At 33.7% G+C, this 60,948-nt stretch overlaps 3 protein-coding genes across 4 annotated transcripts; all 3 read left to right on the top strand.

Moving 5' to 3' along the window:
- The first annotated feature begins 4,290 nt into the window (after positions 1–4,290).
- LOC123921714 (protein virilizer homolog) lies at positions 4,291–22,478 on the top strand. Of its 2 annotated transcripts, XM_045974369.1 has the most exons (28): positions 4,291–4,553; positions 4,647–4,735; positions 5,204–5,327; positions 6,210–6,866; positions 7,021–7,389; positions 7,478–7,582; positions 7,763–7,945; positions 8,158–8,299; positions 8,407–8,588; positions 8,677–8,762; positions 8,858–8,906; positions 9,537–9,603; positions 9,697–10,175; positions 10,249–10,348; positions 13,210–13,343; positions 13,806–13,873; positions 13,957–14,173; positions 14,355–14,570; positions 14,685–14,837; positions 14,910–14,963; positions 15,113–15,327; positions 15,416–15,485; positions 15,685–16,004; positions 18,541–18,724; positions 18,809–20,152; positions 20,288–21,067; positions 21,165–21,236; positions 22,035–22,478. In XM_045974369.1, exons 1-28 carry the CDS (start codon positions 4,479–4,481, stop codon positions 22,053–22,055), a joined length of 6,555 nt encoding a protein of 2,184 aa, XP_045830325.1. In that variant the 5' UTR covers positions 4,291–4,478; the 3' UTR covers positions 22,056–22,478. The 2 variants fall into 2 exon arrangements, with proteins under 2 accessions (XP_045830325.1, XP_045830332.1); XM_045974376.1 differs by lacking the exons at positions 4,291–4,553; positions 4,647–4,735; positions 5,204–5,327; positions 6,210–6,866 and having other exon boundaries at positions 7,250–7,389; positions 7,485–7,582.
- Positions 22,479–27,059: 4,581 nt separating this feature from the next.
- LOC123921774 (dof zinc finger protein DOF3.5-like) lies at positions 27,060–28,694 on the top strand. Its single transcript, XM_045974450.1, has one exon. It carries the CDS (start codon positions 27,135–27,137, stop codon positions 28,011–28,013), a length of 879 nt encoding a protein of 292 aa, XP_045830406.1. The 5' UTR covers positions 27,060–27,134; the 3' UTR covers positions 28,014–28,694.
- Positions 28,695–46,945: 18,251 nt separating this feature from the next.
- Positions 46,946–49,222, top strand: LOC123896113. Its single transcript, XM_045946548.1, has one exon. The coding sequence runs from the start codon at positions 46,946–46,948 to the stop codon at positions 49,220–49,222; it is 2,277 nt and encodes a 758-aa protein (XP_045802504.1).
- Positions 49,223–60,948: the final 11,726 nt, after the last annotated feature.

Below are 60,948 nucleotides of genomic sequence, written 5' to 3'. Positions count from 1 at the left end.
AAATAAAAAAGAAAGAAAAAAAACCAAGCATGTGTTTGTGTTTATGGGAGTACTCTTGAAAGTAACATCATTCTTACCAACCATAAATTTTTCAAAAACATAAGCACATCCTTCTTCAAGTTGATCCTTAAATTGGGAGATCAAATTTTTCCTAACAGTTGCATGAATTGAGTCACCCACCCTATATAAAAATAAAGAGATTCATAAAAACTTAGATTAATTGAAACTAAATTGGCAAAGAAAGCATAAGAATGAAATCGTAAATCTACCCTTTTCATCAAGATAAATCATATGCATAAAATATGTTCACCTGAGTTAGCCATCTTTGTGTCAAGAGAGATGATGGTTGATGATAGATGAGTAGATCGGTGGTATTTATAGAGAAACATGGATACAATATGTTGGACAGATGTAATGTTGCATGGAAGATACAGGGAGAAATCTTCCATAGAAGACACATGGAAGATTGCATGAAAGGAATTTGCAGGTCTTCTGATCTGATAAATAGAATTTTTAGATTTTTAATTTTAGATAAAAGGGGACACATGGAAGATTGCATGAAGGAATGTGAAGATCTCTGACACTGAAATTTGCAGGTCTTCTCATATGATCTGATAAATAAAATTTTTAGATTTTTAGAGTAGGGTTAGAATTAGGTTTTGTATTATAGGGTTAAAATTAGGTTTGGTATTAGGTTTGGAAAAAGGTTTGGAAAAATGGGTTATTAGGTTTGGTATTAGGTTTGGGAGAATTAGGGTTAGTGAATTAGGCTTGGATGAGTTCATAATTTATAAAGATGGAAGATGTATGAAAAGATATTTGATAAATGAGCATTATATTTAGAGGTATGTCTAAGTATCAGCAATGATACTCATTTTCAACACATGATAGTAAATGGAATTAATGAATGATTATTAGAAGCAATTGTATAGAAGTCATTAAAAGCAATTGTTTAGCAAGAAACAATTGTCTACAAGCGATTGTAGGTATATGTCTCCGTCTGCATGTAATGATAATAAGTGCAATTTTCGATGTTCACTATTTTTTTTTTTTTGGCAAATCATTGTATAATGCAATTTTTTTGATAAGCCATGTGGTGAGTTAGGTCAGGTATGTAAAAATATGTAACATCCTACTTTAATTACTAGTAGTAATATTGAACAGGTTAATACAATTTAGATTATTAACACAGTTGATCAGATTATTATGGTGGTTGATCCCGAACCACAATTTATCTAAACTTTGGCTATGAGTCTAGCGTTTGCTTTGAGATCGAGATTCTCTACTTTTAGTGAGGATCAATTTATTTAAGTTGTGAGTTGAGGTGATTCTCTGATCTACATTCAATACTAGGAACTACAGTCATGTCTTCGAGATCCGCTCACCTCAAAGTGTCTGTGAGTTATAAAATCAATTCAGACAATAATGTGTGATACACTATTTAATTTATGTTTAAGTTATTCTGTTAGAATATGAGTAATTAAGCTATCAACTACCATTTGAGTCTTGGTTGTAGGATACTAGTAACATGGGTAACGAAGAATTCACTGAGACGAAGTGACTGTTCTCACCCCACTTTTGATTACAAATAAACATGTTGAAGCATTTTGGAGCTATGGATCAGTTAAGTTAAAGAGCCAGATGGAATCCATTAAGATGTTTATTTGTCTTAGTTTCAGAAACTCTTGTATGAGTATTATTATCATTGTATACATGTTTTGACTAGTTTTGTTATTGCTCTGATATAAGTTTTGAATTACATTATGACAATATGTTACTTTCAGTTTTTGTTAAGGCTTGTATAAATGACAAAGTCATTGTGAATACTTTATATACAATGAGTTTAATTCCGTAATTTTAATGTATCCCGGTCCATTTATCTATGTCTCGGCTAATATTCTAGATAAATTAGCTAGGGTGTTATAAAATCATACGTACTTTCCATCTCAACATCTTTAATCATTAACTTATGAACAGTAAATTACAATTATCAACCTAAGAAACCAATCAATTTATTTTCTATCCTGAATTCCTCTCGATGTGTTTTAAGTACGCATTTTTCTCCTATGCTTAAATCATGTTATCAAAAGGTAGAGGTTCTAAATAGATTTCAAGCATCGTGAAGTGTGATAGGTCGTGTTGGCGTGTCACATCTTTGTGTCATTAGCCACTCGTTTTCTTTGATATGATTTGGTCCCATCTCGTAGTATTGAAGCATGGACTTAGTCCATCGGATGAGCCTTGTGTAGTAACCGGAAGGGAAATGAATTTGAGGACCCTCCTGTGTATACTTATGGAACTCATTCTTATCAACTTCTTGATTATATTCCTTGTTGATTAAGGCAAAGCCTATCTGATTAGTCAACTTATGTTGGTAATACACCATAGCATAGAGGCGTGGGAGTTGAAGCTTCTGTGACCAATACAATTTTTGGAACATTGGACTGTTAATCATGTAATTGGTTTGTTTGTTAAGGATACTGAGACGTGGGAGCACATCAGGAGGGATGCGCATAAAGATTTCGAAAAGAATGTCATTGCACAGCTCCACCGACGGAGAAGGTGGCGAAGAAGGACCAGAAGTTTGAAAGAGGGATTGCATGAAGTCCATAATCCATTTCCAGCATCTGTATAATGCCATTTCTTTGTACTTTCAAGAATTGCTATTTTATTGCAGTAGCCGATTTTGGAGGATTCTACAATGCATAGAGAAATTTGGACAAAAATCTAGGCATTATAATTTAGTGTGCTTGTTATTATATATGAGCAAGATACGATGTAAGGGTCAAACGGTAACTAAGGAGACAAACACGGTATACCAGTATCAGTGCCCATTTTACATGGTTTATAGCACACACAAAATACATAATTTATTTTGGGATAAATAGGCAATTTGATCATTCTTTTAAACTTTACAATTTCAAGACAAAAGAAACTCTAATAATAGTCACAAAAAATAATTATTATACTATCTTTTTTTAATTAATTAATTAATTTTTAATACATATTTATTTTAAAAAATATTTTTATTTATAATTTTTTTTAAAATGTAACATTTACAATTATTAGTCACAAAGCCAAATTATGCTAGCAAATGCAAAAAAAAAAAAAAATTTACAGGAACAAAATCGAACAATTATAAAATTTAAGGGTTATAATCAGACAATTGAAACTTAAGAGTTAAAATCAAATAATTATGAAACTTGAGAGTCAAAACTGAGTAACCTATGTACTATTTTTTTTTTTTAAAGTCCACGTACTACGGTATTTGGTTTGAATAACTTGTACATTTTGAATATGACATTTTTTATTTTCTAGCACCATAGATTGTGAATATTTTGAAGAGTTTAATATAATTTTTTTGGCAAAGTAGTTTAGTGATTAGAAATTGCACCCCAAAGGTGAATAAGGTACCGTTTGGCTAATTTTTTTTTCCTCTTATTTTTTTTTAAAAAAATAGCTTCTATATTTTAAAAAATTATAACATATTATAAAAACAACTTTTAATTTTTTTTATATATAAAAAAAAGTAAGATTTCCAAAATAACTTTAATTTTAGTCTTAAAGCTATTACTCGTAGCTTTATAGTTAAAATAACTTCCACATCTACCACGGTTCGATCCTCGTAACTGTGATCGGGAGAGCGCTGAAATCACTTGATGCCAAAACTGACCCCAAACCAGATTAAACTGGTGATGAAAAAAAAACTTCCATGTCTAAAAAAAGCTGGGCCAAACAATAACTAAGTCGGTGTCCGGCGTTCGAATCCCGACCCCTATATATATAATGCGATATCCCAACTAACTGACGCAGGCTCATGGGGATACAATTTTTATTTAAAAAAAAAATTATAAAAAAACTTAATATTTTTTTTATGGTAAAAAAAAAGACTTAGGGTGTGTTTGGTAAGTCTAATAAGCTAGGTTATAGCTTATTGGACTAGCTTATAAGCTTGTTTGAAAAAAATAAAAGTGTTTGGTAAAAAGCTTTTCTCACGAGCTTATAGATATTTTTGATATGTTATTTCAAGTAGCGTTTGAGCTTATAACTTATAGCTTTTTACAGTTTTTTCCATTTTTAACCTTTAATTTAATTTTATTATTTTTTATAAAATAAAAGATTACCCACTAAAAAAAAGCTACCCACTACATATAAATGTCCTTTTATGTATTTTTATATTTTTCAATCATTTAAAAACTAATTTTACTAAATACTTTAATTTCAATCGACTAACTTTTCAGCTATCAATTAGTTTATCAGTTATAAGATAACTTATAGCTTAATTTTACCGGAGTCTTAATAATTAAAAAAATCACGAAAGTGATAAAATTCCCTTTCCCTCCTCCTTCTCTCTCTCTCTCTCACACAGAGGTCGGCGACGATCCACTAAGGAGAAACAAATTCTCCATAAATCACAAAACCCTAGAATTTCAAAATTCGCACATTCCTCTTCTCTCAACCCCAATTTCCAATCTTCAATGGGTCGACCCGAACCATGTGTCCTCTTCTCTCATACCTTCGTTCATACCCATCTCGATGAGTACGTTGACGAGGTATTCATTCCCCCACATTCGATTTTCAATGTTCGCTGAAAAATTCAACAAATTTCAACTGTGTTTCACTAAGTAGTATATTGTTTTTTGCAGGTAGTTTTTTCGGAACCTGTTGTAGTTAGTGCGTGTGAGGTTTTGGAACAAAGTGCAACATCGGTTGCTCAAGCAGTTCCACTTGTTGGGTAATGGTTTTTTTTTGTGATTAGTTGCTTGCTTGGTGTTTAGAGTTTGATTGTTGTGATTAGTTTAGATTAGTACTAGAGCTTCTCCACTAAACTACATTCACATTTTCATGGTTTTAGGGACTGTTTGGATTTACTTATTTTAGCTTATAAGATAGAATTTAATAGAAACAAAGACAGGGAGAACCCATCACCTACTCACTCTTACTTAACAAGCAAACCCTTTCCTTCTGAATTCTGAGTAATTTATCTAAACTGGTTTGCAGTATAATTTGTGGTTAATAGCTTGTGCTAGTTTTAGATGGACCACATTATATTTTGTAATGTAGAAGACCACTTTATATACTGGCTTGGTGTTGCTCATGCTTTCGTCCATCTCTATCCAATAGATTGTTTGTGTTTATGATTTTGTTGGGTGCATGTTGAAGATTTTGAAATCAATTAGTTTATTGCTTGAAATCTTTTCAGGGCGACTTCACCTCCATCATTTGCCATAGAGGTGTTTGTTCATTGTGAGGGAGAGACGAGGTTTAGAAGACTTTGCCAGCCTTTTCTCTATTCACAATCTTCATCAAATGTATTAGAAGTGGAGGTATATATGAAAATTCAGTCGATGTTATAATAATTTGCACGTTATTATTTATTAACAATGTTAGGTTCCTTGTTCCTCTAACTGTCTGAGCATTTGGTCGTGTTTTTATTTCTGTTGGACTTGGTCTGCTATGTCATGCAGTTCTTCAGTTTTTGATTTTTTTCACAGATGTTAAAAATATGTCACAAAAAGTAAATTTCAATTTTTTTCATTTGATTAAAAAATCTTTGATGACTACCCAATTTTCTTCATTAGCGGCCTTGCTTATTATGTCTTCATCAGTTCTGCTTTGTAAATATTGGTGCTTTGGAAATTTTTTTGACCCGAGTTGCACAAATATATTAAGTTTGGTTATTAAAATTAATGGAAAAATTTATCACAGTTTTGTGTACTCAAGGATGTCTTCTTTTACTTATGACATATGTATGTATTTGTTAATATTATTGATTGGATAAAGATTCGCAGTGGATGACTTGTTAGTAATTTGCCCAAGCTTTCAAACTTATACTGTTATAATTTTTCTATTAAAAAATCTTTGATGACTACCCAATTTTCTTCATTAGTGTCCTTGCTTATTATGTCCTCATCAGTTCTGCTTTGTAAATATTGGTGCTTTGGAGATTTTTTTGACCTGAGTTGTACAAATATATTAAGTTTGGTTATTAAAATTAATGGAAAAATTTATCACAGTTTTGTGTACTCAAGGATGTCTTCTTTTGCTTATGACATATGTATGTATTTGTTAATATTATTGATTGGATAAAGATTCGCAGTGGATCACTTGTTAGTAATTTGCCCAAGCTTTCAAACTTATACTGTTATAATTTTTCTATTAAAATATCTACTGCAACAAAATTTCCAATACTTGTTTCTCTTTCTCAGGCTGTTGTCACTAGTCATCTAGTTGTGAGGGGCAGTTATCGTAGTTTGAGCTTGCTTATATATGGGAACACAGCTGAGGATTTGGGTCAGTTTAACATTGAATTTGATGACAATGCATTGACTGATCTTGTTGATTCTACCGAGGAGAAGCTTGAAGACCTGCCACTTGCATTGCATTCTACTAATTTTGATATCGAAGATTCACGTTCTTCTTTGAGTGTCTTGTCTATTCCAGTTCCTGTAGCAGATATTTCTCTTGAAGTCAAACTTTTTTTACAGTTGATGTTAAAGATTTTAGAATTGTCAGAGGTTGGGGATAATGAACATATTGAGGACGATGGCCATAAAGTTGTAAGTACTGTAGTATCGGCAATCTCTTCCTACATTTCTGGTGACATATGTGAATCAATCAGTGGGAGATATCAGATAGGAAAGAAAGCTGAGAAGTTTGAAGAGTTGCACAATGTTGTTAACAAGGCAAGAAAAGAGCTCACTGTTGTTTATAAAGTTTTTCGGCAAAAAATTGGGAGTGAATCCTCCGAATGTTCTGAATTGGAGACTGAAATATTGGACTCCAAAACACTGGTGGATATGTTTAACCAGATTAATCATTTCAGATTGCCCTCTTCATCTATAGGAGATCACTTTCTTTCTCGGGTAATCTATTGTTTTCCTTGTACTTGTGTACCAGAATCTGCCTATTTGTTGAGAAATTTAGAAACATATTAATTCACTCCCCCCTTACTTCTTATATGCTTGTCATTTTGTGTTCTTCTTTTTACCTGCTTATGTGTCCATTGCTTTACTGCAGAGTGAGCATGCTCTATTAGGATTGAGCATGGCTTATTTACTGTGTTCTGGTAGGGAGAGCTGTTTTCAGTTTGTTAATAGCGGGGGAATGCAGCAGATTGAAATGTTTTTTTCCAAGGACGGCCAGAATTCTACTACTATTACGCTTCTGCTTCTTGGTGTAGTAGAGCGGGCTACTAGGTATTCTGTTGGATGCGAAGGATTTTTAGGTTGGTGGCCTCGGGAAGATGAAAGCATCCCCTCTGGTGTCAGTGAAGGCTATAGCCATCTATTGAAGTTGATACTGTCAAAACCTCGGCACGATGTTGCCTCTCTTGCAACCTACTTGCTTCATCGTTTACGACTTTATGAAGTTGCTTCAAGATATGAGGTATTGCATTCAAGAAGGCTCTTGATTTGAATGTTTATTTTATTTTAAGGACTTCATCTTCATCTTGTGGTAATTAAATTTTTGCCAGTCTGCAGTTCTGTCTGTGTTGGGAAACACCAGTACTTTTGGAAGGGTAACAGACGTTACTTTGAATATGCTCAGTTCTGCTGAAGTTCTGCTTAGAAAGCTCCTGGTCAGTTTTATTTCAATAGATTGTAACTTTTGTAGTACTTAAAACGAGCTGTGAACAAAATTTAATTTAATTTTTCCCCATACAACTTAGGTTGATCTATTTTGATTTTGTAGTGATAATTTGTGAATGTAACTTCGAAATAAATTTTTTGTTATGGTTTGTTGACAAATACTAATGCAGAAATTGATAAACTCACGTGGTCCAATTGAAGATCCTTCTCCTGTGGCTAGTGCAAGTAGATCATTGATTACCGGTCAAACAGATGGATTGTTGTCATATAAAACAACTTCCAACTTGATCAGCTCTTCAAGTTGTTGCTTTTCAGATTGGGATATCGATTCACATTTGTTGGGACTGTTAAAGGTATACCATTAACCATTATACTGTTACATATTATTGCTAAAATTTTTATCCGCTTAAGGTTGGGATACAATACAACATTTTAAGCATCATGTGCATGTATATCTTCAGTGCAGTCTTTTGTGCCTTCTTGCTGGGGGACTAATTTCTATGATTATAAATGTTTATCGGGCCAATGGTTTTATTTACTCATGATCACATGATCTGGGATGCAGGAGAGAGGATTTCTTTCATTATCGACTGCGCTATTGTCATCATCTGTACTTCGTGTGGAAAGGGGTCATGCCATGGAGATGTTCATGGATGTTACATCATCTATTGAGGCCGTGATTCTTTCATTTCTTTATTGTCGTTCAGGTTGGCTACAATTAACATATGCATACACATACATTGGTTGATCTTTTTTCAGAAAAACTAGCAATAGAGATATAACTATTTGAATCACTTTTCTCCAACTATTGTAGGCTTGATATTCCTATTACAGGATCCCGAACTTTCTAGTACTTTAATTCGTGCTTTTAGGGGTGGTCATCACGGCAACAAGGAAGATAGTATTCCACTTCGATATGCTTCCGTTTTGATATCAAAGGGTTTCTTTTGTAGTCCAGTGGAGATAGGAACAATAATTGGGATGCATCTAAAAATGGTTAGTGATGCCCCCCAAAATATTGCCCCCAAAATATCTAAAAATGTTTGTTTATCCCTAATTGCCACAATTTTCATATTTGGTCTAGGTTAATGTGATTGATTGTTTGCTTTCAACAAATCCACAATCAGAAGAGTTCTTATGGGTTGTGTGGGAACTGTCTGCTCTCTCAAGGTGGTCATTGCCGTATTTTTATTTCTTTCCAGAATTGAAGCTTAACTATTCGAATATTGTTTGAGTTGTGAATTAAACCCGGTGGTGATTTATAGGTCTGATTGTGGGCGCCAAGCATTGTTTTCTTTTGGAAATTTTCCAGAGGTATGTACAAAAATATACTTTGACAAACCATAATAATGCGGTGGCATATACTTTTAGGCCACTTAATGGATACTATTTTGCAAAAGTAATACTCCCTCCGGCCTTAATTATAAGCAAATTTCCACTTTTCACTTTTCACTTTTCAGATTCATTGGATAACTAATGTATCTGGTCTATAATATAGATCAGATACATTAGTTATTCAATGAATCTAAAAAGTGAAAATTTGCTTATAATTATGGCCGGAGGGAGTATATTCACGGCATGGCGTTTGGTCTGTTTTTTAATAAAAAAATTCTGAATTTTGTATTTTACCTAGAATTTCGGTATCTTATAAATATTTATCTGAATAAAATAGGTGCAATTTCATTTCTCACTTAATGCGGTTGCATAGGCTTTTAGGTCACTTAATTGATAATATTTTGCAAAAGTAATATATCCATGACATGTTTGGTCTTTGTTTTAATAAAAAATTCTGAATTTTGTATTTTACATTGAATTACGTTTTCTTATTATTTTCCTGAATAAAATAAAATAAAATAGGAGTGTGTTTATATTTGCTTAGACGGTTTAATATATGACATATTGCTTTATATACTTACAGTACTACGACCCTTTCATTTTCTGTAGGCTGTTTCCATCTTGATTGAAGCATTAAGTTCTACGAAGGAATCTGAATCTGTTGGGAAAAACAGCGGTAGTCAAGTCACTCTGTTACCTTTATACATAGCAGTGGCATGATTTCTTGTTCAGTGATCTAACCTGCTGGTTTGTATTCTGCTGATTTCAGGATCTTCACCAGTAAATCTTACAATATTTCATTCAGTTGCTGAGATTATTGAAGCTATTGTTACTGATTCAACATCATCATCTTTGGGCGCTTGGATTGGACATGCTGTAGAACTTCATAGGGCTTTGCATTTCTCCTCTCCAGGTTCTAACAGAAAAGATGCCCCCTCACGACTGTTGGAATGGATAGATGCTGGTGTAGTATACCACAAACATGGGGGTATTGGTCTCCTACGTTATGCTGCCCTGTTGGCTTCGGGAGGAGATGCTCAGTTAACTTCAACTAGTGTCCTAGTTTCAGATTTGACTGATGTTGAAAATGTTGTTGGAGAGTCTTCTGGTGGCTCTGATATTAATGTCATGGAGAATCTTGGAAAGTTCATATCTGACAAGTCTTTTGATGGTGTTACTCTTCGTGATTCTTCTCTATCACAGTTGACAACAGCATTAAGGATTTTGTCTTTTATTTCTGAGAACCCGGTATGTTATAGTCAATTTTGAATTGGTTCATTGGTAATTATAAATCCTCTCTTATGACAGTTTGTCTATGTAGACTGTTGCTGCGTCTCTCTATGATGAAGGTGCTGTTACAGTTATTTATGCCATTTTGGTCAACTGCAGATTTATGCTTGAGAGGTCGTCAAACAATTATGGTAAGTTAACTACTATACTTGTTATAATACACCACATATATGGCTAGATTACGACATCAAATATTGCGAGACTTTCCCTTTCCCCACAAAATATTTGGTATGCATTACTTTTCCTTATATCAGGATAGCTGCATGATAGACTTGTATTTTTTGTGATTGTTTTCCAGTATTTATGAAACAGAATGTTAATTTTGTTTACTAGGGGTATTTTGTTTATTATAGGCTATTAATATAAGATACCGATATATATTTTCCATTTGAAAATTCTGAATCTTGTGAAACTTAATGGACAATGGTGAAACTTAATTCGGAACCTTGCCACAACTACATAATGGTGGAGCCACTGTCCTTCATCCTAGGTCTTGTTGATTGACCACGACATGAATGTGTGGTTCTCATTTAATTTCAATTAGTAATTTCTGAATCACAGAGTAGATGTGCAATAACTCACAGTATCAATATCTCATATTGGTCTTTGTGTCACGTGACGTGCCTTTCCACATCTCACTATCTAGTGATTGGAGACATAAACTCATGTTATGGATGATGAACAAGTCCTCTATACCACTCCTGTTGCTTACTTGCTTTATTATGGTCCCAAATAATGCCTTTATGATGATCTAGTTAGCTAAAGGCACCATTTGACACTAGTAAAAGAAACCAACTTGTCGCGTAGGAGTTGGAGGTGACTTCAATACAAATGACTTTATGTTCAGCACGAGGAGCACCTATGACACTGGCATATCTACGATGAGTGTCCTCATAGTTGGCCTATGTCAAGTATTATATATCCTATAATTTAATATTAATAACAGTCTCTGATGCATGGATACATTAATTTTGTTGCCGTGTCGTGTCGAATATGTTGACAATATGCCCAAAATACTTGTCAAAAAAGTAATGGGAAGCAACCATTTAAAAAATACAAAAAATCATCGATACATAACAAATATGCATCTATGTCTTGCTTCTTCCTCTGTTTTCCAGTGCAAGCCTCTTCTTTTCTCTGATTTTCCAGTCAAGCTTCTTCGTTCCTCTATTTTTCCAGCGCAAGCCTCATTCTCTGATTTTATACACAGACTTGCTTGTAGTTTGCAACAAACCACTGATTTGTTCTCTTTTTCGGTCCCTTTGTGATTAGATTTTATTTGTATTATTTTCCCCTAGCTTGTGATTTTTTGCCTCCTTATTATTTTTCCAATGCATTTAATTTTATCTTCACTTACAACAACTATCAGGATTAATTGTTCACTTTAATATTTTTCAGAAACAATAACACTATTATTATTATTGTTATTATTATTATTATTATTATTATTTTATGAATTTTTTATTTCGGTATATCTGTATCCTATACGTACCATATACTATATGTTCTAAGGAGCGAAGTATCCCCCTATCGGATACGTTTTGTATCTGATATACTCATTGTATCTGTGCGTCATAGATAATAAATAGTACTTGGCGTTCTGGCGATGTAAGAACAACATTCTATTCTGAGGACTTTATTATGTCATACAACTAACACATAATAAAAGCAAAATACATCAATATATATCAAGTATATGAAATAATATATGATATTATGAATGTCACTAGGGCTTACATTGACAACTAGGTCATTCTCAATCGTTACTTTCTTTTGAAATATAATCTTTTGGGGTTCCTGATGTGCAATGGGTGTGTCCTCCCCTTGAACAATTCCTATTGGATCATTACAAATGTTTTGGTAAAAAAGGGGCAAAGTTCTGTGGCAGTGTGTAGTGCAATTCTTATATAACCAAAATTAGTTTTTTCTCCCCACAATCTCTAAAATTTACATGACTAATAACGTGCAAATACTTGGTTAATTTAATTCATTATGTATTTGATGAGTTATAATTGTTTTTGGCATTTTCTTTTCTATTTTTTACGATTACTATAAAAAGTATGTTTGATGACTTGCAAATATTTGGTTAATTAAGTTCATTGCATGGTTATTGGGTTATTTTGATACTATATTTTTCACTACCTGCTAAAAAGTGCACGGTTAATGATAGAATATAGAATAAGGATAATTAGCAAGGGAAGTTTGTTATTTGATTAGTTAGAGAGTATTTGAATAAATAGGAGATTACATGTATAGAGATCATTATGGAGAATTTGTAAAGTTTAGTCAATAGAGGAGTGACTTTATTGTACAAGAGTGACCCATAGGTTTCTCTACTATTCTTCCTATTTTTCTAGTAAATGTGCTCTCCTTAGGTTAATGACTTGCAAATATTTGGTTAATTCAATTCATTTTATGATTAAAGGGGTTACTTTGATACTACATTATACACTTGGCATTAACGAGACTGTAATTAGTTTATTAATAACCACATATTAAACTGAATTAACAAAACATTTGTATTTCATTAACCGTATATGATTTACTGGGTTGTGAAAAAAGAAAATTATGTCAAAAAATTGATAACACATCAACCACATAATAAAATAAATTAACCAACATGTATTTCATTAATCATGTACGGTTTAGTGGGTTGTGAAAGTATGTCAAAAATTGATTAGCCATCAACCACGTAATGAACTGCATTAACCACGTTTTTGCACGTCATTATCTACAACCACCTAGCTTAGTGTATGAACAGTAACATGCGCTGATGGGAATACATTGTCATTCATGTGTCAAAAAGACATTTTTATTTTCTTATTTGTGTACATTTTGTTCTTGTGTTTTTGGACCATCACCCCCATTACTTGCACTCCCCTTCTGTTTGTTTTAATACAACTATTTTATTTTGTCCTGTTGGTAGAAATTCCTTATTGCTATTTATTCTTTCTATAGCTTGGCAAATGAATTTTTCCGTGTATTTGAACAGATTACCTTGTAGATGAGGGTACAGAATGCAATGCTACATCGGACTTACTATTGGAACGCAATCGTGAGTTGAGCATAGTTGATCTATTGGTTCCTTCTCTTGTGCTACTGATTACACTTCTGCAGAAATTACAGGTATTTCCTCTAGAGCTTCGTAGTTTTTTATGTGTAGCCATTTGTTTCAAACCTTGACAAAATTTATATTTAGAATGTGATCGTGTATTATACTCATCAAAAGGTTATTGTAAAACATATAATATAAACACTTTGCAAGGTTGTGGATTCATTATCACATGTTGATAGGTGATTATGTCTCCAACCCCAAAGCAGTGTAAAACTAGTAACTCCAGAGTTTTGCTTTACCGATGTGTTTTGGTTTATATGAGAGAGTAAGATATTTTATTATTTGAAAATGGTCCTTCTCTTGATGTGTCATGTAAATATTTTTTAATAAGCAAATAAATGAGGCTAAAATGTGGCGATTACAGTATTATACCACCGTATGACTGTAAATGAATAGCTTAATAAATAAAACTGTTAATGGAAACCATTATGTAATGCATTCTTGATATAGAATTGTTTGATTGCATTTTATAGGAAGCAAAGGAACAACACCGAAATACAAAATTAATGAATGCTCTTTTAAGAGTACACAGGGAAATAAGGTACTCTTGGTTTCCTTTCTCTTTGCATTTGTTTTGATAATCACTTTATATTCTTTTAGTTGATTAAATCTCGGCCATTTCAGCCCCAAGCTAGCTGCATGTGCAGCAGAGTTATCATCTCCGTATCCTGATTATGCGATTGGTTATGGAGCGGTCTGTCATTTGATTGCATCTTCCCTTGCCTTTTGGCCAGTACATGGCTGGAGTCCAGGTCTCTATCACACCCTTCTTTCCAGCGTTCAGGGTACTTCATTGTTGACTCTAGGTCCAAAAGAAACATGCAGTTTGCTCTATCTTTTGGTATGCTTATTCCCTTTTATTCTGTTAATTGTGTTGATGCTGTTATTTCCTTAAATACTTCATGTCAATTTGTGGTCATTCCATTCATCAAAACCGTGCTATTTTTCAAGACATGTTTACTAAGGTTATTTAACTGTTTATATGAATGATTTTTTCTTTCATACCTGTTCTCTATTGCAAGAGTGATTTGTTTCCTGAGGAAGATATATGGCTTTGGATTGGTGGAATGCCTTTGTTAACTACACGAAGATTGTTGGCCGTTGGAACCCTATTAGGGCCTCAGAAGGAGAGACATGTCAATTGGTATTTGGAATCTGTTCCCCTTGGGAAGCTGGTTAGCCAGCTGGCACCACACCTTGACAAAATTGCTGAGATTGTCCAGCACCATGCCATTTCTGTATGTAGTTTCTGTGTGGTGAATTTACATTTTCTAATATGGAGTAGACATTGTTGGTGAAATACTGAGGTTTATGTGAATATTTGTCAATGTGTCATTCTGATTTTCTGGCAGGCATTAGTAGTCATTCAAGATCTGCTGCGTGTTTTTGTAACTCGCGTTGCTTGCCAAAATGCCAATTATGCATCTAAGCTTTTACAACCATTATTGTCATCGATTGCTAGTCATGTTTCAGAATCATCTCCATCAGATAGTGATGCATACAAGGTAAAGATTCTATGATCCCCATATTTAGAGCTTGTAGTTTATCTAGTTTGACATTTTCTCCTTTATTTTCAGGTTTTGAGGCTTCTTGATTTTCTTGTCAGCCTATTAGAGCATCCACTTGGCAAGGTCATTGAACTTTTATTTTCCTGCCGTTTCCTTTGTTCTTGTTTCTTATTATCATCATGACTATTCTCAATTGTGTAGTTTTATGATTGGCTGTTGGTTATAATAGTAGTTTTGCATAATATAAATCCAGTCTACATTCTCTCTATCAGGGCCTATTGTTGAGACTGGGCACTCTTGAGACGCTAACAAAAGTACTGGATAGATCTTTTGTCATTGTTGACATTGATGGAAAGCCAACTCCTGATGGTAGAAGTTCTGCAAAGTACAGCTTTAATTTTTTTAGTTGGTGTCTCCCGGTATTCAAGTTTATCATCCTTCTTTTTAATTCTGAAACTCCTCAAAATTACTCCCGAAGACATGACTTGTGAGTAATATATTTTCTCGTTCGTGTTGTCAGTTATGTTTTTTTCAATTTTGAACACTAAGTGATCAATTTTCTGATTGTTTGGCAGTAAATTTTTTGAAAAGATGAGTGACGAAGATTATGCCCTCATTTTACAATATCTTTTGAAGAGTTGCCAGGTGACTCTCTGTTCCTGTCCATACGTACTCTTAGATCTGTTTAGACATTGTGTTGTTACTGAGATTCCCTTCTTCGTTTAGATGCCAATCAGGGAGAAGGGATTGCCAAATTCTTTGGCTTAAAACTCATTGTATAGTTTAAATTGCAGTGCTTCTTTTCATTGCTCTCATTATTGACCACAAATTTTGATGTTTCAAGGTCCTACCTGTTGGAAAAGAGTTACTGGCTTGTCTTCTAGCTTTCAAAGAATTAGCTTCATGTAGTGATGGTCAAATGGCATTTGAAGCAATTCTTTCTGGTATCCACTATAATGCTCGTGAACTTGATCAGAAAGATGATATGGATGTAAATTATAATATTCCTAGTATAGCAGAATGGAGAAAATGCCCTCCTTTACTTAGCTGTTGGATGAAGTTGTTGAGATCAATTGACACAATGGAGGGTTTGTCGCCGTATGCAATTGAAGCTGTTTATGCTTTATCTGTGGGGTCTCTGCAGTTTTGCATGAATGGGGACAGGTAATATTTTAGTTTCTTGGTTGGTGTTTCTGATTAACTTCTATATATGTGCTTATGCTAACTTTTGAAACAACATTCTTTAAATTTGCGTGTTCACTAAAATTGAGTTCTAAGAATCTCATGTACTCTTTTAAAATGGAATAGACAAACAGTTTCACTATTCCCGAAATACAGAATACAAATGTGAAGAGATTAAACCTTATTTGTTCTATGCACGTGTAAGGCTGCAACTTTCTTAGTTATGTTAAAAATGTCCCATTGTGAGTGAACATCTAAATTATGGATGTATTTTTCCTCAATGGTATGGTTAGAATATTAATCTAAAATGATTTCAAATTAGCCATTCCAAGCTCAAAATGAACATGTATAGAGAAACCAAGCCTCCTACTAGGTGGATTCGATATCATAGATCAAAAGACACCATAGAATTGAAATTAGCTGAATGGTATATTTTATTCCATATGCATAAGATGTATATATACACAGTGTACAATCCTATTCTAGGAAATAAACTATACGGTCAATAAAGACGTGATTATGATCATTAAATCCTAATTTAGTTAGAAAATAATGCTAGCTGTCATTTTTAACTCATAGTGCTCCATCATAAATGATAGCTCTAGCCAAGCTATTGACCTAAGTCTTTTTTAATAGTTTCTACTACATTTTTTTTTGGTCTTCCTCCACATAATATATGGATGTATTTTTCCTTAATGGTATGGATAGAATATTAATCTAAAATGATTTCAAATTGGCCATTCCAATCTCAAAATGAACATGTATAGAGAAACCAAGCTTTATCCTACTAGATGGGTTCATAATCATAGATCGAAAGATACATAACACTCCATCATAAATCATATCTCTAGCCAAGCTATTAACCTCTTAATTCTTTTTTCATAGTTTCTCTTACATTTTCTCTTGGTCTTCGTCTGCATGTAGTAATGATGATACCCTCCCTCTGATCTACTCCCTTCAATACAGAATCTACAAGTCTCCTCCACACATGTTCCAACACCTAATGAGATTCAACCATCTTCACTACAATTTGTTGTATACCAACTCGCAATTGTGATATCTGTTGGGTGAGGGAAAATGAGAGGGGTATATGTTTAAACCGCGTGTCTCAACTACACCGCAAATATTCTATTATATAGGTTCAAAATCAAATCAGTATATAACTAGCGGCATTAATTACAATGGCATAAACTAGAATATACTATTCCTATATGTTAAAGAGTCCCACATTGGATGAGAAATGGCTTGCACATGGGTTTATAATTGATTGCCAATCTCCCCTCTTGAAGCTGGTTTTGTAGGATTGAGTTGAGCCCAACCCATAATTCTAAGATGTTATTAGAGCTTTTCCAAGATCCGTTGGACCACCTACTATTAGGTTTTCGCTATCAGGCCACCTACCATTTATATCCATGCGCCAAGCCCAATAGTGTTGGGTGTGTGTTATAGAGTCCCCATTGGATGAGAGATGGTCTAAACGTGGGTTTATAATTGAGTGCAAACCTCACCTTTCAAAGTTGGTTTGTTGGGTTGATTTAGACCAAGTTAGAATTCGAAGACTATATGAACTTGTTAAGAAGTCCCACATCGGATGTGAATTGGCCTGGACATGTGTTTATAAGTAAGAGGCAATCCCCACCTTACAAGCCGGTTTTGCAGGGTTGAGTTAGGCCCAACTCCCATTTTTAAGAAAACTAAATATTCCTATATTTAAATACAAACCTTTCCGCTCAAGCTGGAACATATAAGTCAAATGACCAAGCTTGCCACATATATGCCTGATTCTAGGACCTCGCAGGGATTTTGTAAAAACATCTGCCAATTGATCATTGGAATTGACAAAGCTTGTGACTATGTCGCCTGATAAGATCTTCTCTCTGACAAAATAACAGCCTATCTCAATATGCTTGGTCCTCTCATGAAAAACTGAATTTGAGCCAATATGAAATGCGGCTTGATTAATCACAGATTAGTGTTATTGGCTTGATTCTTCTCATAATGAAGATGGAAATAACTGTTAGAATATTATGAATTATCTTTTAGTTATTATTATTATTATTATTATTATTATTATTATTATTATTATTATTATTAGTTTGATTTGTTCTTGATTTCGGATTGAGTCTGTGTATCCCTCTAAATAGGGATTATTGATTAATATAGAGTATTTTCGATCACACTACTATTTTCTTTCATTATCAATAATATTCAGAGCTTTTGTTATTCTCTCCTATTTACCTAAATCTCACAAATTGAACAGTAACCAATATCAATCGAAATTTAAACTCTCCTTATCTATGTATCTGTTTGTGCATTTATGTGTCTATTCATATGCATGCTAGAAATGCCCGCCTTAACAAATATGTTTCTAAAATTTTGATTTTTTCACTTGACATCACAAGTTTCTTTGTGTTGAAAAGAAGGCTGTGATTTGTATGAATATTTCTCTGCACTTTCTCCTTATATTATTGTTTGGGACAATCTAGCCGGATAAACTTACAGTTTCTTTGTTGGTTAGTTTGATTTCTGACAGAATTGTCGCATTGAAGTACCTCTTTGGACTTTCTGATGATGTGACAAGTTCATTTGACTTTCCTGAAGAAAATTTAAACTACATACTGGATTTGAGTACTATCTTGAGTTCAAAGGCTACTGTGGATGACTGTTTGGTCACCTCTCACTTGCAAATCCCGTTATACCAGGTAAAACTCCATTTCAATACAGCTTCCTGTTCATTATATTTTTCCTGACTCGTTTGTAACTTCTCCCGACTGTTTCTGATGAAGGTTTCTGAGTCAGTGAAGTCTTTGTCCTTAGTATTGCAAAGGCCTGTTAATTCCATGGAATTGAGTGACGTTTTACCTCAAAATGACGTTATAGTTTTTCCAAAGGCACTTCACATGATTGAAAACAGCGTTGAAAAGACCGACGATCATTTTTACGTTGGAGGACTTGGTGACCAATTTCTTTGGGAATGCCCAGAAACATTACCTGATAGATTAACTCAAACAAATCTTGCTGCCAAAAAGAAACTGTCACCGATGGATGGACCAGTGAGACGAGGTAGAGGAGAAAGTTTTCAAGCTGATGTCTCTGCTTTTTCACGTGGCTTAGCACAGTCTGTTTCCTCTGGTCCTTCACGTAGGGATTCCTTCCGACAGCGCAAGCCGAATACCAGCAGACCCCCATCTATGCATGTGGATGACTATGTGGCAAGGGAGAGAAACGTTGATGGGGTTACGAATGTAATAGCAGTGCCACGAACAGGATCTACTGGTGGGAGACCCCCATCAATCCATGTGGATGAATTTATGGCGAGACAAAGGGAACGCCAGAATCCTTCAGCAACAGTAGTCGGAGAAGCTGTGGGACATCTAAAAAATGCTTCTCCTGTGAAAGCTACGGATGTAGAGAAGTCAAACAAATCTAAACAATTAAAAACAGATCTTGACGACGATCTTCAAGGAATTGATATAGTTTTTGATGGAGAGGAATCTGACTCTGATGATAAGCTGCCATTCCTTCAACCAGATGATAACTTACAGCAGCCTGCCCCAGTTATTGTTGAGCAAAGCTCTCCCCACTCAATTGTTGAAGAGACAGAAAGTGATGCTGTTGATAGTAGTCAATTTTCTCATATGGGTACTCCATTAGGATCGAACATTGATGAAAATGCCCAGAGTGAATTTTCTTCAAAGGTTTCTGGTTCACGACCTGATATGCCATTGGCTCGTGAATCAAGTGTTTCTTCGGACAGGAAGTATGGTGAGCAGAGTGATGACACAAGGATTGTTAAGATCTCTGGTGGATATGATTCTGCAACAACAAATAATTCATTTCCGGTGTCTGTTTACAATAATCCGTCTGCAACATCTATGCAATTACCAGTTGATTCAAGGATTGCTTCTCAGAATTACTTTTTAAAGAACAGTCCGCAACATGGTGGTATTGCTACAGGTTCTCAAGGACTGTATGACCCACGATTTTTTCCAAACCAACCTCCTTTACCACCCATGCCACCTCCACCAACAGTCTCACCTGTAATATTACATGGTACCGATTCAGTGCATGGTCAAGCATCCTCATTTGTTAATTCTACGGCAGGTGCACGCCGTCCAGTTACATTCCAAGTGAGTAACTTAGTCTTATTGCTCTTTAGTTATTTCCTCCTTTCTGGTTACCGCTTCAGTCTTTAAATAATTTTTTTATCCTGTTTTTGTCTTTCTAAATTCAGCTGCGTCTACTCTTGTAATTTTTCTTTGCAGGGACAGTCAGATTATTCATCTCCATTCAACAATGGTCCAGCTTCATTTGCATCTTCAGTTCCCATGTCAGATTCCAAATATTCTAGGAATTCTGTATCTTCCCCTAGTGGACCTAGTAGATTTGCTCCTCCCCTTCCTCCTACACCACCTCCTTATGCTTCTAGTCCATATAATTTACCATCTGTCAAAACTCCTGTTTCCCAACCTGCTCCATATAATCAGGCAAGTATTGGGAATAATGAACTTTCTCAGGCATCCATTGCTCCTTCAGGAGCCAGATTGTCATCCTACCCACTAAATCCCTCGATGATGTCCATGGGGTACAATAGGCCAGTTACTATGCCAATGGCTGTCTTTGGTAACTCCCCAAATCAGCAACAGAACGAGAACCAGCCAAGCTTCTTGCAGAGCATCTCTGTCCCCCAAGCTTCCTTTCAATCAATGCATTCAGTTACTCAGTTGCAGCCACTGCAGCCTCCCCAACTTTCACGACCTCCACAACCACCTCAGCTCCCTAGGCCCCCTGTTCAAGCTTTACAGCAGTTAGAGCAAGGCATGAACATAAAGAGCAATGTTCAAGTGCATGAGTTACAGATGCTGCAACAGTCTCAGGTTTCTTCAATGCAGACATATTATCAAACCCAGCAACATCAGTTTTCACATGAGCAGCAACAGCAGCAAGTTCAACAGAGTCAACAAACGGGTGATGTTCAACCGCGGGAACATTCAGATGCTGGAATATCATTACAGGAATATTTTTCGTCTCCAGAGGCCATTCAGGTATTTGCCATGCACTTTTTAAGGTGGGATTTTCTAGATAGATAAATTTCATTAGACCTCTTTTTAATCTTATAATTGTACTATTCTGACATGGCAGGCTTTGTTGAGTGACCGCGAAAAACTTTGTGAGCTGTTGGAGCACAATCCAAAATTAATGCAGATGCTTCAGGTTATTTTTCTTGATATTTATTTCGCGGATCTTATGTTTGCTTGTTAGACAAGGAGTCAAGGAAATAGTTTAATTTTTAATGATGACGTCCAATTTCTCTTATTTTGATAATGTCATTTATTAGTGTAGTTGTGTGTGTGTGTTTGGTCATAGTTAAAGTAAGCATACACCTACCAACAATGAATTGGTCCAAGGGGTAAGGGTCTTGGTCCCCTTAAGCATGTGGTCAGGGGTTCAATTCCTGGCTCATGCGTATGGAAAAAATTCGGTTGGGAGGAGAGAACCCACCTTGTGTGCCCCACAGGTTCCCTGACGGAGATTAGTCATCGCTAACGGCGGTGGAAACTTCGTACCAATATCATGGTAACAAAAAAACAAAAAAGAAAAAGTAAGCATAAACCTATCCGTTGGTTATGATATAATTTATGCTTCAAGAGCTTTTAACTAGCCTGTAAATCTTTTGTGTGCTGTTTTTTTTTGTCTTCTATACTTTTAATTACAAAATGTCTGATTTTTTTCATTTGATTTTCTGTCTACAGGAACAATATTCGAAAATAGACCATTTGATGTAAATAAGATCGTTGTGAAAATAGAAAATAAAAACAATGTTTTCTCAAATGAAAGTACCTTCCATTTTCAGTTTCTTTCTAACATCCTCACTTTGTACTAATGAATAAAATGATTTCACATCTTTGATTTAATATAAATTCTTTTTACAAATAATAATAATACGGTTTAAATTTTTTGATTCTGCTGATCTGAGACATGGACCTCAAGTTATTTCTTGGTTTTGTGCAGGAACAGTTGGGCCACATGTAGCAGCATAATGACCAAGTAAAACCTCAGAAGCAAAGCTTTTTGCATAGTTCATATCTGTATATGTCCTTTCATTCATTAATCACCCATGAGTGGTGGCGATGTTTGTGCATTAGCCACCATACATCAGCCACCAAAATTTTGTGTTAATATGTACTTTTTGATATTGTTTCATTTGTTCCAACATTGATTCCCATTTTGGACGGCGATGATTATGGATGGAGAGTGATTTCTGGTGGAGCTAAGAATGGAGATGGATGTTTAGATCCAATTAACTGGTCTAGATGTTGAATGAATGGTGCCATTATTATGCTGCTTGTTGTATTTAGTACTGTACATAACTATTGCTCTTTGAAATGTCAATTTGTAACATTCCTTGATTTTGTTCATAGTAATTTTATTTCACTTGTTTTAAATATAACATAATCTTCAGGACCAATTGCAAACTTTCCATATTATGTGGGGAAATTTGTTGGTTATTATAGCTAGTTAACTCATTTTCACATAACTACCACGGTCTCAAGAAAACCCTAATTCTTTGCTATTTTTTCTTCCTTCCATTCATTAGATATGAGTGATTTATGATAAATTTTGATCTGGAATTATCCATCTAGATCATTTTTTTTTTAATTTCTTTTTTATTGAAATTAGTGATTTCTGCATCTTTTTAGGTCATTTGAATTTTCTTCATTTTAATGGTTCGTGTTGTTTTACTCACGTCGTAGTAAGGAGTTGTATGTTTTGATTTTCCGTCTTGGTATGATGTTTGTTTTGATTTCGGCGTAGATTCGATGATTCTAGCATCTTCAATGTTGTAGATCTTGAGACATGACTGTACTAAATATTTGAATGTTATGAATTTGTTTGTAGATTCATATTATTTTACAAATTTGAATGAATTGAAGATCATTGTACTTTTTAGTGAAGTTGTCCTTCTCAGATTTTGAAGTCATTTTTATTTTTTAAATTAAGTAAGTTATAAAATAGTTCTAAAATAAAATGAATACCTTAATTTTCTTTTTATATACATCGTATCGTTTTTAATGTAGAAAAAGTTGACCTGCTATTATTTAACAAAATTCCAATGGTCTGAACCTATTGCGTAACAATTTACAATGATCGTGTACTTCTGAAAAGTCCTTTCCCTGTCTTCCTAAACTCAATTTCTTCATTTCTCTTCAATCATTATTCACCGTGCTTACATGTATGTTTCTGTTTTGTTTTCTACAGTGTACGGCATGGCATGGAGCAGTAAAAAAAAAGTTGTGTGATTCTGAACTCTTGTCTTTTGCAATCCTTCTACACACGAAGTCACGCTAATCTCACAACAAGTGTTTCACACACGACAACCTTCACTTTTCCCTCATTGTAAGTATGCCTTCAATTTATTTTATAATTTGCTTGAGAAGAATGTCCTCAAATAGTTCGATAAATTGTAACAAAAGTGAATTCAATATAATCTACCAATTTGAATGAATACCTTATTTATGAATAATAAGGAATTTGCTATCGTTGCTCATGAGTATTTTATTCTTTAAGTATTGAACACATTTGAGAGTTTCATATTCTCATAAGACGAATGCATAGAACCAATGATGACTTATCAACACTACAATCCTAATTTTGTTGGTATTTTGCCATATGCCATCAACTTGAATGTTGCGAGTTTGTTTGCAAATTCACCATTTTCAATTTTAGCAACACATAATTTGCATTTTATTCAATGTAATCTATCAATTTGAATGAATACCTTATTTTTAGTAAAACAAATGCATTGAAAATATATTAAATGAAGAAAATTATTGTAAAAATAAAACTTTAATGAAGAGATATCTGTCAAAAGATGTCAAAATAAGAGGGAAATATTATTTTTAGTTCTGCTAAAATAAAGATTGTTCGAGTTAAAATGTGGTTTTAAATTTATTAATATAATCTATACTGTACTATACTAGACTCATTAACGTAAACACTCTCCAATCAACAACAATACAACATGCATGCTTGCATATTTTTGTATTGCAGGTAACTTGTTTTATATTATGGGGAAACGTCGAGGAGTTTTAGGATTATAGTAGTTAATTAAAACAAGTATTAATTGATTTTCATTTTTAATTTTTTTTGGAACTTAATTTATTTATAAATTTAGTATTTTACGAATATCAATGAAAATCTTAGTGTTACATGATCCGAGAAAGCCCATGATCCAAGAAATAAGAGTCAACGAAAAGTTCCGTATCATAATTCCATATGAAAGAGACATTCTTTCTTCAAAAAATGAATGCTTACTAAGTTTCCATGTGCCTCTTTCTTGCTCATGAGACCAGCTTGTGTTTAGAGAACTGTAGTATAAATGTCACCACTAGTATTATCATAATTTGATCTACTTCTTACAGTAAAATTCACATAAGAACGGTTAGTGGTGATGATCTTTGGCTGGTAGCAATAAACCACCCATTTGGATTCGACTTTTTGTTAGCTTATGAAAATAAATAAAGTTTTATGTTAATTTATAAATTTTCACTAATAAAAATTGTATTATTATAAGCTGTTTTTTTATAAACTACTTTGAAAAAATTATAATATTACATAAAAACTTATTTATTTGCATAAATTTAGAAATAAAGCCAATCCAAACAGACCTTAAGATAAATGTTCACATAACTACGACATATCAGCGGTCTTTTTATGTTGTCAAAACTCGAAATTTGAATGTGATTCTGATTGAGATTGCACCGATATTCGACCGCAATTCTTCACAAGCCAACCATATTCATTAATTCGACCACTATTTAATATTAAGCAGTACTAATAAGTTGTCCACAAATCCTAATTGTTAGGTCGAATGTTATGACTGGAGTTCGAACCCTGACTCCTCCACTTATGTGTGAAGTTCTGATAGTTATTTTCATTCCGTCTATCTAAACAAAAATTAAGGCTACACAAGGAGCTCTAACCAATTATTAGTATGGATGAAAAAGAATGATGACATTTTATTGTTCTTACAAAAAAAATTGCACGCTATTTTATTACATGTTAAATCAACATGTATTTTTAAGCAAAAAAATTATTCCAAAAAAATGTAACTTCTTTTTTTTTATTTTTACAAGAAACTACATGTAATTTAACAAGGATTAAACACTTTTTATGGGAACTAAAATTAAAAGTCAGTAATTTTAAAATTAATACAATACATGATGATGGTACGTGACTGCAATGTGGGGTTGGGATGCTACCCTTTTGAAGGAATGTGTTGATATCTAAACACTGTTTGCTGTTGAAAGGAACCTGAAAATTGTGCTATCGATAGCTTTGCTTCCCCAATCACCCTCATCTCAACCAATATCATCATGCCACGTGTACTAAACACCGACACCCTATGGTTTAGTGGCACACTACCTGGCTTATTTACCTCATGCATGCTCATGTGCATGAATACATACACATTTCCAAGATCCTATAATCCATTATCTCATCTCATGTGCACCATTACACTAATAGCTAATTAACCCCGACACTCAATGTGCTTTGGGAATTCAAACTTCACCAATAACAAGTTAGTTATTTGGAAAATTCTAGGTCCTCACATATAGTATGACTAGAATTTTTAATCAATTGACATTTTTCGCTTTATAAACTAATTTTGTAAAAATTAATTAGGCCAAGTATAAAAATCTTATATGATATTACCATTGATTCGAATTACCCATCAACGTATCCATGTAGCAAGCTCAATCGTGAATTATGACGTAATAAAAGGGTGACGTTCATGTATATAAAACACAAGATAAATATAATAAGTGAGCTATCCTCTAAAATGTCTTAGCAGAGATTTCAAGAGCACTCTGAAAAATAAATAAGATTGAATATATTGTTTTTCGTAGAACGCAATTCTTCTCCTTTCCACCTAAATGTCTCTTTATATATAGTCAATCATTTCTTAACCTAATGAGTCTTTATTTGAATTTGGATGTCTAGACCCAGTAAGCTACGACTTTGAGATCCATACATAACACAAGGAGTTAAAACATGCGTAGCTCAATCATTCGTCCGTACAAATCACATGGAGCTAGATCACACGTGGCAGACTAAAATGAAATACCACAACTTTCGCTAAAATAGTTGAATTAAGGATGAAGCTCAACATAACCTAAATGGTCAAGCTGAACTTGACGTGCAAAAGGTTGAGTTGATGGTCAAGCTGAGTTAGACATGCTAAAGTTGAAGCTCATGGTCAAACTAAGCTAGACATGTTGAAGGTAGCACTCATGGTCCAGCTGAGCTGGGTATACTTAAGGTGGCGATTAACGTGAGATAAATGGTCAAGCTGTGTTAGGCATGTTGAAGGTGGAGCTCATGGTTGAGTTGAGCTAGACATGCTGAATGTGAAGCTCAATGTGTAACCTGGATGATCAAGTTGAACTAAGCATATCGAAGGTGGAGCTCAACTTGATCTGGATGGTCAAACCGAGCTAAGCATGCTGAAGGTAGAGCTAATGGTCAAGTGAGCTATGCATGACGAAGATGAAATTCATAGTGACCTGGATGATCAAACTGTAATAGAGTTCACATGGTATGATCCTCCATACCAGTGCACAATCTACCAAGCGTCAAGCCTACCTAGGCGTAGATGTTTATTTTTCATCGAGCTGAACTTTATCGGTCCAAATATATTATAAAAATTCAACTTGGGGTGTATTAGAAAAAATTGAAGTTCCACATTGAAAATAGATAGTGTCTTATTGGAGTTTATAAAGAGGGACACTCTTCACCTTGAGAACTCAATTTTATTAGGATGAGTTAAACCTAATATGATTAGTGACACATCAACATGAATAGTAATTCGAAAAAGAAAAAAAAATAACTACATACATTTGCATTGGACACCAGATACACCTTTAATCTGAAGTGTCTGTCTATTTAGTATTAAAAAGTGTAAGTGCTGATATCAGTACCACATATATAACCCAACTGTGCAGCACTGTCACTTACTCTTAACATAACCTCCTCTCTCTCTCACACACAAAATTAAATACAGAGAGAGATAAAGGGAGATAACATTTTTTTTGTCACACAGATGCAGACATGGAGAGTGAGTGGAAAGCTAATGAGATAACACCAAATTGTCCAAGATGTGGTTCATCCAACACAAAATTCTGCTACTACAATAACTACAGTTTAACTCAACCAAGATACTTTTGCAAAGGATGCAGAAGGTATTGGACAAAAGGTGGATCCCTCAGAAATGTTCCTGTTGGTGGTGGCTGCAGAAAAAACAGAAGAGGTAACAACAAAACCTTATTAAGACAACAATCCTTTGATTCTCTCACTTTCAAAAATTCTGACACAATTGGTCATCATTCTTATGATCCTATTTTGAGGACTAATAATATAATTTCATCTTCTTCTTGCTCCTCATTGGTGAATACTGATAGACCAAATATTGATCTTGCATTAGTTTATGCAAATTTTCTCAATAAAAAACCTGATTCTCAGAATAATTCTGATCAAATGGAAAAAAGACCTTTTGATCCTTTAGAAAATTCAAGGCTATCAAATGTTGAAGTTGGTTCAAGTAGTTTAAATTTGTCTGAATTAGAGCTTGGTTTCAAAGGGTGTTTGAGTCTTCAAGAACAATTACAATCCACAACAGTAACACATTTTAGTGAGTTCAATTCTATGCAGACTCTTCAAAAAGATAGAATTGATCATTGTAATATTATTCATGATGATGGTGTGAATTTTGAGCTTCCTCCTCTACCAGGTGAAGAGGATTCATCATCACATGATCATGTTTTGTGGTCCAATTCTGAAATGATGATGAACCTTCCATTTCAAGTTACTCAACCTCCACCACCACCACCACCACTTCTTGGACCTGATCAAATTCATGATGCAGATTTGTTAATTGGTAATTGGAGCCCTTTTGATTTTACAAGGGACGCTTCGTTTTCTCGGCCTTGACAAATCGTCATACTCTTGTTTGACGAAAAAAAGTTTAGGCTAGTTGGGTCTCAGGGGCTCACCAGGGTCAAGAAAAGCCTCAAGGCTCAAAGAGCGTTGTCAGAAGTACTTACATATATTACCTATCAACAAAGTCATCACATCGACAAACGGATTAAAACTACGATTTTTGTGGGAGCTGAGCTGGATTCTTACCAACTGGACCAAACTTACGACGGCCGATTCTCTTCATGTTTTTGCATATTTGTTTACATACTCATTATATGTAGTTGTCTATAGAATGTGGATTTTGTTACTACAAAATAATTTGAAGTTCTATACTAATACAGTCTTTGAGAGAATATAGTAACATACTATATACTAATAAACACATTATAGTAGCAAACACAGTGTTTAAGTTGAGGTTATTTGATCTATTAGCTTAGGCTCTGTCGCTTTCCAATTGACAAATCCTAAGATTTGATGTAATAACTTTTGTGGTCCTACTTGAGCATATCTTATGCTTATGCTTAAGTTGTAGTTTTTATTTTTATGTTGATGAATGAATTCTTTTTAGCTTACAAAAAGAAATAGATATGTGATTATATTTTTTGCCACTATTAGAAAGATATAGATGTGATTGTTTAAGAAAGAAGTTGATGTGATTGTTAACATTTTCAAAGATGTGATTGAAACAAATTTTTCCATGATTTATTTTTTTATTTTTTTTTTTGTGTGTGAAATTTTTGGAATAAGAAGTTACATATAATGTTGAGCAATATGAGAAATACTTTATATAAACAATGTCTTAAAGATTTTCTGTGAATAAGTGATGTCAAAAATTATTGTATGATTGCTTTTAGACCAATACGGTTATATCAATTTTTTTTTCCAACAATATGTCTGTCATGCAGTATGACCGCTAATGTATAAGTTTATTAATTTGTTATCGCTAAAGCAGTAATGAAAAACATAAATTAACTAGCAAAATTTGGAGAGGGATACATAGATTCCCACTTGAAATTCCTCACTAAATTTAATAACAAGGAAATTAGAGAGATTTTTTTATTTTTATTTTTGCAAAAATTTTCATAGCTAATTTTATTGAAGTAAGTGGTGAGTTTCACATCTCTTGTCTTATATAGTAGGAAATTCTCCATAGCTATACAGTCGATAGATACTCTAGATTCCAGTTCAATATTATGAATTAGAAAATAAAATTAATATTTACATTGTAGTTTTGCTGTTTCCGGCCTCTGTTTATCTTATGTAGAGATCGGTTATTATTAATAATATATTTGTCACTCAAAAAAAAAATTACAATTTTTCATAACATCTGATAAAAATGAATAATCATTGATGTCAGGAATCCAAATTCTACATATATATTTTTTTGAACGGCAAATATATTATTATTAATAACCATGTCTCTTGACAAGGCAAACAGAGACCGGTAAAAAAGGAGCTACAAAACAAAGATGCCGTATAAAAATGGAACACCGATGAAAATACCAAAACAGACACCACCTGAAAGAGGTCTATTTCTAATCTCATTCTTAGAAGGACACTCATCATCTTTCAGATCATCAGAGAAGACATCAACCCGATCCATAAAGATGCCACTAAACACCACATAGTGTGACAATTTTCCATATTATTATTGAAATTAACGGAAGTTACTATTTTATGTAGAAAAATCCATTAAAAAGCAGTAGAAAACTAAAGAAACTTGTTTATTTAGCAGAGGGCTTTAAGGGAGTGTAAGGTGCCGGGCCTCCATTAATTGGGGTTCTAAAAAAATTTTATTTGATAGTAGATCTCTAAAAAAAAATGATTAAAAAGATAAAATAAAAAATCTCAATATTTTTTTAATATATTTTTGTTGATCCGATCTAAAGTCACTAGTTTCATGTTCAAAAAAATAAAATGAACAAAAGAGGTTTGCCCTCTCTCAAATATAAACAAAAATGTGTATATCAATCAATCTATAAAAAAAGAAGTTTTTTTAAGTAGTTGAAAGAAATTTTATCATTATTAATTAAAATATGAATATTTTGTATGTTAGATATAAAAATATTAGAATATGAATATTTTTTTTAAAGTAGTTGTAAGTCTACCTAAATAAAGATAATGTTAGTCTTAGATATGATTTCTTAAATATATTTTTTTTTAAATGGCACAACAAAGACTGCAACCATATTCAACTATACTACATCTTAAATTGCCTTTAAACCACCATACCCAACCATATTTCTTTTAATTATTTTGATGAGTTTTTCTTAGACAAAATCTCAATTTTACAAATCATTGAATGAGTTCTTTTAGTTAAAATCATCCACCAATTAGATCTGTTACTTGAACTTTAAAAACATTACCTACTTCCTAAGTATTTCATTGACTCACTAATTAGTTGTCCACAAAAGTAGTTATATTGAAGATGAAATTTAAATAACCATCACAAGCTTATGACAAATATAAGAGTCAGCAATATCATGCTAATTAATGCTGTTCACAACTAATAATCCTATGAATAAATATTCCAACTCATATGCATGAAATAACCGATAGGAGATTCAAATTACAACTAGTCTACATTTCTCCTTGATTCACATGGATACAATTTTTTTTTTTATTAATGTTCACAAAATACATTTGACCTTGTACGATAAATGAATGGTGTACACGAAGAAATTCATGAACCACATACTTGGTAGCACTAGTTGGCTTTTATTTAACTTGAATAATAAATTTATTTTATATATAGTTGGAGAAAAATTCAAAGTTTGAATTTTTTTATTTTATTTTGGTGTAAAAGTTTGAATTATTTATTTAGACAAATTATAAAACTAGAGACTTCAAAAGCGAGCCACCACCGGCAATAAACTGTGTGCAACACATGATCCAATAAACCCCACGATCGACTTCGAGACTATAAAACAAATGTAGTATTAGTAATTTTATGTATTACTACTTCTTCTTTTTTTGGTTACATATTAGTACTGCTTTTATCTTATACAGTACTCCCTCCATACCACAATATATGTTACATTGAGAAAAAAATTTGTACTACAATATATGTCGCTTTATATTATCAATGAAGCATTTAATGCTATTTTTTCTATTATACTCTTAACTATTTATTACTCTCTATTCTTGTAATTCTTCAATTTATTTTTTCTATACCATAAATGAAGGACAATTTTGTAAATCAACTCATAATCTATTTTTTCCATACAACATTAATTATATTTCTTAATATGTGTAAAAGTGACAAAGTGACATATATTGTGGTACAGAGGAAGTATCAATGTTTATATATATTTATCTTGCTCAAAATAAAAAGTATACTTGGCGTTCTCATGTTGCTTCTCAATGAGCAAATTCTTATGTGACATTTTTTTTAATAATTTAATCTAATGTCGTGTCTACGTGTTGTCTCTTTTCAATTTTTTTATCTTTTATTAAATCTATGAATCAATGTTTATATATATTTGCCTTGCTCAAAGTAAAAAGGACACTTGACGTTCTCACGTTGCTTCTCAATGAGCAAATTCTTATGTGACATTTGTTTTAATAATTTAATCTAAAATGTGGCGTCTACGTGTCGTCTCTTTTCAATTTTTTTTTTATCTTTTATTAAATCTATGATTTTTTTAAATGAATTTTTTTTTTTTGAAAACTTTTTTAAATGAATCTTTTATAACATAAAAACTATGAAACAATTATAACTACAAAAATAATAAAATAAAGGATTAGAATAACTCAAAATAATGATGTGTCGTACCTTCATGAGCATTATTAGCATGAAGATTAGCATAAATAAAAAACAAACAATGTATCATATTTAAAATTTATCATAACTCAAAAAACAAATAATTAGGATTATGCAGAATGATTGATACATATATATTAGGATTATGATTCAAATTTGTTACATATCTTAGATTTTTGGGGTTTTTTTCTCCATAGATGTTGAGTTTATTTGTCTAATCATCTCATACAAATTTGTTTCTCCCTATTAAAAACTATACAAATTTGTATCTTCTATTTGAAAAGGAAAATTTGGTTCGTCCGAGATGTGACTCGCAGCGACACACATCCTTTCTCTTATGACATGTTCTAATGGATGCATTGGTGTGTATTTTAAATTTTATGATTAATTTTTGTATTTTGATTTTTTATGTACGTTTTTATTTTTTGTTTATTATATTTTTAGGGTAACAGGATTCATGCTACTATCCGAAGTGTTGGGTTTTTGTATGTTGGCTACATTTTGCAAAAACAACTTTTAGCCAAGTGTTGAGACATATGTGCCTACACCAAGTGTTGTGACAAATGTGGGTACACTTTGGAACAACACCTGTCTGTTTGATTGTGCGCGCCAGCTAGCGGTTTTTATTTTCTACTCAATCTTTCGAAGATTTGATTGAAGAATTGTTTCAAGGTTTCTTACAGAGGAAGGCGCACGTGTTTAATGTGTTTCAGGAGGCAGCCAAACCATAGTTATATTTTCTAAAGGAATTATTTTTTTGGAAAATATATTTTTGTGTTTCAAAAATATAACTATTATTTTCAAAAATATATCAGCTGCTGCCGCAATTCTAGAAGCCCTAATTTTGTCTTGAAGCCTAAGTCGTTCTACTACTATAAATACGAAGGCAAGCATATGGTTTCAAGTATCTAAAACCGTGTTCTTACAAAGCGTGTGTTATTAGAGAGTGTTAATTGTGAGCCTTTCTTGTATCTCATTGATGCAAGCTTAGGACCTGTGTTTTATTGAGTTGTAATTGTGAACTTCTCCCAAGCTTTGAAGTACGGAGATTGTTCTAGTGTTATGTGTGATTTGCTCGTAAGCTTTTAAGCAAGAGTAAATCTTAGTTTCATAGGAGTGTGTCTCCACCATTCGTGATCGTTGAGTTGATAACAACGCTGAGTGTGTTGTTAAGGTGGGAATTGGGACGAGGTCTCATATCTAGGAGTTCCTAGGTAGAAGTGTCATTGGGTAGTGATTAAGTGAGGAGTTGTAAACGGGTGAGTTTAGCTTCGAAGTAATACTGCTGATAGTGAACTTCATTCCTGGATTGGTATCCCCAGAGTAGGCAGGTTGGCTGAACTGGGTTAACAACTCTTGTGTGTTATTTACGTTACTGTCTTTATTATTTTGTGTTATGTGTTCTGTGTATAGACAAGTGTTGACGCACCTTGGTCAACATCTGTCTACTACGTGACGGACAAGTGTTGACACACTTTGATCAACACCTGTCTACTGTGTGCCAGGAATTTCAAGAAGGAAACCAATATGCAAGTTTGAGAAAGACTTAAAGGAGGTTAAGGTGTATTATTTCAGTAATTTTTGGTATTGCTGCAAATCTTGGATTCTATAGAACAACACGTTACCAGGATATCGAATACTAAAAAATTACTGAAATAATGGAAATTTTATAGTCACGTGTACCTAAACTAGTCTTAACTCTGCCTCAAGTAGAATTTATCGTTCTAGACTAAGCTTTTAATCCTATACTAATGGATATTTTGATCAAGTCATCGTCACTGCTCCTATCACTATTCCTGACATCCCACACTTTGAAGTTTTCAAGATTTCTCTGAAAAACTCCATATTTCTCTCTTAAACCTAGTTTAACCGAACCTTATAGAAATGGCTTCCCGCTAAAACAAAACCTTGAAGGGTGATGAAAATTTATTAGTCACTATCAGCGAAAAGGTTGATATCGACAAACTCAAGGAACAAGGCTTTGATCTACAACGAGTAATTGCATTCCAAAAATGGGGAAATTTCATCTCTAAAATATGCATGATTTTAGTAGTAGTTTTATTTAGGATTAACTATATATTTGGTCCCTTACGTTTATTTTAGGTTTCAATTTGGTCCCTTACGTTTAAAAAGTATCAATTTGGTCCCTTACGTTTATTTTAGGTTTCAAGTTAGTCATTTCTGTCAATTTTGTCACATGTGGCAGTCAATTTGCATATGTGGACTGACACATGGCACTTGGACACGCTGTGTACTGTTAAAACGGTGTTAGTGACAAAACTAACGGAAAAGACTAACTTGAAACCTAAAATAAACGTAAGAGACCAAATTGATACTTTTTAAACGTTTAAACGTAAGGGACCAAATTGAAACCTAAAATAAGGACCAAATATGTAGTTAAGCCTTTTATTTAATAAAGCTTGCTTATTTGCCAAGTTATTGGAACTATTTTACTTCGTTTCCTTTGTTTTACATTTTGTAGGTCCAAATGCATGAACAAGTGGATAAGTGCCCATTTTAGGCCTTTTCTGATGACTTAATGGCTAAGGAATTATTTCATGACAAATGAGAGGCTTCCTTAATGAAGGATAAGTGGAAATTGAAGGCCAACGACTTAAAATCGTACATTTTGGCCTTTTGTTAACTTTTTCTTTAAGGATGAGAAAATCAAAGATCAAATGTCACAGATGTTGTCACGGCCGTGACAGAGCTCCACAGAACCGTGATAGACTCAGCAAAAGCCAAGAAGCACCTCTGGAAATAATGTCATGGCCGTGCCAGACTGCCAATGCTTATCACGGCAATGACAGACCCTCTGGTGATAGAATTTGGCAGTTAGGGCTATTTGTATTATGATTTTTATGACTTCTTGTACGTTTTAGACTGAGTTCTAAGGCTATATATTGCCCTCTTCCGATCCGTTTTTAAACTCATGAAGCAAGCCTTGTAAGACTTGGCATAAATCAATAAAACTTTCTTGTTCATATGAAAGTTGAGGATTTCAATCTTGTATTTTAGAACAAGATTGAACATAATTTATACAATTTTGAGGTGTATTATGTATAGTGTATTGAAAAAGATAATGAACATGATGAATGTTAATATGAATTTTGAATTTCTAAAATTTTCAATATAAAATTTATTAGAAAAAACAAAATTTTCTTATGTGGCTTGTCAACTCATCATTTTATAAATAAAAAATGAAAAAAAGATGAACTTTTGCAAATTTATAAAGATAAAGGACTTGTTTGAAATAAAATAAAAAAATAAAGAATTAATCTCTTACAAATAAATAAGAGAAATGATCTATTGTGTAATTTTGTGTTTTTTTTTTCTTTCTTTCTATCTCTGCCGAAACGCTCCTAAAATCCATTTGAATTCATAAAAAACTTGCGTTTTACACAAAAGGAAAATAATTAACACATGGATTCCACATCACTTCTCAATTCTTCCGATTCATCTCACCCGGTAAGAATATAAATATACCCTTTTTCTAGGTTTTTTTTTTCATCATTTGCTTTTTATTGTTGTTGCGGCAAAATATTGTGCTTTGTTTTTCTTCATCAGGTATATAAATTTTGTTTAGTTCAAGTGGGTGGTGAATTTGTTTTCTCATTTAATTTTGATTTTTTTTTACGTTGTGTGGTTTATGGTATTTGATAATGTATTGAATATTTATTGTTGATTTTGTGTGTGTGTGTGTGTGTTTGTGTGTGTGTGTGTGTTTTTTATTTTAATTTGTTGATACCCTTTTATGATTTTGAAGGATTTTTGTGTTAAAGATTTGATCTTTTGGATTGACGTGGTTTTAGCTTAGTGTTTCGATCTAAGTCGGAGGCCTTGCTTTTCCAAGGTATTGTCCGATTTGGATCTTATTTAAACCCTCATGATGTTGTCGTTTGTTTAATGATTCATCGGTGAGTTGAGGAGACTGAATTTGCCAATGGATCCCTTAGGAAGGTAATGTATTCATGGCGTTTTTGTAACTCTAACATGCTTTCTAATCCCCAGAAGAATCTACAAAAGCATTTGCATATAATAAGGATCTAAATATACCCTTTTTTTTTTCTTTCTCAATTCTTCCGATTCATCTCACCCTCGTAAATATACCCTTTTTTCTAGGTTTTTTTTTCTCATCATTTTCTTTTTATTGTTGTTGCGGCAAAATATTGTGCTTTGTTTTTCTTCATCAGGTATAATAAACTTGTTTATTTCATGTGGGTGATGATTTTGTTTTCTCATTTAATGTTATTTTTTTCGTTGTGTGGTTTGATATTTAATAACTTTTTGAATATTTATTGTTGATTTTGTGTTTTTTTTTAATCTGTTCATACCCTTTTATGATTTTGAAGGATTTTTGTCTTAAAGATTTGATCATTTAGATTGACGTGTTTTAGCTTAGTTTTTCGATCTAAGTCGGAGGCAATGCTTTTCTAAGGTGTTGTCCAATTTGGATCTTATGTAAACCCTCACGATGTTGTCTTTTGTTTAAAGATGCCTCAGTGAGTTGCGGAGACTGAATTTGCCATTGGATCCCTCAAGAAGGTAGTGTAATTTTGGACCTGTTTTTGTAACTCTAACGTGCTTTCTAATCTTCAGAAGAAGCTGCAAAAGCATTTGCATATAATTAAGTGTAAGTAATTTTTTCAATTGAACGTTAATCAGTTATTTTAGTATAGCTTAAAGTTGGTTATGATTTAGGGTATTATTGTTGTTGGATTTATGGGGAAGGAATATATCAATATTATTATTATTGTTGTTGTTGTTATAACTATTATTTTTGAGGATATCAATTCAATATTCATTTTTTTTTGAATAAGTCAAGATGATATATATATATATATATATATATATATATATATATATATATATATATATATATATATATATATATATATATATATAATATGTTACAAAGAGTCACAATACAAGAATCAAAAAGAGTTATACAAGGCTCAAACAAAGCATAGGATTAGACCACCAACTATGGCAGTTTAAAGCTAAAGTACTACTCGTCGCTTTCAACCACCTATAGGAAAAAGTCTTCATCTTTTCCAACATCTGATCTAAAGAATTTGTTGAGCCGTAAAACAATATGTGATTCCGTTCATTCCACACAACCCACACGCAAGAGAGTAATATGATTTGCATGAAGGACCGCCATGCTCGAAGACCACCCGCTGAAGTAGTGAACTTAACGAAATGATCTGAAAGGGTCTGAGCAGTCTCCGACGAAGAGCCAATCCACGAGCTAACATGAGACCAAAGACCACCAAAAGTGCTGCAAGAGAGGAATAAATGCTGAGCTGATTCAACGTCTCCATAACCCGAAAAACAAAAGTGAGCCTCTGGAGACAAAATGCTGCGGGAGACCATGTTTGCTCTGGTAGGTAACCTGTCCTGCAAGAGTCGCCACGCGAAAATGGAAACCTTCAGAGGAACCTGAGAATGCCAAATGAGACCTACCGGAATATCTAAAGTAATTGTATCCTGGTCCATCAACAGCTGATATACATCACGAACAGTGTCTCCTATATCCAGATCAGGCTGCCACCTATTCTGAGAAAGATCCTGCAAGGAGATATTAAGAAGTAAGGCCTGACACTCCCCTAACATCTCCTCCTCCCAAGCCCTCAATTGACGCCGCCACACCCACGCCTCCCCTCCTGCCCCCCACCCTAACGATAACATCCCAGCCACTGAAGCCGATTTGTTCTCTGCCAAGTCAAACAACCTCCTAAACCTCTCACACAAAGGAAGGCCGTCCACCCAGGGATCAATCCAGAAAAAAGTTTTAGACTCATCCCCCACTTTTTTCGAAATATGCTCCCTAAACAACCCTCCGCCTACCTCACCTCCCCCATCTCAAATACGCATCAGCTCCCTCCACCACGATGACCCTCTAGGCCCTCCCTTTCGCAATCTGCCTCTCTCCACCTGATAACGGGCTGCCAAAACACGTAACCATAAACCCTCTCTATCCAATAGCATCCTCCAACACCACTTGCCTAACAAAGCCAAGTTAAACTCCATCAACATCCTAACCCCCAAACCCCATACTCATTTCGTAAGCAAATAGTTTTCTAGTTAATCCAAGAAATTTTCCTAAATTCCTCACTCCCACCCCCCCCAAAAAAAAAAAATTTGAATCAAAATAGATTCAATAGTACTTGAGAGAGCTTTGAAGAAAGAAAGAGCATAGACAGGCAGAGAGGTCAAAACAAACTTAAGCAGAACCAAGCGGCCACCAAAAGAAAGAAAACGGCTTTTCCATCCAGATAATCGATTATGTAAATGAGCCAACACTGATTCCCAAAAATCGTGAATCACCCTCAATAGGGATGCCCATATAAAGGAAAGGAATCTTTCTCACTCTACAGCACAAAGCAGACGCCGCCTCACTTAACAAGGAAACAGAGATATTAACCCCAACCAGCATACTTTTGTGAAAGTGAACCCTTAGCCCCGACATAGTCTCAAACAGCATAACGACAGCCCGTAGAGCACAAACATTCACCGAACTTTTAGTCCCCATCAACAACGTATCATTGGCGAACTGTAGGTGCGAAACAGTCACCGAGGCATGCCCACCTACACTATACCCTGTGAATAAATTACGCTCCACCATAGCCTCCATCAACACATGTAATCCTCAGTCGCCAGCAAAAAAAAGGGATAGTGGATCCCCTTGTCGTAAGCCCCTCTCAAGGGCAAATTCATCAGTCGGGAAACCATTGACTAAGACAGACGTTGTCGTCGTACAGACGCATTCCTTAATCCATTTCCTCCACATGGTTGGGAAGCCCATTCTCCCCATAACCGCTTCCAAATAATCTCAGTCCACTGAGTCACATGCCTTCTCAAAATAAACTTTGAAAAACAGCAACTCCTTCTTAGTCCTACGAGCCTCATCAACCACCTCGTTCGCAATAAGATTGCCATCAAGGATTTTTCTATCCTTTACGAATGCCGTATGGGATTCAGAGATCACGCTACCCATCACAAGATGCATGCCGTCTGGCATTCTCATTATTTCTCCTCAAGATTCTATTCGATATTTTCATCCAATGTAGGATTCTTAACTAATACTATGTCCTTTATTAAACGACACAAAGTTTTATATATTCTCAAATAGGAAATACCTTGGCCAAAAATATTTAGCAAAGTATAGGAATGCTAATATCATCTTACCCTTGACTTTACTCCATGTGCTTGTATTATATTTATTCATCGCTGAGAAACCTTGGAAAAATACATTGGTGATCATTGAATAATTTATTTTTCGAAGGTTTCACAACGATGAATAGATATAATAGAAGCACATGGAGTAAAGTCCAATGTAAGATGATATATTAGTATTCCTATACTTTGCTAATTATTTATGGCCAAGGTATTTCTTATTGGAGAATGTAAGAAACTTTGTGTTTATTAATAAAAGACAAGCATTCCGTTTAACTTTGTCTTCACTTCTTAAGATGGGTTATAAGGTAAATTTCCATAACTTAATTATTTAGTTTGGACTCGAATAGAATCTTGAGGAGAAATAATGATTGTTGCTTGTGAGGCTATATCTTAGCCACTATGAGACTCCTAATACACTCCATTATGCCCAGGACTGGACATTTTAGTGTGATTCGAGTGACCCAATAGTGGGTGGTCCAATAAATTAAGGATAGACTCTGATAACATATTAAAATATGGGTCGATGATAACTCAATCCTACAAAACCAGACTTACCAGGTATAAATTCATTTTATGTCGATATTTTCATCCAATGTAGGATTCTTAATTAATACACCGTCCTTTATTAAATGACACAAAGTTCCTTACATTTTCCAATAGGAAATACCTTGGCCATAAATAATCAGCAAAATATAGGAACGCTAATATCATCTTACCCTGAACTTTACTCCAAGTGCTTGTATTATATCTATTCATCATTGAGAAACCTTGGAAAAATACATTGGTGTTTATTGAATAATTCATTTTCCCAAGGTTTCTCAGCGATGAATAGATATAATACAAGCACTTGGATAAAGTCCAATGTAAGATGATATTAGCATTCCTATACTTTGTTGATTATTTATGGCCAAGGTATTTCCTATTTGAGAATGTAAGGAACTTTGTTTCATTTAATAAAGGACATGGTATTAGTTAAGAATCCTACATTGGATGAAAATATCGACACAAAATGAGTTTATACGTGCTAGGTATGATTTTGTAGGATTGAGTTATCATCGACCCATATTCTAATATGTTATCAGAGTCTATCCTTGATTTATTGGACCACCCACTATTGGGTCACTCGAATCACACTACAAATGTCCATTCCTGGGCATAAAATATTTTTCAAAGGTTTCTCAGTAATAAATAGAAATAATACACGCACCTGGAGTAAAGTCCAATGTAAGATGATGTTAGCATTCCTATACTTTGCTGATTATTTATGACCAAGATATTTCCTATTGAAGAAGGTAAGAAACTTTGTGTCATTTAATAAAAGACAAGCATTCAGTTTACCTTTGTCTTCACTTCTTAAGATGGATTATAAGGTAAATTTCAATAAATTATTTAACTTTGGAGTCAAATATAATCTTGAGGAGAAATAATGAATGCTGGTTTTGTTGTTCAAAATGTGAGGTTATGTTTTAGTCACTATGAGACTCTTAATACACTCCCTTATGCCCAAGACTGGACATTTATAGTGTGATTCGAGTGACCCAATACTGGGTGGTCCAATAAATCAAGGATAGACTCTGATAACATATTAGAATATGAGTCGATGATAACTCAATCCTACAAAACCAGACTTACCAGGTATAAATTCATTTTCTGTCGATATTTTCATCTAATGTAGGATTCTTAATTAATACACCGTCCTTTATTAAATGAAACAAAGTTCCTTACATTTTCCAATAGGAAATACCTTGGCCATAAATAATCAGCAAAATATAGGAACGCTAATATCATCTTACCCTGGACTTTACTCCAAGTGCTTGTATTATATCTATTCATCATTGAGAAACCTTGGAAAAATACATAGGTGATTATTGAATAATTCATTTTTCCAATTTTACTCAGCGATGAATAGATATAATACAAGCACTTGGAGTAAAGTTTAATGTAAGATGATATTCATATTCCTATACTTTGTTGATAATTTATGGCCAAGATATTTCCAATTTGAGAATGTAAGGAACTTTGTGTCATTTAATAAAGGACTTGGTATTAGTTAAGAATCCTACATTGGATGAAAATATCGACACAAAATGAGTTTATATGTGCTAGCTATGGTTTTGTAGGATTGAGTTATCATCAACCCATATTCTAATATGTTATCGGAGTCTATCCTTGATTTATTGGACCACCCACTATTGGGTCACTCGAATCACACTACAAATGTCCATTCCTGGGCATAAAGTATTTTTCAAAGGTTTCTCAGCAATAAATAGATATAATACACACACTTGGAGTAAAGTCCAATGTAAGATGATGTTAGCATTCCTATACTTTGCTGATTATTTATGGCCAAGATATTTCCTATTGCAGAATGTAAGAAACTTTGTGTCATTTAATAAAAGACAAGCATTCAGTTTAATTTTATCTTCACTTCTTAAGATGAATTATAAGGTAAATTTCAATAAATTATTTAACTTTGGAGTCGAATAGAATCTTGAGGAGAAATAACGAATGCTGGTTTTGTTGTTCAAAATGTGAGGTTATGTCTTAGTCACTATGAGACTCTTAATACACTCCCTTATGCCCAAGACTGGACATTTGGAGTGTGATTCGAGTGACCCGATAATGGGTGGTCCAACTTGTCTAGGATATGCTCCGACAACATATTAGAATATGGGTCGATATTAACTCAATCCTGCAAAACCAGACCTACCACGTATAAACTCACTTTCTGTTGATATTTTCATCCAATGTAGGATTCTAAAATAATAATCCGTCTTTTATTAAATGACACAAAGTTCCTTACATTCTCCAATAGGAAATACATTGCCTATAAATAATCAGTAAAGTATAGGAATGTTAATATCATCTTACCCTGGACTTTACTCTAAGTGCTTGTATTATATCTATTCATCACTGGGAAACCTTGGAAAAATACTTTGGTGATTATTGAATAATTTATTTTTCCAAGGTTTCTCAGCGATGATTAGATATAATAGAAGCACTTGGAGTAATGTCCAATGTAAGATGATAAATTAGCATTCCTATACTTTGCTAATTATTTATGGCCAAGGTATTTCTTATTGGAGAATGTAAGAAACTTTATGTTTATTAATAAAAGACAAGCATTCCGTTTAACTTTGTCTTCACTTCTTGAGATAGTTATAAGGTAAATTTCCATAACTTAATTATTTACTTTGGAGTCGAATAGAATCTTGAGGAGAAATAATGAATGTTGCTCGTGAGGCTATATCTTAGCCACTATGAGACTCTTAATACACTCCATTATGCCCAGGACTTGACATTTGGAGTGTGATCCGATGACCCAATAGTGGGTGGTCCAATAAATCAAGGATATACTCTGATAACATGATAACTCAATACTACAAAACCAGACCTACCAAGTATAAATTCATTTTCAGACGATATTTTCATTCAATGTAGGATTCTTAATTAATAAACCGTCCTATATTAAATGACATAAAGTTCCTTACATTTTCCAATAGGAAATACCTTGGCCATAAATAATCAGCAAAATATAGGAACGCTAATATCATCTTACACTGAACTTTACTCCATGTGCTTGTATTATATGTATTCATCAACGAGAAACCTTGGAAAAATACTTTGGTGATTATTGAATAATTTATTTTTCCAAGGTTTCTCAGCGATGGATAGATATAATACAAGCACTTGGAGTAAAGTCCAATGTAAGATGATATTAGCATTCCTATACCTTGTTGATTATTTATGGCCGAGGTATTTCCAATTGGAGAATGTAAGGAACTTTGTGTCATTTAATAAAGGACATTGTATTAGTTAAGAATCCTACATTGAATGAACATATCGACACAAAATGAGTTTATACGTGGTAGGTATGCTTTTGTAGGATTAAGTTAACATCAACCCATATTCTAATATGTTATCGGAGTCTATCCTAGACAAATTGGACCACCCATTATTGGGTCACTCGAATCGCACTTCAAATGTCCAGTCTTGGGCATAAAGTATTTTTCCAAGGTTTCTCAGCGATGTATAGATATAATACAAGTATTTGGAATAAAGTCCAATGTAAGATTATGTTAGCATTTCTATACTTTGCTGATTATTTATGGCCAAGGTATTTCCTATTGGAGAATGTAAGAAACCTTTTGTCATTTAATAAAAGACAAGCATTCAGTTTAACTTTGTCTTTACTTCTTAAGATGGATTATAAGGTAAATTTCAATAACTTATTTAACTTTGGAGTCGAATAGAATCTTGAGGAGAAATAATGAATGCTAGTTTTGTTGTTCAAAATGTGAGGCTATATCTTAGTCATTATGAGACTCTTAATACACTCCCTTATGCTTAGAAATGGACATTTAGAGTGTGATTCGAGTGACCCAATAATGGGTGGTCCAATATGTCAGGGATAGACTCTGATACCATATTAGAATATGGGTTGGGGTCAACTCAATCCTACAAAAGCAGACTTACCATGTATAAACTCATTTTCTGTCGATATTTTCATCCAATGTAGGATCCTTAACTAATACTATGTCCTTTATTAAATGACACAAAGTTTCATACATTCTTAAATAGGAAATACCTTGGCCAAAAATATTTAGCAAAGTATAGGAATGCTAATATCATTTATTCCAAGTGCTTGTATTAAACCTACCAAATCAAACTTAAAATTTGTACAGTCTAATCTTAGAATCCACAAGTAATAATTCTAACCAACATAATTAACATTAGGGAAGCAATTTCATTCATTATTTGATTATAATTCTTTCTTAATCAATTATTCTTAACCCATAGTCTATAATCCCTATGAAAATATGTTATCCTAAAATTCTTGGATGTGGCATCTAATACCAAATCAGTACTAAAATTAATCTAACAAAAGTTAGGAACTATGGGGAATTTACCTTTGTTTTGGAGGTGGTAAACCCAGAACTTGTTGATGATGATTTGAGCTTTAATACCCAACACCTTTTAACTTTAACCTCCACACCAGTTTTGCTACTTGTTAAATCTTTAATCCCTTGATTCTCTGTTCCTAATCAGAAATTCCAAAGGCTCATGATAGCTACCAACACACATGCATGTCTTTTTCTTTGATGCTATGAAGGAAATGAGGAAATTTCTATATAGTGACGAAAGAACAGTCACGAGTATAGAAATTTTGGTGCGAGGTTAGCTTTAATAAATTCGGTTTTGAATTCTATAACGATTTTTTATTTGTCTTTTATGAAGATGCCGGTTCAAGTGGTAAAGAAGGTGATGCGAATCCAAAGAGATTTTCTTTGGGCAGGGGTTAAGGGAGATAAGAAAATTAGTTGAGTTAAGTGGAAGGTGGTATGCCAAGCTAAGAAAAATGGAGGTCTTGGAGTGAGAGATTTAAAGGTGACAAATATTAGTCTTCTTATGAAATTGGTCGAATGGCTCCTCTCCGTCTTTTGCTTCTCTTTGGTGGAAAGATATCCGCGATCTTGAAATTTGTGTTGAATCGAGGAATTCGTTAGTGGAGACAATTCATAGAAGGATTGGTAATGGTAGGCTAACACTATTTTGGGTGATAAATGGATTGTAAAGTGACTCATTCGGTGTGGTATGGATTTTTAAGTGGTTAGGAGTGGTGATTGTGTTGCCTCCAAATTTTTTCCAACTTTTCGCGTGTTTTGAAGAAGCGTCCTCGACTAAGAAATCTCGGCAGAGTTTCCGGTTGGTGTGACATTCGGTCCTTTGGGCTATTTGGAAGGCAAGGAACAATATGGTTTTTTTAATCTTGAGTCGAAAACTTGTTATATTATAGAGGTGGTGAAAGTTACTTCGTGGAAATAGAGTTTGGAGAGGTTGAAAATTTCTCCTTGCCTATTTTATGAATGGAGCTTGGAGCCTGCCATTTGTATAAATAGTTGATTGTCCTTAAGGTCTAGGTGTTTTGGTGGCGTAGCTTTTTGGATGGGCATTTTTTTCCTCTGTTTAGGTGGTGATGGAGTTGTGTCCCTTGTTAGAGCTAGTTGGCCAACTCATCTCTATTTATTATTTATTAAGGTGATTTGGGTTGTTGTTGTTTGTGCCTGTCCTGGTTTAGTTTTGGATTTTGCGCTCCATCGTGGCTGCTTCTTCCGCCGCCATGATGGTGGTACTCTTTTGAGCTGGTTTGGTATGATACAGCAAGGTTCTGGCTTATGGTAATAACTTTCCTTGATCTGAGTTCTCTGCTAGTTTTGTGTTTGTTCTATTTCATATTTCATCGCCATCGTGCTGGTGCTCCATATTTGGGTTCGGTTTCTTCAGTTCTCTTTATTCTTTCTTCTTATTATAATGCATAGCAGAGTTTTTAAGTTATTGGGTTGTCAATCACACCAAGGTGTTACTGTAATCAACAAGGAAAGGTAAGATTGTATTATTAAAACTCAACTCAACTTCCAGTGTATGGATTAGAAGAGAATTGAAAGGAAAAATTACAATCTATGATGAATGAAATATAAGCTAGGAGAGAACTCTTAGAGCATAGAAAGAAGAGAAGGAAACTCTCATAAATCATTCACACTCACATTCTCAATCCTAATGCTATATATAACCACAATTAGGTGTAGAAATCTTTCAACTTTCATTACACAAGGTATCAAACTCAAAAATTTGCCCAATTAACAACGATATTATTATTAGAATTTGAGAGGCCTATACTTAACTACAAAAGCTAGCTTTAGAGTTGAAGTTTGCACTACACTTATAAAGGTTATCTTTACCATATCTCTAGCCAATGTGAGACTTCTAACACACCCTCTCACGTCCAGAACTGAACAAGCTGGAACGTGAAATCAACAACAACGGGTGACCTAAATATGGAAGGTCTCCACAACAAACAATAAATGGATCTAGGATAGACTCTCGTTAGAATTCTAATTCTAATAATTATCAAACAGAGAAAACCTAAAAATGCAAGTATTGTTTAGCCCCGGTCTCAATATATATATATATATATGTGATAAAATAAATTGGGATGAGAATTATGAAAGCCCCAAATTGTTTTGGGTACTGAGAGTCGGTGCTTATTATTCCAATTAATTTTTTTACCCATCAACCAGTCAGGTCATATTTTTACTTCTCAAAGATGAAAAAAATTCTAAAACAAATTCAATTTGATTTGTTTGTGCTTGGAAAGTCTGAACACACCAGGTAAAAAATAATAAGGCAAGAACATTAAGCATCAAATAAATAATGAATAATAATTAAAAGTACTTGAAATTTTGCATGAATATTTTTGCATCGAATAAAAATAAAATAAAAATTATTCCCCTTATCATCATTGCGAAAGTGATAAGTTCAAACATATTATATTTCTAATTGGACCCTTAAAGTATTTTTATTTTTGTTTTAAAACTTATAATAATTCATTTTTAAATTGAAAACTAATTCATTTTATACTTGTTATTGATAATTCATAATGACACAACACGTAAACCTTAATCTCTTGCCAAGTGTATAAATATAGAAATTTTCTAACATGAAACAATTGATCAAGTGGCCAGTTGCACCACTTGTTAGTAACTCTATAATGAATACAAATTACACTATTGGAATGAAAGTTTATATCATATAGATTATCCATATAATTTTTTAAAAAATAAATTGAAAACATTTGATATGTTATTGAGACTCATCAAGATTAACGGTTTATGAATTTTTATTGAATACCGTTAATTTTGGTGTGTCTCAATATCGCATTAAAAGATTTTCAAATTTTTTTAAAACGATTTGTATAGATGATCTATATGATATAAACTTTCAATTCAACGGTGGATTTTGTAAAATTCGTATTCGTTACACAGTTAATGATAAGTGGTGCACCGTGCACCACTTGATCAACTGTTTCATCTTAGCCTTCAATATATATATATATATATGGGGGACTGAACATAACCATCAAGGAACAAAATAAATAACAAAAAAGAAAGAAAGAATAAACAGAAAAGCTAATGCTGTTGTATATTCTAGCTAGAGAGAGATGAGAGAGAGAGAGAGTGAGAGAGGGCGATCCAGAGAGAGAGGAGGGAGGAGGGAGGAGGATCAAGGGTGGCAGGAGGTGAGGGGGAGAAGGAAGGGAAGAAGAAGATCTCTAAACTCACGTCCAGATATTGCAACAGTATCAAGAAGGGATCGTGGTGATATTGATCAATACACAACGTATTTTTTTTCAGAGTTCCCTGATAGCTTCGACGCAAAGGCAATGTTGAACATATTCCAATTCTATGGGAATATTTTCGAAGTGGTGATTCCAGCGAAACGAGATAAAGGAGGGAGAAGATTCGGATTTGCACGCTTCGATCAAGTCAAGGATGTTAGGAGGTTTGGTATTGAACTTGACAATATCATCATTGGGAGAGACAAGATCTATGTGAATCCTCCAAGGTTCCAAAGAGATACAAGGACTAGGAGACCTCACAAGCAAGAAGAAGATGGCTCAAAGATGGAAAATCAGCATCGATCCAATGATGAAGGCTCACATCAGAAAAACTGTGCTGGACCTTCCTTTGCTCAAGTGGCGCAGTCCAACGGTGAACAAAAACAAAAAATAATTATTTCTTTCGAGCCAGAGAGGGAGGTTATTCGTATGTTGAGTAGCGCTTTTGTTGGAGTCGTACCACATCCTGGCTTGTCTTACAACATTCAAGAGGAATTTCATCGGCAAGGCTACTTTGGGGTGAAAATTACTCCTTTAGGGGCTAATTTAGTTTTGCTAGAAGATCAGGAGGAAGGAGAGGTTAAAGCCTTAATGGAAGATGCTAGGGGGTGGTTAGAACAGTGGTTTAAGGAGATTCGTCCATGGAGTCCGAGAGAGGTTGACAATGAGAGACTGGTGTGGCTGAGAGTGTATGGAGTCCCTATTCATGCATGGAACGATAAATTCTTTTCTCTGATAGCCAAACAGTATGGGATTTTTCTTAATGCCGATGATACAACATCGAAGAAGTTATCTATGGATGTGGCAAGAATTTTGATTCGAACTCCGGGACTAAAGGCAATCGATGATTTTATTTCCGTTAAAGTTGATGATGAACTTTTTCAAATTAGATTAATCGAAGATTCTCATGGTCCAATGCGAATTGCAGTACCTTTGAAAGGTTCGAAGGAAGGACGGGATGATGATAGTAGCAGCTCAGAGGACGAAGAAGGAGATTTTCCGGTGATGGAGGTGGAGGAGGAGGTGGTGGAGAGAGAAGGAGACGTTGAGGGTCAACAATTATTAGCATTAACTAATTTTATTAATGATAATAATTCTCTCCCTAACGGTTTTGGAATTGTTTCACCAGGGAGTAATGGGAGGGAGGGTATTAAGGAACAATCAAACAACTTTATTGAGGAAGAGAATTTGAATAATTCAAATTCAAAGGTGGGGGAGAGTTTGGGGGAGGATGTAAATGCCTTAGGTGTCGTTGATTGTAATGTTATTAGTGAATTGGGTCACTCCAAAAGCCCAAATCACTCAATTTGTTATTGCAATCTTATTAATATGAATGCAGGGGGTGGGAATAGCAGGAGTGTAGAAAAGGCTGAGTTGGGCCAGAAGCCCAATGCAATTTCTTCTAAAAGGGACAATAAAGGAGGGTCAAAGGTCTGTGAGGTCAATTTGTGTAGCAAGCCCAAATCTCTTATTACTTCAAAGAGCATCAAGGGAGGAAAAGAGCATCATGCAGGAGGTGGAATTAGAAGTGGTAATCAGAAAGCTGTAGCAGGTTCTATAGCTGGGTCCATTCCTATCTCAATTAAAAACAACACTGCTTCAACTATTGTTCTAACAGATAGCCGCCGCAGCAATTGTGATCATATTATCCCAATCAAGCACAATCAAAAAGCTTGCGGGCCAGCAATTCTTCCACCTCGCGTGACCGGCGGTCCTTCGACCATTACCAAGCGGCGTTCATCAACACCGTCGCAATCCATCTCTGAATCTTCATCGAACTCTTCTATGGTGAGGGAGGGTGTTTCGAGAAATCCTGTAGGCAAGTATAAGGTGAGGAAGGCAACGGAAAATTCTGTGTCTTCGGCAGGTTCCATTCTGTGTTGTAGTTCTTTGAATTCGTCTGATATAAGGAATTGTAACAAGAATTTTTGGAATAAACATGATATTGAAGTGAATGGTAAATTATGGGAGGATGTTCAGGAGCTGGGTATTCAAGGTGAAGAAGAAGATGCAGTTTATGTGGAACGGCTGAGGATTAATGAACTTAAAGATAAGGAAGCCAGTAGGTTGAGGGAGCAAATCAATCAAGCTCAGTCATGAAGATTATTTCTTTAAATTTAAGAGGGTGGGGAAGTAGTGCCAAACGCCGTCGTTTAAGCAAGCTTCTCACTACAGGTACGTTTGATTTATGCTTGTTACAAGAGACCAAACGGGCAAATTTCGATGATTTTATGATTCAAAACCTATGGGGTCATAAGGATGTAGAATGGGTGGCGAAAGAGTCTGATGGTATTTCGGGGGGTTTGTTGATTATATGGAATGCAGGATTGTTTAAAGTTAATTATTGCTTTACTGGTGATAGTTTTCTTGGCTTGTGTGTGGAATGGAAGGAGGGTAATCTGTACATTATTAATGTTTATTCCCCTTGTAGTTTTTCTGGCAAACGAAAACTGTGGAGTGACTTGGTGGAGTTTAAAATGAATAATGTTCAAGGTGATTGGTGTTTAGGAGGTGATTTTAACGCAGTAATGAAGGTGGGGGAAAGGAAGGGCAATAGCTCGCTATCTAGACAAACTGAGAGGCTCGAATTTTGTCAGTTTGTCGAAGCTATGGATTTGATAGATGTACCAGTCGCTGGTAAGAAGTTCAGTTGGTTTAGTGCAGACGGTAAGGCCATGAGTAGATTGGATCGGTTCTTGCTTTCAGACAAATTCATTGAAAAGGGAGAAGTATCAGGACAATGGATTGGTAACCGTGATATATCAGACCATTGTCCGATATGGTTGTTGTGCTCTAATCTTAACTGGGGTCCGAAACCGTTTAAGCTGAATAATTGTTGGCTGGAACATGCTGAGTTCAAACCTTTTGTTGCGAAAATTTGGGAGAAACTGAATATCAAAGGAAAGAAAGCGTTTGTTATTAAGGAAAAATTGAAGCGGTTAAAGGAGGAGTTGAGAGGATGGAATAAGGAGGTGTTTGGCATGCTGGATTTGGATATTGAGAATACTGTGAAGGATTTGAATGAGGCTGAGGGGATCATTGACAGCAATGGGGTAAATTCGGTAACAAGTAACAAGGCAGCCATCAACAAAAAATTTTGGGATCAACTTTATTTTAAGGAAAGCTTGTTAAAACAGAAATCTAGATTGAAATGGGTCAGAGAAGGCGACTCCAATTCTCGCTTTTTTCACGCAAGCATTAAGAGCAGAAGAAGAAAAAATCAGTTGTCTTTTCTCAGAAGAGGCAATGAGTGGATTCAAGGGGTCGAAAATATCAAGATGGAAGTAAAGAATTACTTTGTCCAGAACTTTACGGAAGATTGGCATCATAGACCGTTTGTTCACGGTATTGATTTTAATGTGCTATCGGCGGATGATAATGTTTTATTGTTACAGCCCTTCTCGGAAGAAGATGTTAGAGAGGTGATATGGAGTTGTGACGGCAACAAGAGTCCCGGACCGGACGGGTTCAACTTTAATTTTTTAAAGGAGTGTTGGGCTACGGTGAAAGTTGATGTAATGGAATTTTTGAACGAATTTTATCATAATGCAGTTTTGCCAAAAGCTATCACTGCGTCATTTTTAGCTCTCATTCCGAAGAAGGATCACCCTCAACAACTTTCTGATTATCGACCCATATGCTTGATTGGTATTTTGTACAAAATCTTGTCTAAATTGCTGGCTGCCAGATTGAAGAATATCATGGGGAAACTAATATCACCATGTCAGTCGGCTTTCCTTCCGGGGAGGCAGATTTTGGATGGTGTGGTGGTTCTCAATGAGATTATTGATTTATCCAAGAGAAGAAAAGATCGTTGTTTATTCTTTAAAGTGGATTTTGAGCGTGCCTATGACACCATCAATTGGAGTTATTTGGAAAGAATGATGCTGAAGATGGGTTTTGCGCAGAAGTGGATGAGTTGGATGCGGGCTTGTGTTTTTCATAGTTCGATGTCAGTTTTAATTAACGGCAGCCCAACAGAGGATTTTACGGTTGGTAAAGGTTTGCGACAAGGTGATCCGTTGTCTCCTTTTTTATTTTTGATTGCAGCCGAAGGCTTAACCGGAATGGTTAACAAGGCGGTAAACATTGGAAAGTTTGTTGGCTATAGAGTAAATGATTCACTCCGGTACCAAATTTTACAGTTTGCAGATGACACAATCTTGATGGGTGATTGTTCTTGGGATAATGTTCGGACGATGAAGTCTATTTTAAGAGGCTTTGAGTTAGTTTCGGGTTTGAAGATAAACTTTCTTAAAAGCAAGCTTTACGGTATCAATGTGGCAGACAATTTTCTTGTTGCAGCTTCATCTTATTTAGGCTGTAACGTTGAATCCATTCCTTTTAAATTTTTGGGTTTACCGGTGGGAGCAAATCCGAGGAGGCAAGCGACCTGGAAACCGATTGTTGAGTCAACGGCGAAGAAGCTTTCTTGTTGGAATAGCCGTAATCTCTCGATTGGGGGTAGAGTGACATTGATTAATTCAGTTTTGTCGAGCCTGCCTTTATATTTCTTCTCTTTTTACAAGGCACCTCGATGCGTTATTAATCAGTTGGTGCGGATTCAAAGGAACTTTCTTTGGGGGGGTGGAGTTGAGGATAAAAAGCTTTGTTGGGTTAAATGGTCTCAGGTGTGCTTACCCAAAGATAAGGGCGGCCTGGGGGTTAGAGATTTAGAATTGTCCAATTTGGCTCTGCTGTGTAAGTGGAAGTGGCGGTGCATTACGGAGACGGAGGCACTATGGTGTGATCTTTTGCAGTTCAGGTACGGCCATATGCTTTCTAAATTTCTAAGTTGGGATACTGTTGTTACGGGTCCTAAGGATTCTCTTTGGTGGAGAGATGTGGCATGCGTAGGGGGGAAAGTCGGAGATTGTTGGTTCCCGTCACAAGTTAGTAGTGTGTTGGGTAATGGCAATTCAATTTTGTTTTGGAAGGAGAAATGGTATGGAGCGGCGCCGCTAAGGGATTTATTTCCGCGTTTATTTGATAAAGAACAGTTCAAAGATTGTATGGTGTCAGACTTAGTTCAGCAAGGCAGCTACTTTTTGAATTGGAATTCGGCTTGGTTAACTTCTTTATCGCGTTCTGAACTGTTGGAAAAGGCAGAGTTAGACCAGCTTTTGTTAGGAGTGGTGGTGCGTTCAGATATAGAAGACAGAAGGCGCTGGAATTCTGATAGTTCAGGTATGTTTAGCGTAAAATCTGTGTATCTCTTCTTGCAATCTAGGCTTGAACTGCTTATTACTGAACCGGGTTTATTGGATGCTATACATAAATTGTGGAAGAATGATATCCCTTCTAAGGTCGGTGTGTTTGGGTGGCGTTTACTCCTAGACAAATTACCTACCCGAGCGGCTTTAGCCTCAAAATGTATTTTGTCTAATTATCACGATTTGATTTGCGTCTTCTGTTTCCAAGCCGTAGAGGACATCAATCATATTTTCTTTAGTTGTTATAAGGTTCTAGATGTCTGGAGGCAAGTATATACTTGGATGGGTTTTGATCCGAAATACCAGGTAGAAGGATGGAAACATTTTTTGGCATTTGGTTCTCTTGTTAAATCTAAAAAAGGCATGAAGGTGAGACATTTAGTTTGGTTGGCAACAACTTGGTGCTTATGGCGTATGCGAAACAATATTTTGTTTAGAGGAGATGTTGGTGATTTTTCTGGTGTGTTTGATCATATTAAGTTCATTTCTTGGCTTTGGTTTAGTGGTAGAGCGGGGCGAAATTCAGGATATGTGTATCCAAACTGGTGCATCAATCCTCTATGTTGTTTACAAAGTATTTGAATTTCCCTAGCTTCTTTTTTGTATTGTAAGGATTGAGTACTCCTTGTACTCCTTATTAATACAATCATTTGATTATCAAAAAAAAAAAAAAAAACAGAAAAGCTAATTAAGGGAATATCAAATTAGGTAATCTAAAACAATTCCCAAAAAAATCACTAGAAATAAAGTTGGTGAATGAACCAACCGCTAACACGGAAAGACCCATGTATCTATACTATGATATTAATTATTAACCATTTTAATTGTTCAAAAACTTATCTTATATTTATTACAAAGAATAACTTCATTGAAAAAATTATAAAAAATAACCTATATAAATAATATATTTCCTAAATTATAAAAAATCTCAATATTAATTTTTTTGAAGTACCCATAAAATATATATAAATTATATAATTTCATCTAATTTTGAATAAATTATTAATTGTATATTGAGTAAAATAATATGTTATTAATTTTGTAAAAATCTTTTTGGTGACTAATCGTGTAAAAATGTTGTTAATTGTCGTATAGTTTAATATGGATAAGAATTAACATTGCAAAAACTGCAATCGTATTTCATTATTGCCTCACTGTTTTATATTATTTGGTAAAATATACTTTAAGAAAACTGTTTGGCTAAGTATTTTTTTTTTATTTTATTTTTTGTCAAATAGTCTAGTGGTTAGAAAATCCACCTTAAAGGTGAATAAGTGGAGTGTCCTGGGTTCGAACTTGGGCTCCTGCACATATAGTGCGATGTCCCTAGCTAAGCTCAAGGGGACTGTCTAAGTATTTTTTTTTCTCTCAATGAAAACGACATTGTTGCAATCATTTGCATTTTGAACGGTCAAATATGTCATAATAGAAACAAACAAAAAAAACTTGCATATTTCCCATGGAACTATCCTCACTAACAAGTTTTTTTTTTTTTTGATAAGCCACTAACAAGTTTTTTTAAACATCCACAAAAATTTCTTTTTAAATTTGAATTTCAACATGTCTATCCCTCAAGAAAATGCCACTTATGAAAAAAAATAAATACAGCTGTTACACATTTTCAACGGTCTTTGTAAGTTAGTATATAAAGTGTTTTTAATCTGTGACAACTGGATCGTTTGAAATCTCTTTTAAAGGGGACAAGAAACTTCTCCTCAATCATTAATTCTTACCTCCTTTCAAGATCTCTCCCCCCCCCCCTCTCTCTCTCCCCCCTCCTCTCTCTCTCTCTCTGTCTGTCTCCCTCAACCCCCCTACACAAGTCACCTTTTTGAAGGATTTATACATTATCCCTCTTTCACTCCTGTACGTACTATCATATTCCACAAAAACTATCTTGAATATTTCAACAACTGACTGTCACCATCTTCCCTCTTTGTTTTTTTTATTCTATAATCATTAACTATTTGGTATTCTTTCTATAATTCCAGACCTGAAAATTTTTGGCAAAAATCAAACTGAACTCGTTTAAGCTGAATTCGTTTATCCCATCATGTTACTCCATTCAGGTTTTGATTTACAGGATTTAGATGTAAGAGTTTTTATTTAAGGTTGTCGAAAATACAGACATAAATTATGCCCATTTTTTTACCTATGAACAACAAAGTATAAATGATAAACATCTCATCACATAATGACATGGGAAATCAATAAACATAGTTGACGTTGATATTTTATAATTCTCAGTGATTTTACTAAGGGTTAAATATGTTTTTCGTTTCTATAAAATTACCGAATTTTGGTTTATGTCCCTATAAAAAAAATCACATATTTTCATCCCTACAAAAAAAATTGTTTTCGTTATTGAATATTATTAGTGGATGTCCATATATGTCATTGGCCCATGTAATTGGCCCACTATATGTACCTTTATATATATACTATGTATCATTGTAATGTAACCCTAATCCTAGTGGTGAATAACATACACTATTCTTTCTCTCTTTTATCTCTTCTTCATCTATACTATTGCTCCTATATACAATAGTTTATAACACGTTATCAACACGAGCTTACCAACTGAGGTACGTAACTCTTAATCTATTTTTTATGAAATCACAAGTATCTTTTATTTTGATTATTGTATAATTATGAATCATATGAATCTTGTAATAATAATAATAATAATAATAATAATAATAATAATAATAATAATAATAATAATAATAATAATGATAATGATAATAATAATAATAATAACTAAAATTAAATAAATAAATAAGCATAATTTCTTTATGTATTTAATTGTTCAATGTTGTTTACGCTTCATGACCGACATTTGTATGGTGAAGCATAACACTTTGATCATTCATATTACATGAAATGTTGATCGTTTATTTATTTATGATATGTATTTGGATGTTCGATATTTTTCGAGTTTCGTGACCGACAACAGTCTGGTGAAGCATCATTATGCTTCATGACCGACACATGTATGGTGAAACATCGACACTTCGATCATCCAAAAGAAAGACTAATCAATTTTGTTAAAATTTTATTATTACTGTCTATTCTAATTCAATGTTATTAAGATTCCTGATAAATATCTTAAAGGTAGGTAATTCTTAATTGATATAATTTAGAACCCTAGTTTTATCATGAATCTAATGTTGTTTTCTTTGAACCATATGATTTAGATTGTATATTTGTTTTTTAATTTAAGTTGGGTTTTATATGTGTTTAATTTAAACCATACAATTTTATTTGGCTGATTGTTAATATATATCGATATCGATTGGTGGTTTATATACACGGGCTGCATCTTAATTCATGATCTTTATAAAATAGTAAGTGTCAAGTTTTTTTTTTAGAATATTGTCATAATATTATATCGTTCCCGAAGAACTTAGAAATTTATTTTATGTGAATTTTTGAATAATTCAAAAGCATAGTTCCTAAAGAACTTTTTTTTTTTTTTGACAAAAGAAAACTTAATTCATATCAAAGGAAATATATTCAGAGGAAATATATTATACGTCATATAAATAGACTTTTTCTAACATGAAACAATTGATCAAGTGGTCGGTGCACCACTTGTCAGTAACTCTATAACGATACAAATTTCACCGTTAGAATGAAAGTTTATATCATATAGATCATCCATATACATTTTTTAAAAATTGAAAACATTTGATATGTTATTGAGACTCATCAAGATTAACGGTTTATGAATTTTAATTGAATACCGTTAATTTTGGTGAGTTTCAAAAACACATTAAATGATTTTCAATTTTTTTTTTAAATTTGTATAGATGATCTATATGATATAAACTTTCAATTCAACGGTGATTTTGTAAAATTCGTATTCGTTATACAGTTATTGATAAGTGGTGCACCGTGCACCACTTGATCAACTGTTTCATCTTAGCCTTCACTATATATATATATATATATACAAAAATTAACAAGTACAAGAGGGGGGCCGAACCTAACCATCAAGGAACAAAATAAATAACTAAAAAAGAAAGAAAGAACAAACAGAAAAGCTAATTAAGGGAATATCAAATTAGGTAATCTAAAACAATTCCCAAAAAAATCACCATAGATAAAGTTGGTGAATGAACCTACCGCCAACACTGAAACACCCGTATGGTCAAAAAATATATGTATGATATTAATTATTATTCATTTTAATTGGTCAAAAACTTATCTTATAGTTATTACAAATAATAACTTCTTTGAGAAAATTATAAAAAATAACCTATATAAATAATATAATTCCTAAATTAAAAAAAATCTCAATATTAATTTTTTTGAAGTACCCATAAAATATATATAAATTATATAATATCATCTAATTTTGAATAAATTATTAATTGTATACTGAGTAAAAAAATATGTTATTAATTTTGTAAAAATATTTTTGGTGACTAATCGCGTAAACATGTTGTTAATTGTCGTATAGTTTAATATGGATAAGAATTAACATTGCAAAAACTGCAATCGTATTTCATTATTGTCTCACTGTATTATATTATTTGGTAAAATATACTATAAAATACTGTTGTTTGGCTAAGTATTTATTTTATTTTTTGTCAAATAGTCTAGTGGCTAGAAAATCCACCTTAAAGGTGAATAAGTGGAGTGTCCCGGGTTCGAACTCGGGCTCTTGCACATATAGTGCGATGTCCCTAGCTAAGCTCAAGGGGACTGTCTAAGCCTATGTTTGGTTGCGCGTTTGCACACCTCAAACGCACGTTTCGGACCGTAAACGCAATTCTTCTCTTTAACAAGTGTGTTTGGTTTTCTCTTGTAAAATTGATTCTATCTTGGAAAAGCGATTCTAGCAGAAGCAAGAAATCCTAGCTTCTGCGGTGACCCAAAATCAATTCTTCAAAGGTTGTTTACTTTACGGCTTCATTGTTCAGTTTATTCCTTCATTGCCCTTGTTCACTGTCATCAATTATTCTTACAAGAATTTATTGATCAACACTGTACTAACCCAGATCCACAACTCTCACTAATTGCATCTAAAATCCACAATTTCTTGCATGTTGTTTCTTCCATCTAAAATCCACAACAACGCCAATTTGTCTCCTTCATAATGAATGTGTTACATGATGATGGGGTTTATGTGTTGAGAGAAAAAGAAAAAGCATGGTTGTTGGATGAGAGAAGAATATTGAAAGATGGGAGGAAGGAGAAAGAAGAAACAGTAGAAAAGGGAAAAGCATGGTCGTGGTATGCTTGTTATATACGGCGGCGAATCGGTGATGGGTGGTGCTCAATTTGTTTGACAACAATGATAGAGATCTAGACATTATTTTGTTTTTATTTTTTTGGTACAAAGATCTGGGCTTGTGTTATTAGTGTTGGAATAAATTGTAAATTATCCCTTTCTTTTACAGCACATAAGTTTTTTTTTTTTTACTAAATTTAAAATTTATTATTATCAATTAAATACTATTTAAAATGAATGTGTGAACATTAAAATCCATATTATAATTTTAGATAAAATGAACGTGTGCTCATTCCATATTTATCTTGATATTGTATATTAATATATTATACCATTTTGGTAATTTCCACATTTAAAAGCAATTTTAACTCCAAATTACCAAACAACATTAAAGGTTGAGAATCACTTTTAGATAATCTATCCAAACATAAATTAATTCTGGCCAATTCACTTTTAACTAAAATCAATTCTGTCAAACTCAATTCTACCGAACTCAATTTTAGGAGCCGCTAAACCAAACACACACTAAGTGTTTTTTTTCTCTCAATGAAAATGACATTGTTGCAATCATTTGCATTTTGAACGGTCAAATATGTCATAATAGAAAGAAAAAAATAATACTTGTTAATTTCCCATGGAACTATCCTCACTAACAAGTTTTTTGAAACATCCACAAAAATTTCTATTTAAATTTGAATTTCAACATGTCTATCCCTCAAGAAAATGCCACTTAAGAAAAAAATAAATACAGCTGTTACACATTTTCAACGGTCTTTGTCAGTTAGTATTTAAAGTGTTTTTAATCTGTGACAGCTGGATCGTTTGAAATCTCTTTTAAAGGGTACTAGACACTTCTCCTCAATCATTAATTCTTACCTCCTTTCACCATCTCTTATGACCTCTCCCCCCCCCCCCCCCCACCCCCCCCACCCCTCTCTCTCTCTCTCCCCCTTCCTCTCTCTCTCTCTATTTGTCTCTCTCAACCCCCTCCACAAGTCACCTTTGCGAAGTATTTATACATTGTCCCTCTTTCACTCCAGTACTATCATATTCCACAAAAACTATCTTGAATATTTCAACAACTGGCTGTCACCATCTTCCCTCTTTGACTATCCCACTCTATCACCGCCAATCTCCATTGCTGGTTAGTTTATTTGTTTTCTTTATTCTATAATCATTAATTATTTGGTATTCTTTCTATAATTCCAGATCTGAAAATTTTTGGCAAAAATCAAACTGAACTCGTTTAAGTTAAGTTTATTTATCCCATCTCATGTTACTTCATTCAGATTTTGATTTACTGGATTTGGATGTAAGAGTTTTTATTTAAGGTTGTCGAAAATACAGACATAAATTATGCCCATTTTTTAACCTATAAACGACAAAGTATAAATGATAAACATCTCATCACATAATGACATGGGAAATCAATAAACATAGTTGACGTTGATATTTTATATAATTCTCAGTTAAATATGTTTTTCGTTTCTATAAAATTACCGAATTTTGGTTTAAGTCCCTATAAAAAAAATCACATATTGTATAATTATGAATCATATGAATCTTGTAATAATAATAATAATAATAATAATAATAATAATAATAATAATAATAATAATAATAATAATAATAATAATAATAATGATTATAATAATAATAATTAAAATTAAATAAATAAATAAGCATAATTTCTTTATGTATTTAATTGTTCAATGTTGTTTACGCTTCATGACCGACATTTGTATGGTGAAGCATAACACTTTGATCATTTATATTACATAAAATGTTGATCGTTTATTTATTTATGATATGTATTTGGATGTTCGATATTGTTCGAGTTTCGTGACCGACAACAGTCTGGTGAAGCATCATTATGTTTCATGACCGACACATGTATGGTGAAACATCGACACTTCGATCATCCAAAAGAAAGACTAATCAATTTTGTTAAAATTTTATTATTACTGTCTATTCTAATTCAATGTTATCAAGATTCCTGATAAATATTTTAAAGGTAGGTAATTCTTATCTGATATAATTTAATTAGAACCCTAGTTTTATCATGAATCTAAAGTTGTTTTCTTTGAACCATATGATTCAGATTGTATATTTGTTTTTTAATTTAAGTTGGGTTTTATATGTGTTTAATTGAAACCATACAATTTTATTTGGCTGATTGTTAATATATATCGATATCGATTGGTGGTTTATATACACGGGCTGCATCTTAATTCATGATCTTTATAAAATAGTAAGTGTCAAGTTTTTTTTTTTAGAATATTGTCATTATATTATATAGTTCCCGAAGAAGTTAGAAATTTATTTTATGTGAATTTCTGAATAATTCAAAAGCATATAGTTCCTAAAGAACTATTTTTTTTTTTTGACAAAAGAAAACTTAATTCATATCATTGATCAAATGGTTCTCAATACAACGAGGAATCGATTAAAAAATACCACGCTTGTTCATGTATTTGCAATAGAGCCCCAACACAAGATCTAACACTAGTTTAAGGGTTTGAATCCATAACATTTTTCAACATTGCTAATCTTCAACCAAAATTTTTGTTGTGTTTTCAACATGATCGGTATTATGAGCGGTGATTTTCATCATCATCAATATCATTATTCACCTGCAACAAAATCATATCATTCTTGTATTCGTATTTTCATAATAACATTTAGCAAGGAGTTTAACTAAACTCAAATCCTTCTACATAAAATACGAGCTTTTGCCCCTTTGATTGTAAGCATTGCAATCCAAAGATTCATTCTTATTGCGATTATTACGGATGTTGATTCTACCTTTACAATCATCTCTTGTTTTGTTCTCTATATTTTTTTGTTTATCTGAATCACTCTATCTTCTCTTGACATATTGTTGTTTTTCATCACCTGAATCAAAAACATTCACACTTTCATTAGGTTTGGCATTGTCTATGTCTTTGACAACATTTACATCATCACCAGAGACATTGTCCACACTTTTTGAATTATGTTTTTTTTATTCTTCTTTCTAGTTTGAAGAAGAACAACCGTTGATTGGATCAAAAGAACTCTTCTTCTCAAAGGTAGTAGAGTTTGTGTAACTACCATAATCTGAATGATCCACTTCATCATTGTATACAGAAATTCCACTTTGTTTATCCATCACCTCTCTCCCCAGCTCCTCCAGTATATCAAAATCTTTTCTCTTTGTCATTCTTTTTTTCTTCATGTTTTCATTATCAAGCATAAGAGTCAGATGAATTATCATCATCATTTTCTGAAACCTCATTCAACTCATCAACTTCAAAATCTTCATCATTCATGTCATCTTGAAGATTTTGAAGTTGATGAGTTGATTAATGAGGTTTAAGACAACGATGATGATA

Source organism: Trifolium pratense, linkage group LG1 (assembly GCF_020283565.1).
Source record: "Trifolium pratense cultivar HEN17-A07 linkage group LG1, ARS_RC_1.1, whole genome shotgun sequence".
Taxonomy (NCBI): Eukaryota; Viridiplantae; Streptophyta; class Magnoliopsida; order Fabales; family Fabaceae; genus Trifolium; species Trifolium pratense.
The sequence above is the reverse complement of the archived record's forward strand: the minus strand, read 5'-3'. Positions and strand labels throughout refer to the sequence as shown.

Bases quoted from the DNA above. Each gene is read 5' to 3' on its own strand.
- LOC123896113 (XM_045946548.1), top strand. From the start codon at position 46,946: ATGAGAGAGAGAGAGAGTGAGAGAGGGCGATCCAGAGAGAGAGGAGGG.
- LOC123921714 (XM_045974369.1), top strand. From the start codon at position 4,479: ATGGGTCGACCCGAACCATGTGTCCTCTTCTCTCATACCTTCGTTCAT. The intron at 13,874-13,956 runs GTACTCTTGGTT...CGGCCATTTCAG, and splicing joins AGAGTACACAGGGAAATAAG to CCCCAAGCTAGCTGCATGTG. The intron at 16,005-18,540 runs GTAATATTTTAG...TTTGTTGGTTAG, and splicing joins TTTTGCATGAATGGGGACAG to TTTGATTTCTGACAGAATTG.
- LOC123921774 (XM_045974450.1), top strand. From the start codon at position 27,135: ATGGAGAGTGAGTGGAAAGCTAATGAGATAACACCAAATTGTCCAAGA.